The 72,089-nt window shown below is 40.9% G+C and overlaps 1 protein-coding gene across 1 annotated transcript; it reads right to left on the reverse strand.

Moving 5' to 3' along the window:
- Positions 1-11,863: 11,863 nt before the first annotated feature.
- On the reverse strand, positions 11,864-56,335 carry LOC139748020 (uncharacterized). Its single transcript, XM_071660562.1, has 22 exons — positions 56,209-56,335; positions 55,604-55,702; positions 48,345-48,497; positions 48,100-48,234; positions 47,491-47,646; positions 45,799-46,024; positions 44,571-44,819; positions 43,608-43,805; positions 32,564-32,956; positions 31,636-31,830; positions 30,962-31,162; positions 30,279-30,415; positions 28,254-28,382; positions 27,956-28,087; positions 26,044-26,175; positions 24,812-24,943; positions 24,409-24,540; positions 23,464-23,592; positions 22,110-22,238; positions 14,405-14,536; positions 12,861-12,992; positions 11,864-12,036 (listed from the first exon to the last, which is right to left on the reverse strand). Exons 1-22 carry the CDS (start codon positions 56,306-56,308, stop codon positions 12,023-12,025), a joined length of 3,435 nt encoding a protein of 1,144 aa, XP_071516663.1. The 5' UTR covers positions 56,309-56,335; the 3' UTR covers positions 11,864-12,022.
- Positions 56,336-72,089: the final 15,754 nt, after the last annotated feature.

A 72,089-nucleotide genomic window follows, 5' to 3' on the forward strand; every position in this document is an offset into this window, starting at 1 on the left:
TGGGTATGTTTGAAGGAATAGTGGATCCAACAATGTTATATGATTGTGAGGCGTGGGCTGTAGACAGAGTTGTGCGGAGGAGGGTGGATGTGCTGGAAATGAAATGTTTGAGGACAATATGTGGTGTGAGGTGGTTTGATCGAGTAAGTAATGAGAGGGTAAGAGAGATGTGTGGTAATAAAAAGAGTGTGGTTGAGAGAGCAGAAGAGAGTGTTTTGAAATGGTTTGGTCACACGGAGAGAATGAGTGAGGAACGATTGACAAAGAGGGTATATGTGTCAGAGATGGAGGGAACGAGGAGAAGTGGGAGACCAAATTGGAGGTGGAAAGATGGAGTGAAAAAGATTTTGAGTGATCGGGGCCTGAAAATGCAGGAGAGTGAAATACGTGCAAGGAATAGAGTGAATTGGAACGATGTGGTATACCGGGGTCGACGTGCTGTCAATGGATTGAACCAGGGCATGTGAATCGTCTGGGGTAAACCATGGAAAGTTCTGTGGGGCTTGGATGTGGAAAGGGAGCCGTGGTTTCGGTGCATTATACATGACAGCTAGAGATTGAGTGTGACGAATGTGTCCTTTGCTGTCTTTTCTAGCGCTACCTCGCGCACATGCGGGGAGAGGGGGTTTTCATCTCATGTGTGGCGGGGTGGCGACGGGAATGAATAAGGGCAGACAGTATAGATTATGTACATGTGTACATATTTATATGTCTGCGTGTATATATATGTATACGTTGAGATGTATAGGAATGTATATGTGCGTGTGTGGACGTGTATGTATATACATGTGTATATGGGTGGGTTGGGCCGTTCTTTCGTCTGTTTCCTTGCGCTACCTGGCTAACGTGGGAGATAGCGACAAAATATGATAAATAAATATAAACAAACATATTCATACGTGCTGAATTCATCCATTTCCGTCGCCACCCCGCTACACATAAAATGACATCCCCCTACCCCCGCATGTGTGCGAGGTAGCGCTAGGAAAAGACAACAAAGGCCACATTCGTTCACACTCAGTCTCTAGCTGTCATGTATAATGCACCGAATCCACAGCTCCTTTTCTACATCCAGGCCCCACAAAACTTTCCATGTTTTGCCCCACACGCGTCGCACACGCACACACACAGACACACACACACACACACACAAACACACACACACATACACACACACACAGATACACACACACACACACACACACATATATATATATATATATATATATATATATATATATATATATATATATATATGTGTGTGTGTGTTCGCTGTTTGCTGTTGATACAGCGCTGGTGGCTGATTCATGTGAGAAACTGCAAAAGCTGGTGACTGAGTTTGGTAAAGTGTGTGAAAGAAGAAAGTTAAGAGTAAATGTGAATAAGAGCAAGGTTATTAGGTACAGTAGGGTTGAGGGTCAAGTCAATTGGGAGGTAAGTTTGAATGGAGAAAAACTGGAGGAAGTAAAGTGTTTTAGGTATCTGGGAGTGGATCTGGCAGCGGATGGAACCATGGAAGCGGAATTGAATCATACGGTGGGGGAGGGGGCGAAAATCCTGGGAGCCTTGAAGAATGTCTGGAAGTCGAGAACATTATCTCCGAAAGCAAAATTGGGTATGTTTGAAGGAATAGTGGTTCCAACAATGTTGTATGGTTGCGAGGCGTGGCTATGGATAGAGTTCTGCGCAGGAGAGTGGATGTGCTGGAAATGAGATGTTTCAGGACAATGTGTGGTGTGAGGTGGTTTGATCGAGTAAGTAATGTAACGGTAAGAGAGATGTTGTGAAATAAAAAGAGCGTGGTTGAGAGAGCAGAAGAGGGTGTTTTGAAATGGTTTGGGCACATGGAGAGAATGAGTGAGGAACGATTGACCAAGAGGATATATGTGTCGGAGGTGGAGGGAACGAGGAGAAGTGGGACACCAAATTGGAGGTGGAGAGATGGAGTGAAAAAGATTTTGAGTGATCGGGGCCTGAACATGCAGGAGGGTGAAAGGCGGGCAAGAAATAGAGTGAATTGGATCAATGTGGTATACCGGGGTTGACGTGCTGACAGTGGATTGAATCAGGGCATGTGAAGCGTCTGGGGTAAACCATGGAAAGTTGTGTGGGGCCTGGATGTGGAAAGGGAGCTGTGGTTTCGGGCATTATTGCATGACAGCTAGAGACTGAGTGTGAACGAATGGGGCCTTTGTTGTCTTTTCCTAGCGCTACCTCGCACACATGAGGGGGGAGGGGGATGGTATTCCATGTGTGGCGAGGTGGCGATGGGAATGAATAAAGGCAAACAGTGTGAATTGTGTGCATGGGTATATATGTATGTGTCTGTGTGTGTGTATATATATGTGTACATTGAGATGTATAGGTATGTATATTTGCGTGCGTGGACGTGTATGTATATACATGTGTATGGGGGTGGGTTGGGCCATTTCTTTCGTCTGTTTCCTTGCGCTACCTCGCAAACGCGGGAGACAGCGACAAAGCAAAATAAAAAGAATAATAATGATATATATATATATATATATATATATATATATATATATATATATATATATATTCTTTTTTCTTTTTCAAACTATTCGCCATTTCCCGCATCAGCAAGGTAGCATTAAGAACAGAGGACTGGGCCTCTGAGGGAACATCCTCACCTGGCCCCCTTCTCTGTTCCTTCTTTTGGAAAAAAAAAAACACAAGAGGGGAGGATTTCCAGTCCCCCCGCTCCCTCCCCTTTTAGTCGCCTTCTACGACACGCAGGGAATACGTGGGAAGTATTCTTTCTCCCCAATCCCCAGGGATTAAAAGACCGTATGATTAAAGACGAGGAAACAAATGGGAACATCAGTGAAGGGGGCTAATGGGGAGGTGATAAGTAGTGGTGATGTGAAAAGGAGATGGAGTCTTTTGAAAGTTTGAGTGTGTTTGATGATAGAGTGACAGATATAGGGTGTTTTGGTCGAGGTGGTGTGCAAAGTGAGAGGGTTAGGATGGATGATTCGGTAAACAGAGAAGAGGTAGTAAAAGCTTTGCGGAAGATGAAAGCCGGCAAGGCAGCGGGTTTAGAAGGTATTGCAGTGCAATGTATAAAATGAAGGGGTGACTTTTGTTGACTGGTTGGTAAAGTATGTATGACTCATGGTGAGGTGCCTGAGGACTGGCGGAATGCTTGCTTAGTGCCATTGTACAAAAGCAAAGGGGATAAAAGTGAGTGCTCAAATTACAGGGATATAAGTTTGGCAAATTATATGGGAGGGTATTGATTGAGAGGGTGAAGGCATGTACAGAGCATCAGATTGGGGAAGAGCAGTGTGGTTTCAGAAGTGGTAGAGGATGTGTGGATCAGGTGTTTGCTTTGAAGAATGTATGTGAGAAATACTTAGAAAAGCAAATGGATTTGTATGTAGCATTTATGGATCTGGAGAAGGCATATGATAGAGTTGATAGAGATGCTCTGTGGAAGGTATTAAGAATATATGGTGTGGGAGGAAAGTTGTTAGAAGCAGTGAAAAGTTTTTATCGAGGATGTAAGGCATGTGTACGTGTAGGAAGAGAGGAAAGTGATTCGTTCTCAGTGAATGTAGGTTTGCGGCAGGGGTGTGTGATGTCTCCATGGTTGTTTAATTTGTTTATGGATGGGGTTGTTAGGGAGGTGAATGCAAGAGTTTTGGAAAGAGGGGCAAGTATGAAGTCTGTTGGGGATGAAAGAGCTTAGGAAGTGAGTCAGTTGTTGTTCGCTGATGATACAGCGCTGGTGGCTGATTCATGTGAGAAACTGCAGAAGCTGGTGACTGAGTTTGGTAAAGTGTGTGAAAGGAGAAAGTTAAGAGTAAATGTGAATAAGAGCAAGGTTATTAGGTATAGTAGGGTTGAGGGTCAATTCAATTGGGAGGTGAGTTTGAATGGAGAAAAACTGGAGGAAGTGAAGTGTTTTAGATATCTGGGAGTAGATCTGGCAGCGGATGGAACCATGGAAGCGGAAGTGGATCATAGGGTGGGGGAGGGGGCGAAAATTCTGGGAGCCTTGAAGAATGTGTGGAAGTCGAGAACATTATCACGGAAAGCAAAAATGGGTATGTTTGAAGGAATAGTGGCTCCAACAATGTTGTATGGTTGCGAGGCGTGGACTATGGATAGAGTTGTGCGCAGGAGGATGGATGTGCTGGAAATGAGATGTTTGAGGACAATGTGTGGTGTGAGGTGGTTTGATCGAGTAAGTAACGTAAGGGTAAGAGAGATGTGTGGAAATAAAAAGAGCGTGGTTGAGAGAGCAGAAGAGGGTGTTTTGAAATGGTTTGGTCACATGGAGAGAATGAGTGAGGAAAGATTGACCAAGAGGATATATGTGTCGGAGGTGGAGGGAACGAGGAGAAGAGGGAGACCAAATTGAAGGTGGAAAGATGGAGTGAAAAAGATTTTGAGTGATCGGGGCCTGAACATGTAGGAGGGTGAAAGGAGGGCAAAGAATAGAGTGAATTGGAGCGATGTGGTATACCGGGGTTGACGTGCTGTCAGTGGATTGAATCAAGGCATGTGTATGGGGGTGGGTTGGGCCATTTCTTTCGTCTGTTTCCTTGCGCTACCTCGCAAACGCGGGAGACAGCGACAAAGCAAAAAAAAAAAAAGTTTGTTAAGTATTCCATGGAAATTATATGGAAGGGTATTGATTGAGAGGGTGAAGGCATCTACAGAGCATCAGATTGGGGAAGAGCAGTGTAGTTTCAGAAGTGGTAGAGGGTGTGTGGATCAGGTGTTTGCTTTGAAGAATGTATGTGAGAATTCTTAGAAAAGCAAATGGATTTGTATGAAGCATTTATGGATCTGGAGAAGGTATATGATAGAGTTGATAGAGATGCTCTGTGGAAGGTATTAAGAATATAGGGTGTGGGAGGCAAGTTGTTCGAAGCAGTGAAAAGTTTTTATTTAGGATGTAAGGCATGTTTACATGTAGGAAGAAAGGAAAGTGATTGGTTCTCAGTGAATGTCGGTTAGCGGCAGGGGTGTGTGATGTCTCCGTGGTTGTTTAATTTGTTTATGGATGGGGTTGTTAGGGAGGTGAATGCAAGTTTTGGAGAGAGGGGCAAGTATGCAGTCTGTTGTGGATGAGAGAGCTTGGGAAGTGAGTCAGTTGTTGTTCACTGATGATACAGCTCTTGTGGCTGAATCGTGTGAGAAACGGCAGAAGCTAGTGACTGAGTTTCGTAAAGTCTGTTAAAGAAGAAAGCTGAGAGTAAATGTCAGTTAGAGCAAGGGTATTAGGTACAGTACGGTTGAGGGACAAGTCTATTGGGAGGTAAGTTTGAATGGAGAAAAACTGGAAGGAGTGAGGTGTTTTAGATATCTGGGAGTGGATTTGGCAGCGGATGGAACCGTGGAAGCGGAAGTGAGCCATACGGTGGGGATGGGGCGAAAGTTCTGGGAGCGTTGAAAAATGTGTGGAAGGCGAGAACGTTATCTCAGAAAGCAAAAATGGGTATGTTTGAATAAATAGTGGTTCCGATAATGTTATATTGTTGCGAGGCGTGGGCTATAGAGTTGTGCGGAGGAGGGTGGATGTGTTGGAAATGAGATTTTTGAGGACAATATGTGGTGTGAGGTGGTTTGATCGAGTAAGCAATGAAAATGTAACAGAGATGTGTGGTAATGAAAAGAGTGTGGTTGAAAGGGCAGAAGAGGGTGTCCTGAAATGGTTTGGTCACATGGAGAGAATGAGTGAGGAAAGATTGACAAAGAGAATATATGTGTCAAAGGTGGAGGGAACGAGAAGTGGGAGACCAAATTCGAGGTGGAAAGCTGGAGTGAAAAAGATTTTGAGTGATCGGTGCCTCAACATGCAGGAGGGTAATAGGCGTGCAAAGAATAGAGTGAATTGGAACGATGAGGTATACCGGGGTCGACGTGCTGTCAATGGATTGAACCAGGGCACGTGAAGCGTCTGGGGTAAACCATGAATTGTTTTGCGGGGCCTGGACGTGGAAACGGAGCTGTGGTTTCGGTGCATTATACATGACAGCTAGAGACCGAGTGTGAACGAATGTGGCCTGTTGTCCTTTCCTAGTGCTACCTCGCGCACTTGCGGGAGGAGCGGGTTGTCGTTTCATGTGTGGCGGGGTAGCGACGGGAATGAATAAGGGCAGACAGTATGAATTATGTACATGTGTACATATGTATATGTCTGTGTGTATATATATATATATATATATATATATATATATATATATATACTTGTGTTTCATTTTCCCCATGGACTCTTAAGAATATACTTGATCACGTGCAAAATTGTGATCCTTTTTAAGATATATATATATATATATATATATATATATATATATATATATATATAGGGGAGAAAGAATACTTCCCAAGTATTCCCCGCGTGTCGTAGAAGTCGACTAAAGGGGGTGGGAGCGGGGGATTGGAGCCCCCCCCTCTTTGTATTTGAATTCCTGAAAAAGGAAACAGAGGAAGGAGTCACGCGAGGAGTGCTCATCCTCCTCGAAGGCTCAGATTGGGGTGTCTAAATGTGTGTGGATGTAACCAAGATGAGAAATGAGAGATGGGTAGTATGTTTGAGGAAAGGAACCAGGATGTTTTGGCTCTGAGTGAAACGAAGCTCAAGGGTAAAGAGGGAGAGTGGTTTGGGAATGTTTTGGGAGTAAAGTCAGGGGTTAGTAAGAGGACAAGAGCAAGGGAAGGAGTAGCACTACTCCTGAAACAGTTGTGGGAGTATGTGATAGAGCGTAAGAAAGTAAACTCTAGACTGATGTGGATGAAACAAAGTGGATGGAGAGAGATGGGTGATTATTGGTGTATATGCGCCTGGTCATGAGAAGAAAGATCACAATTGGCAATATTCTCCATAACACAGTAATGCATTGGATAATTATGCCTCAAATATATATCTATAACCCTTGTGAATCCTATTTCCAGTGTTGTATACATGTATGATCATAACACGACCAAGTTGTGAGCGCACAACTGCCATTACTCCTGTCCTCACTACCTCCCACTTAATGATCATCATACACAAAGTTGTGGGTAACAACGTATTGGTGAGTTCAAACCTCACTGTAATATCCTCATCTAATCTATCAAATACGTAATTACTTAGACTAGCAAATCTAGAAACAAGGAATTCTGGCTCATTATTCAATACATTGCTGAGTTGTAATGTCAATATATCCGAATCAAAAATCAATTAACATGCGAGTTAATATGTGGGGCCAGGTGAAAAAGTCGATTGGGATTATAATATGTTGGAAACCAGTTTTGTAACACATGGGGTAATAGTATCACGTCCGTCTTGCAGAATGAACCTACTTCGTGGGCGTCGGATCCGACAGAGTGCATAGGTCGGGTTACCATCAAACGTGGTGTCACCATTGGCTCGACGGACGCTGGTATAATAATGGAAGTCATCATCGCACGGGCCACGGGGACCACCGTTAACACTGACGGTGGATACGGTGATCAGATGGGCGAGGGAGCTGTAGCTACCTGTCCAAGATGTGGTCGACCATGATGGATAACTGCTGAGGATGATCAGCGAATCGTCCAAGCTGTGGTGAAGCCACTCACATCCACTGTTGACATAGCTCAGGTGCTTTGTTTACTCACGTGTAATACAGACAACAGCGACGAGACATCATCTTAGTGAGTGCAGGTATGACATGGTGCAGCCCAGTTAAGAAGGACACACTCACGTAGATACATAAGGAAGCACGACTACAATTTGCCAGACGACTGTACCTGTGGTGTTGTGTGTGACAACTCCTGCAAACGCTCGTCTTTGTTGACCTCTGAACTCCAGGTACGTGGAACGGAACATGCAAGAGCCGAGGAGAAGTGGACACGGTAGTGTGAGCTTCTATGTTTAGACCTGGTGTGGGTGGACTAGGACTTTTGATATGAGACCATTTCATTGAGAAATATACTTAATTATCCCCTCCATTCGCCCTACAGCCATTCGTGCTTTTAACCCAATTCGATTTGTTCGTGATAAAAGCCTCATCCACACCTGGCGCTTGGTCCGGGATGGGTTTGCTGAACACCCAGGTTATAGTATTGCTAACCCGAGGGTGTGACGTCAATGTAATTGAGAACGTGTGACAATGATGGAGAGAACATGGGATACACAAGACGACGTCATCAAACAGCTGTGGCCAATCACGCCACTGGAGAACAGGGAAATTCAAAACGTCTGCCAAACTATTGTCAACGTCTTGTTAATTCAGTTCCCGAGACTGAAGACAATAATGGAGGTCAGTGGTAGATGGGGAAAATATTACTCGCTTGGTCCGTTTCTATCATTAACTGGATGTTCAGAGAAATGAGGAAAATGAATGTAATTTATTCTGTTGGTTTGGCGAGTGCGACTGAACAAGTGGTGCAGATAATGGTAAACTGTACACTATGTTATTAGTTATGTCAAAGATGGTGCTTTGTGTGTCAATAAACATTTATAATAAACATGATTATTCGTATCTGTTGAAATGCTCTTACAAGTTTTGATATATTTTCACTTATTTACTAGACGACCCAAATAAACACAAACTATTGGAATTTGTGATCACGCAGGACACGATTGACCGTATCAAATGTCTACTACGCAAGTATGGTTTAATGTCAGTTTTCAGACGTGCTGTTATATGAATGACACATGGAGGTTAAATTCTCGTGGACACCACAGAGGAAGTGTGGATGAGAAAGGTAAACAGGCGGTTTTAAAGCCGGTGGAGTCGGGAGGGAGTGGGTGTTGGATTGCATTATACAATCTAAGCTTATAAGCCAAACACTAGAGCATCTAAGGCTATTCAGTGCTCTTAATACAGTTTAGAATATTCTTAGAAATTCCATTTAACCAAAATGACCAATTTCGTCTTGTGACAGAAAGGTTAGAACGAACAATATGGGAGAGAATGTAGCCTACATGTGTTTGAGAGAGAGCTAAAGCTTGACCTTAGCTTGGTTAAACCTACGTACCAGGGAAAGGACGAACTCCGCTGCCATAGATCAAGCCATCATCGCTCTACACGAACGCCACCACCGCTTTAAGGTCCATGTAACAGATCGGGGGAGAATATAGAGGGTCAAGCGTTTAGTTCCCGCTCTGCTGTGGCAGTTGAGAACACTAGCCATTTGTTGATATAGTCATGAAATGTTATGATAAACATACGAAATCTTCACTTTGCATTTATATAATATCGACCAATGACCGAACATTAAACGTCATATCGCACTATGTCCTTAACGGGAAAACTTTTACCCACATCTTGACGCGAGTGACGGCCATTCGATGTTTATCCACAGTTTCCTGACCCCATCTTCACGCGACTGACGCTCCCTCTCGACCCACAGTGACCCCTGCATGACCACCGGGTAAGCGACAATGCGATCAACCATGGGTAACGAGATGTCATGTATGATCATACAGCGTGTCCTCAGTCAGCGATACTCTATACATTGCTCATCGTTTCGAGCCTTGGTCTACTTAGAATGTTCGATTACCAATTCAAATTTGGTTTTCGTTCGATATTTTGGGGAAGATATGACGAAGATATGCTGAACATTGATGATAGTTACTATATTTAGCTCAGTGGTTTCCAACATTGTGGATACGAAACATTTTCAATTTGCACCACTGTCCACACTGATCACTTGCTTCATAATTTAAGACATCTAGGGAGCCAAGCTTCGTATCTTATCCTACCGATAATGAAATATCGTTTCTTATATAGTCATGTTATGGTTGTAACTTATCATAACTACCGATAACAAAAGTAGCCTTTCCAACATAGTCATACAGTGGTTAGGTTCGTGTGCGTCGTTCCACTTACACCGACCCGCCGTCCAGTAAGGAGTGGCGATGTAGAATATGCGCAACCTTACCATTAACCCACACAAGATCAAGTCTAACGCTCAGTCGTCCTGTGTTAAGCCAGATCTCATTCGACTGGCTTAGTTCCAGGACACTCCGCAAAGAAAAAGTGGTTTCAGAAGTGGTAGAGGGTGTGTGATTAAGGTGTTTGCTTTGAAGAATGTATGAGAGAAATACTTAAACAAATGGATTTGCATGTAGCATTTATGGATCTGGAGAAGGCATATGATAGTCGATAGATATGCTCTATGGAAGGTAGAGAATATATGGTGTAGGAGGCAAGTTGTTAGAAGCAGTGAAAAGTTTTTATCGAGGATGTAAGACGTGTACGTGTAGGAAGAGAGGAAAGTGACCGGTTCTCACTGAATGATGGCTTGCGGGAGGAGAGAGTGATGTCTCCATGGTTTAATTTGTTTATGGATGGGATTGTTAGGGAAGAGATTGCAAGAGTTTTGGAAAGAGGGGCAAGTATGCAGTCTGTTGTAGACGAGAGCTTGGGAAGAGTCAGTTGTTCGCTGATACAGCGCTAGTGGCCGATTCGAGTGAGAAACTGCAGAAGCAGGTGACAGTTTGGTAAAGTGTGTGAAACTGTAAATGAATTAGAGCAAGGTTATCAGGTACAGTAGGTCTGAGGGACAAGTCAATTGGGAGGAAAGTTTGAATAGATAAAAACTGGAGGAAGTGAAATGTTTTAGATATCGGGGAGTGGATTTGGCAGCGGATGGAACCATGGAAGCGAATCATAGGGTGGGGGAGGGGGCGAAAGTTCTGGGAGCGTTGAAAAATGTGTGGAAGTCATCTTTGAAAGCAAAAATGGGTACGTTTGAAGGAATTGTGGTTCCAACAATGTTATATGGTTGAGAGGCGTGGGCTATAGATAGTTGTGCGGAGGAGGGTGGATGGGCTGGAAATGAGATGTTTGAGGACAAATATATGGTGCGAGGTGGTTTGATCAAGTAATGAAAGGTTAAGAACACTAGAGAGCAGAAGGAGTTTTGAAATGGTTTGGTCACATGGAGAAAATGAGGAAGGAAAGACAGACAAGGGATATATGCATCAGAGGTGGAGGGAACGAGGAGTGGGAGACCAAATTGGAGGTGAAAAGATGGAGTGAAAAAGATAAAGTAATCAGGGCCTGGACATGCAGGATGCGAAAGGCGTGCAAGGAATAGAGAGAATTGAAACAATGGTATGCCGGGGTCGACGTGCTGTCATTGGATTGAGCAAGGGCCTGTGAAACGTTTGGGGTAAACCATGGAAGGGTATGTGGGGCCTGGATGTGGAAAGGGAGCCGTGGTTTCGGTGCATTATTACATGACAGCTAGACCTAGTGTGAAGGAATGTGGCCTTTTTTTTTTTTCCTAGCGCACATGCGGGGGGGGGGGGGGGTTGTCATTTCATGTGTGGCGGATGGCGACGGAAATAAGGACAGACAGTACGAATTGTGTGTATATGTAGAGATGTATAGGTATGTACATGTGTGGACGTGTATGCATATACATATGTGGGTGGGTTGGGCCATTCTTTCGGCAGTTTCCTTGCGCTACGTCGCTAACGTGGGAGACAGCGACAATGATAAATATAATATCCAAACATGGACCAGCAACGTCGGTCAGTTTCTCCATGTCCGTTGCATTCACTGTTTTAGTGAAAATCTTAGATTACAAAAACGTTTTTCCTGAATTATGTAAAATTCACATTGAGACGTTTACAGCTACTTAAATTCAGAGGAGATAAATACTGAAGAAACGAGCACGATATACGATCCTTTAGCACAATGTACAAGACATTTTCTCAAACCATATTCAGGAGTCCAAATTCCATTCATACAAACTGGTCATAATGTCGTGATTATGGTGGGTTAAGTAACCGAATCCTTTGTTAAGTATATGGTACACGTGCGACCCTGAAGTAGTGCCACAATCTTCACTATCCACCGTCTTCTTAGGAAGGTCTGGGATACCGATTACCAAATGGTCAAGATAAATTAACTATGTTCGTCACGTTTATTAAAAATTAAATAACAGTTATTTACAACATCAAAAGCCCTATTTCATATTACTTTACTAATAAAACATCTGAAATAGATAACGAAACAACTGGGCTATAGTTTTAATGTAGAGAGTTGAAGGTCCAGATCCAAATGGTCATTTAGTACCTGCCATCTGAAAAGTAAAAGACCACATTAACCTTCAGTTGTATACTAGAATAAACTATCTATTATTTTTGAGTGGTTTTTAAATCTGTATCAAAATTTGGATTAGTTTCATAAATGGGAAAACAGACTTCAGCTATGTAAACCCAAACATGGACATCTTAATACACATCCACCTCTAAATTTTCAGTACCGACGCTGCCTTATTTACAGAAGCGAACCAGTCACCACCTGGAACACCAAATGTGTGGCAGCTTGGCTAGTCGAAACTAGTAATGCGATGTTATTTTCAGAGATGGGAGGGTAAGGATCATGAACGCTTGGTTCTAGAACTACACAACACTTTGTAGAGAAGTTGGCTGGAGAACCACGGACGGGATCTGGTATATTGAATTTCAAGAACCATACTAGAGTTATGATCAGTGGTAGCCTCTAGTATCTTTGACCAGAGAACGAGACATTACTGCACATTTATTTTTAGATGAAAGCAACTTTATGTTTGACTGATACCACAATGCATATTCATATCAATAGATACAAAACAACGAGCACTTCGACGAAAGCCAATGTAATTTGAATGAAAGCTAAACTAAGTACTCCGTATCCAACTACCCTGCAAGTATAGCCAATTTCCTGGTTCAGTAATCAGCCACATATAGGCAATATTTTCTTATGTAATTAGGATGTAGATATTCAGTTTTAAAACCCATGAATAATGACTATCACGATTGATGAAAAACTTGCAAGACTTGAGTGGACGAAGGCAAGAAATATATCCAAGAGAAATGTACTACATCGTACTGTTAAAGTTGTCACTGGTTACGTTACACTTACCAGGAAGACAGCAGAGGCATTCCTTGGTGTTACACAGATCAGTGACGGGATATTCGTCACTGCGACATGAATGGTCACATCGCCCTCCCTGGTAACTGCATTCTGGGCTGTCAAACCTGCAGTCAACAGGCTCTGTGGAAGAAAAGGTAGAATTTACCGTTATGGCTGCAAATATGAAAACCCCAGGTTGAGGGCTACACACTATCCTCTGACACACTTGGTAACAGGAGCTCCAGTAGTTAAATTGTGTAGTTTGATATTTGGTAAATCTAGTCAAGACATTCGTAAATTGTAAAAGATCTTAAAAAGTCAGACAGTACATTCGATACCATCAAAGTTCAGAGCGTTACAACTTGTTGTGTTGTATTCATAATGTTCAGTGGACTTGACACTGATAAGTTAAGCACTGCGATCTCCATTTCACAGGCATATTTGTATACAAGTTGTGGCCAATTTTTAATGTAACCTCACGAAAGACTAGACATTGCTTTCAACACACCGAGTCAGGGAGAACACACATCCTTACAGTTTCCAGAGTCATAATTTATTCCAACTGGAAAAATTGGGTATATTTTCACAAAACCTTATGCACGATCGTACATGTCAATATACTCTTGTTACTGGTGCGGTATTTGAACATTTTTTTGTATAAAAGCTGCAGATAACGACACGTGGGTGAGGAGGAAGGGAAACTTCTGCGACAAACTCACTATTATGCAATTGTCAGCCAGGGATACACAGGGGTCATTACGTGCCCCTCCTGCAGTTAGCTGCCTCTGGCTACTTAACCGATGGTCGAACTTTTGGTATGGTCGAGCGAGCCTTTTAGCAGAAAGGCACACGTTCAACGCGAGACCCCCCCCGTACGTCAGCAGACGTTCATAGTTGTATGAAAGAAAATTTTATGAAGATCCGAAATCCCTAATCCTTTTATTCTGCTCTTGAACTAAACCATCTAAAACTAGACTAGTTCACAGCATCTTACTATTTTGGTTATCGAATAGTTAGAAACTTATTGCCTGACAGTGGAATAACTGAATTAACCAAACCCGCTCAGGGTTCGAGTTCCCAAGCGTAGGAGTCTGCCCACAGTTAATGACTGTTCATCCTTATCCCCCGAAGTTTGGCAGAGGTTTAGGATTGGATTATATACACGTGACATAAGATCAAGATCGTCTACTGTTTACTCTGCAGCCATATGATGGCCCTAGATTGACACTAGTTAACCATAGCTTAGTAACCCAGATACGGCAGAAACTGCTCGAAACTAAGTTAAGATCAATGCTGGTTAGAGAAATTACCGTCAGGAAGTACAATCCATATTTAAAATTCGTGTACACTTTTCAACGTAGGTTTCAACTATCCAAACGCTTGTTACGAAAAGTTTTGAACGTGGCCACAAAACGGCTAACGCAACTTTCAAATTCATTTACGAACTTTTAAAGCCATGTTCATCGAAACCTAACCAGTTTAACGAGTACAGAAATATCACGATTTCTAATAATTGGTAGATATTCAAATATTCGCTCCAGATGAAAACTTACTTTGTACACAACACAAGCAGTCGTCAGTGTTGCATAGATGTCCGACAGATTTCTCATCACTACGACAGCTATCATCACAGCGACCATCTATCCTGGCGCACGCTCGGGTGTTTATATGGCACCGACTGCTCTCTGGAAGTAGAGTTAATAGAGGAAATTATCAAACTGAAACGCATGTCTTTTGGTTCTACGGTTTTTTTTACGCCTTAGAAATTATACCGCGAACTTCCGTAATTCTTTAGTACATCAGTCTGACCAGGCTTGAAATATTCGAAAGCTTGTTTACTCAAAGCAAATCAATCCACATTGTACAAATAAGTGAGCAAACTGCAAGAAGCCTATTGGCTTATGCTAGGCAGGTCCCGGTGTCCAACCGCCTGAATTCATAAACACATCAAATATTTGTTTAAAGCTACCTAAAGACTAAGTAGCTTCCACTAGCTGTGCTTGGCAGTGTTCTCCAATTCTCCTACCCTACTCCAAAATTTATATTTACCCTCTGACAATTTTTTCTAATCTAAATGCATTTCTTATCCGGTATCGCCAAGAACTTTATTCTTTTTACATCAAACTTCAATGATATTCCTTCTAGCTCAAGTACAATTCAGTCAACTTGACTCAACATGGTTTTCAATTCCAGTGATGGTTCTTGTAATTTCCTTTGTACTCTAAATCTATATCAACTGCATAGTATGGAGATCAAAACTGTACTGCACAATCTATGAGTCACCAATGCAAGATAGTTTCAATACTAGCAGTTTCATTGCTAACAGTCCTATTAATAAACCCTAACAGCCTTATTACACACTGTTGCCGCGGCTCAAGATCCTTGCTCAGCAGTACCACAAACTTTCACATTGTTTTACCAATGGTAATATTGTAGAGTTTGTAGTCAAGTGTTCCCGTCTTTACCCAAACCAAGTTCTTTTATCTATGATGAATTCTTTTCCATGTACCCGCCCATTGTGATAACCTATTAAGTCCCTCTGCAAAGTCAATTTTCATCAGAGTATTATGGTCACTATTTTTGTATGAGCAAATCTACTCATAGTCGCTGGTTATTCTCATATCCAAATCGTTTACGTATACAACGAACAAGAGCGGTCCCAAGACTGATCCCTGAGGAACACCACTGGCCACATTGCCCCAGTCTGGTGTAGCTCTGTTGATACATACCCTCTGTTGTCTGTCAGCGAGCCACGACCTAATCCAATTACGTGCACAACCCTTTCCCAATGATGCCGTGTGCCGGTATTTTTCTAAGCAGACGCCCACGAGGCACTATCAAAAGCCTTTAGTGTACGTATAGAATATAACACTTCCCTTGATCAATAGTTTCAAATCCTTTATTAAAGGAGAGAAGGTTACCGAGACTACTTCCCTTTTGTAAACCCATGTTGAGAATCTCTAACGAGATCATGATTCTCCAAGTGTTCCCGTATTTAGTTTGTTATGATGCTATAAATTTCCCTACAATAGATTTAAATCTGATAGATTTGAAAGTTCCTAGATCTTTACAAGGTGAAGGCTCCAGAGTCGAGACAAAAGCACGTAATTATGCAGGCGCAAAGCGTGAAGACTTTCCATCTGAATGAATTTGCAAGTTGAAACTTACCTGGAACACAACAGTTGTGTTACAACTTACCTGGAACACAACAGTTGTGTTACAACTTACCTGGAACACAACAGTTGTGTTACAACTTACCTGGAACACAACAGTTGTGTTACAACTTACCTGGAACACAACAGTTGTGTTACAACTTACCTGGAACACAACAGTTGTGTTACAACTTACCTGGAACACAACAGTTGTGTTACAACTTACCTGGAACACAACAGTTGTGTTACAACTTACCTGGAACACAACAGTTGTGTTACAACTTACCTGGAACACAACAGTTGTGTTACAACTTACCTGGAACACAACAGTTGTGTTACAACTTACCTGGAACACAACAGTTGTGTTACAACTTACCTGGAACACAACAGTTGTGTTACAACTTACCTGGAACACAACAGTTGTGTTACAACTTACCTGGAACACAACAGTTGTGTTACAACTTACCTGGAACACAACAGTTGTGTTACAACTTACCTGGAACACAACAGTTGTGTTACAACTTACCTGGAACACAACAGTTGTGTTACAACTTACCTGGAACACAACAGTTGTGTTACAACTTACCTGGAACACAACAGTTGTGTTACAACTTACCTGGAACACAACAGTTGTGTTACAACTTACCTGGAACACAACAGTTGTGTTACAACTTACCTGGAACACAACAGTTGTGTTACAACTTACCTGGAACACAACAGTTGTGTTACAACTTACCTGGAACACAACAGTTGTGTTACAACTTACCTGGAACACAACAGTTGTGTTACAACTTACCTGGAACACAACAGTTGTGTTACAACTTACCTGGAACACAACAGTTGTGTTACAACTTACCTGGAACACAACAGTTGTGTTACAACTTACCTGGAACACAACAGTTGTGTTACAACTTACCTGGAACACAACAGTTGTGTTACAACTTACCTGGAACACAACAGTTGTGTTACAACTTACCTGGAACACAACAGTTGTGTTACAACTTACCTGGAACACAACAGTTGTGTTACAACTTACCTGGAACACAACAGTTGTGTTACAACTTACCTGGAACACAACAGTTGTGTTACAACTTACCTGGAACACAACAGTTGTGTTACAACTTACCTGGAACACAACAGTTGTGTTACAACTTACCTGGAACACAACAGTTGTGTTACAACTTACCTGGAACACAACAGTTGTGTTACAACTTACCTGGAACACAACAGTTGTGTTACAACTTACCTGGAACACAACAGTTGTGTTACAACTTACCTGGAACACAACAGTTGTGTTACAACTTACCTGGAACACAACAGTTGTGTTACAACTTACCTGGAACACAACAGTTGTGTTACAACTTACCTGGAACACAACAGTTGTGTTACAACTTACCTGGAACACAACAGTTGTGTTACAACTTACCTGGAACACAACAGTTGTGTTACAACTTACCTGGAACACAACAGTTGTGTTACAACTTACCTGGAACACAACAGTTGTGTTACAACTTACCTGGAACACAACAGTTGTGTTACAACTTACCTGGAACACAACAGTTGTGTTACAACTTACCTGGAACACAACAGTTGTGTTACAACTTACCTGGAACACAACAGTTGTGTTACAACTTACCTGGAACACAACAGTTGTGTTACAACTTACCTGGAACACAACAGTTGTGTTACAACTTACCTGGAACACAACAGTTGTGTTACAACTTACCTGGAACACAACAGTTGTGTTACAACTTACCTGGAACACAACAGTTGTGTTACAACTTACCTGGAACACAACAGTTGTGTTACAACTTACCTGGAACACAACAGTTGTGTTACAACTTACCTGGAACACAACAGTTGTGTTACAACTTACCTGGAACACAACAGTTGTGTTACAACTTACCTGGAACACAACAGTTGTGTTACAACTTACCTGGAACACAACAGTTGTGTTACAACTTACCTGGAACACAACAGTTGTGTTACAACTTACCTGGAACACAACAGTTGTGTTACAACTTACCTGGAACACAACAGTTGTGTTACAACTTACCTGGAACACAACAGTTGTGTTACAACTTACCTGGAACACAACAGTTGTGTTACAACTTACCTGGAACACAACAGTTGTGTTACAACTTACCTGGAACACAACAGTTGTGTTACAACTTACCTGGAACACAACAGTTGTGTTACAACTTACCTGGAACACAACAGTTGTGTTACAACTTACCTGGAACACAACAGTTGTGTTACAACTTACCTGGAACACAACAGTTGTGTTACAACTTACCTGGAACACAACAGTTGTGTTACAACTTACCTGGAACACAACAGTTGTGTTACAACTTACCTGGAACACAACAGTTGTGTTACAACTTACCTGGAACACAACAGTTGTGTTACAACTTACCTGGAACACAACAGTTGTGTTACAACTTACCTGGAACACAACAGTTGTGTTACAACTTACCTGGAACACAACAGTTGTGTTACAACTTACCTGGAACACAACAGTTGTGTTACAACTTACCTGGAACACAACAGTTGTGTTACAACTTACCTGGAACACAACAGTTGTGTTACAACTTACCTGGAACACAACAGTTGTGTTACAACTTACCTGGAACACAACAGTTGTGTTACAACTTACCTGGAACACAACAGTTGTGTTACAACTTACCTGGAACACAACAGTTGTGTTACAACTTACCTGGAACACAACAGTTGTGTTACAACTTACCTGGAACACAACAGTTGTGTTACAACTTACCTGGAACACAACAGTTGTGTTACAACTTACCTGGAACACAACAGTTGTGTTACAACTTACCTGGAACACAACAGTTGTGTTACAACTTACCTGGAACACAACAGTTGTGTTACAACTTACCTGGAACACAACAGTTGTGTTACAACTTACCTGGAACACAACAGTTGTGTTACAACTTACCTGGAACACAACAGTTGTGTTACAACTTACCTGGAACACAACAGTTGTGTTACAACTTACCTGGAACACAACAGTTGTGTTACAACTTACCTGGAACACAACAGTTGTGTTACAACTTACCTGGAACACAACAGTTGTGTTACAACTTACCTGGAACACAACAGTTGTGTTACAACTTACCTGGAACACAACAGTTGTGTTACAACTTACCTGGAACACAACAGTTGTGTTACAACTTACCTGGAACACAACAGTTGTGTTACAACTTACCTGGAACACAACAGTTGTGTTACAACTTACCTGGAACACAACAGTTGTGTTACAACTTACCTGGAACACAACAGTTGTGTTACAACTTACCTGGAACACAACAGTTGTGTTACAACTTACCTGGAACACAACAGTTGTGTTACAACTTACCTGGAACACAACAGTTGTGTTACAACTTACCTGGAACACAACAGTTGTGTTACAACTTACCTGGAACACAACAGTTGTGTTACAACTTACCTGGAACACAACAGTTGTGTTACAACTTACCTGGAACACAACAGTTGTGTTACAACTTACCTGGAACACAACAGTTGTGTTACAACTTACCTGGAACACAACAGTTGTGTTACAACTTACCTGGAACACAACAGTTGTGTTACAACTTACCTGGAACACAACAGTTGTGTTACAACTTACCTGGAACACAACAGTTGTGTTACAACTTACCTGGAACACAACAGTTGTGTTACAACTTACCTGGAACACAACAGTTGTGTTACAACTTACCTGGAACACAACAGTTGTGTTACAACTTACCTGGAACACAACAGTTGTGTTACAACTTACCTGGAACACAACAGTTGTGTTACAACTTACCTGGAACACAACAGTTGTGTTACAACTTACCTGGAACACAACAGTTGTGTTACAACTTACCTGGAACACAACAGTTGTGTTACAACTTACCTGGAACACAACAGTTGTGTTACAACTTACCTGGAACACAACAGTTGTGTTACAACTTACCTGGAACACAACAGTTGTGTTACAACTTACCTGGAACACAACAGTTGTGTTACAACTTACCTGGAACACAACAGTTGTGTTACAACTTACCTGGAACACAACAGTTGTGTTACAACTTACCTGGAACACAACAGTTGTGTTACAACTTACCTGGAACACAACAGTTGTGTTACAACTTACCTGGAACACAACAGTTGTGTTACAACTTACCTGGAACACAACAGTTGTGTTACAACTTACCTGGAACACAACAGTTGTGTTACAACTTACCTGGAACACAACAGTTGTGTTACAACTTACCTGGAACACAACAGTTGTGTTACAACTTACCTGGAACACAACAGTTGTGTTACAACTTACCTGGAACACAACAGTTGTGTTACAACTTACCTGGAACACAACAGTTGTGTTACAACTTACCTGGAACACAACAGTTGTGTTACAACTTACCTGGAACACAACAGTTGTGTTACAACTTACCTGGAACACAACAGTTGTGTTACAACTTACCTGGAACACAACAGTTGTGTTACAACTTACCTGGAACACAACAGTTGTGTTACAACTTACCTGGAACACAACAGTTGTGTTACAACTTACCTGGAACACAACAGTTGTGTTACAACTTACCTGGAACACAACAGTTGTGTTACAACTTACCTGGAACACAACAGTTGTGTTACAACTTACCTGGAACACAACAGTTGTGTTACAACTTACCTGGAACACAACAGTTGTGTTACAACTTACCTGGAACACAACAGTTGTGTTACAACTTACCTGGAACACAACAGTTGTGTTACAACTTACCTGGAACACAACAGTTGTGTTACAACTTACCTGGAACACAACAGTTGTGTTACAACTTACCTGGAACACAACAGTTGTGTTACAACTTACCTGGAACACAACAGTTGTGTTACAACTTACCTGGAACACAACAGTTGTGTTACAACTTACCTGGAACACAACAGTTGTGTTACAACTTACCTGGAACACAACAGTTGTGTTACAACTTACCTGGAACACAACAGTTGTGTTACAACTTACCTGGAACACAACAGTTGTGTTACAACTTACCTGGAACACAACAGTTGTGTTACAACTTACCTGGAACACAACAGTTGTGTTACAACTTACCTGGAACACAACAGTTGTGTTACAACTTACCTGGAACACAACAGTTGTGTTACAACTTACCTGGAACACAACAGTTGTGTTACAACTTACCTGGAACACAACAGTTGTGTTACAACTTACCTGGAACACAACAGTTGTGTTACAACTTACCTGGAACACAACAGTTGTGTTACAACTTACCTGGAACACAACAGTTGTGTTACAACTTACCTGGAACACAACAGTTGTGTTACAACTTACCTGGAACACAACAGTTGTGTTACAACTTACCTGGAACACAACAGTTGTGTTACAACTTACCTGGAACACAACAGTTGTGTTACAACTTACCTGGAACACAACAGTTGTGTTACAACTTACCTGGAACACAACAGTTGTGTTACAACTTACCTGGAACACAACAGTTGTGTTACAACTTACCTGGAACACAACAGTTGTGTTACAACTTACCTGGAACACAACAGTTGTGTTACAACTTACCTGGAACACAACAGTTGTGTTACAACTTACCTGGAACACAACAGTTGTGTTACAACTTACCTGGAACACAACAGTTGTGTTACAACTTACCTGGAACACAACAGTTGTGTTACAACTTACCTGGAACACAACAGTTGTGTTACAACTTACCTGGAACACAACAGTTGTGTTACAACTTACCTGGAACACAACAGTTGTGTTACAACTTACCTGGAACACAACAGTTGTGTTACAACTTACCTGGAACACAACAGTTGTGTTACAACTTACCTGGAACACAACAGTTGTGTTACAACTTACCTGGAACACAACAGTTGTGTTACAACTTACCTGGAACACAACAGTTGTGTTACAACTTACCTGGAACACAACAGTTGTGTTACAACTTACCTGGAACACAACAGTTGTGTTACAACTTACCTGGAACACAACAGTTGTGTTACAACTTACCTGGAATACAACAGTTGTGTTACAACTCACCTGGAATACAACAGTTGTGTTACAACTTACCTGGAACACAACAGAGACAGTCTTGTTCATCACACACATCCTGTAGTGCTCCCTGATCCGCTGGGCACACATGTGAACATTGACCTCCAAGCAATAAGCAGTTCCTGTTCGTGTGGCAGAGTCCAGCACCTGGTAGACATTACACAAGATCAAATTTGACGATTTATTAACTTTAAATATTAACCGATTCAACTTAACTTTGCTACAGCCACGATTTCCTCATTGCTATACCGTTTGATAAAAGTAATTAGTCTCCTGGTACAGAAATAGTTTAAAGGTTTATTGACGAAAACTGCCAGCTTCTATATACTGAATGTTTGGGACATTTCAAACATTATCATTGAGATTTTTTCCAAACAAACTTAGAATATGATTAGTAGGTTAGACTATAGATGGCAGACAAAGCAATACTAGTATTTTTTTAATCAAGCTTAACATTAGGTTCTATAGTAAACCTCAAGAAATTCAAACAGTTTAATATTGATATTAAAGTATGCTAATGTGGAAACAAATCAAATCTCGGGCATTTGATCAGATCAATACATTTTGAAGGTTAGATTACATAAGTTTATTGGAGTTTTAGAGCTTTCAAGTTTCAATACAGAACTAGTATATTTGTATAGCCACATTCACAACCAAGATGCTTCAGTACATATCAAACGGGTACCAAAACTTATCAGATTGTAAATGTTTTACAAGCCGTGTTCGTTAAGGTAGTTGCAAGTTTAAATTATCAAGATACTGCAAGTTTTGGACAATGGGGTACTTGCGTAAACATGACCATTTCAAAAAAATGCCGAAGCAGTGTAGATGGAACAAGAGGAAACTACAGATTGAGAAAGTTATCTTTGGTAAGGATTCAAGTTCGAATCATTTGTTAGATTACATTGCCTACAACAATGATTGCCGAGTGCTGGAGGGAAGATTGGTAATCTAGGTGACCGGACTGAAGTCTATTTACATCAAGTACAGCATAATGTCCAACATAAGAGATTTAGGAAACTAATTTTAAACATAGGCGATCGTCAGTGTTACAAGATGCCTCTAATTTTCACTACAAGTATGACAGCGACCATCTACGTTATGGTAGGCACGGGTCTCGACCTGCACGACTCCACAATTGTAGTAAAAAAATGCATCATGTAAGAGTCAATACCTAGGAATTGATTTAAGACTAATTTGCATTTCTTTCCAACGATGAGAAACCTCAAAACTATAAAATCATTTCCTTATCGGGGAAAATGTTAGAAGACCTCAGTGATACGCCTTAGTCATGTTCACTTCCCTTAATTACCCGTCGGATCCAGTAATTGTCCATTACCAGAGGCGACGCCTCGCCAGATAACAACCTCACCTGGAACACAGCAGACACAGCCCTCTGTGCCACACACACCTTCGAGCGGGTTCTCGTCTCTGCTACATTCATGTTTACAGAAACCATTCAACACGTCGCACAATCTGCTAGGATGGCATGGGAGAGGCCCTGGCAAGATGGAAAACAAGAACTCCATAAAATATACATCACTGGAGAACATACGACACCAAGTCGTTCTCTTTCATCAGAAGGAATTCTTATATTCCACATACAAGGTTAACAATGACTACGGCACTTACAAGATACTTTTTTAAATCCAAAATATATTTTAAAATTTTTGTAGACGATCTCCAGCGATTATTCAACTGAAAACCCTATTTGAATGTAGGCAGTTTAAGATGTGGGGGGAAGTTGCCTTTATAGTGCGTTATGAACCTGGATTATTGAGAAATGGTAATTATTCGTATTAAAGTTGTAATCTGGATGTACACTAAAAACTTCCACATCCAATGTTATACAGTTTGGTACACATCCTTGGAGAGAGTCATCACCAGGAAAACATAAGCGATCATTTATCGTAATATATCTTGTCCAGATCAGAACTTGACGCTTATAATATACAACATACCCAAGTATCACATTGATCATTTCCAGTTTCTCATCAATAGTTCATGTTAACATTCTAACATGCTAATTGTGATCTGTACGTTTCCTATATGGCATGTACCAATTGGCACGATATAAAGGAATACTTGATTCTTCAACACCCATGTACATTACGAAACCCAGACAGAAGCAATATATCAAACATTACAAAGAACGAAAGTTATGATATAGCAAATTATAATTAAAGACTTGAAGGAAAGGTCAGTAGTATATCAAGCTGGACTCTCTTCTCTACTTCATTTAAAGATCAGATTTTAGAAATCAAATGAACTAAAAACGAGCTTTTGATATACCAACAACCAGAACCTTGACACTTACTCTCAATACAACAGACGCAGTTGTCTGTGCTACACAGATGATGGACAGGATCTTCATGATTGAGACACGACACGTCGCACCGACCCTCTATGTTGCGACACTCGTTGGATTGGAACTTGCATGGGTTAAATTCTGAAATATATCGTTCATTTTGAAAGATCGGTTATTGAATTTAAATATTTTCATTGTAACAAGATAAACGTCTGCGGGTAACTATGTTGTAACGTCTTACAATCCAATGTGGGAAGTAACCTGCATAATGTCTCACGACCCCCATATAGCACTTTTTTAATTGTAGCCTGTTCAGCGATGTTGATTGATCGAAAATACAAATCTACTTTAAAGCTAAAAGTTCCAATGTTCTGCAGACGTTGTTCTACAGTTGAACAGTCGAGAAACTTACGTGGAACACAACAGATGCAGTTGCTTGTGGCACACACACCGTGGACAGGTTCCTCACCCCTAGTGCAGCTGTCTCCACCACACTGGCCACCCAACTGATTACACTCCCTCGTGTTGGTGCAGGAGTCTCGCTCTGTATACGAGAAATCATTGCTCATATGTTTGGGTCTTACATGAAAATCTAAATTTATCACAAGATTCAAAGTTAACTAAAGATACGACTGTACAGAACAGCAATAAAGTCTTAGGTGGATAAAATTACATCTTATGAATTTGATTTCACACAGTGGCATCTTCATCTACTGGTCATATTAACTAGACCATCTGTCAGAGCAACAAATTATTTACATTTTCCAAGTATTTGTATTTCAAGTTACATTTGTTAACCGGGTTTCCTTGTCTTAATTTATAGATTTCAAGAGTCAGCATAGAAAATCAAAGACCAGTTCATGTTAAAAAGATTCCTGGCTATTATAGTTTACGGTTTTACAAACAAAATGCAGAAGTAAAAATATTTGTTCAGTAAGCGAAGAATTGTCCAGAGTAAACATACTAATCACAACAGTTAATTGCCTAATAATGGTTATATCGTACACCAGAAATGAAAGTTTTCTGGACGTTATTTAATTTCCATTTTCTTATCATTTGTACATTGCTTTAATTCTAAATCTGATGAAGTGTACTGATGACTTTATCATCTATAGTTAACCTTATTAGGACGATTTGGATGAAATTAAAGTGGATCGCGAGATATTGTAGATCATTGGTGCTATGGACACTATGACCACGAGATGGTAGAAGCAAGTGTTAAGATATTCAGCAGTTTTTATGCTGCAAGAGACTTTGAGCGAGAGGAAGTGTTAAATGAAGAAAATCTAATGGACAAATCTTGCTACGAGTTAAGAATCCAAATGTCCAACCAAAAATTCTGGGAAATTGAATACGAAGTTGAAAATTCACTTTTAGATATATTGAACAGACAGCAACATTGAAATTAATATCCGCAGGTCTTTGTATGATGTAGATGTTATCAATGTTCAAGAACCAGTCTTTGTATGGTGTAGATGTTATCAATGTTCAAGAACCAAACTTTTAAGGTTAAACTTCCTATCATACTAGTTCACACAAGACGAAGTGAACTGCCTGTGTACGCGTTAACAACGCGTCATTTCCTATGTACAGCCTGCCTGATCATGGGATAAAAACCAGTTTAAATACAAGATGTAAACCCACTTGGAACACAACAGAAGCAGTTGCCAGACTCGCACACATGCAGGAGGGCGTGTTCGTCATCATTACATTTCACATCACATCGACCACCTCTGATAATGCACTCTGGCGAGTTCACTACACACCCACTAGACTCTGCAGGAACAAGTGATTGTGTAACAGTTTCTTCAAATTCTTGTCGCTTATTACTCTAACAACATGTATAGAAATGGAATTAAGAGAACATGTAGGCAGGACAGATGCTGTAGGAGATTTAAGATTTTAAACCAGCTCTGATGAATTTCCATAGCGTTTTCAAATTATTGGATTAAGTCAGAGGATCAAATTATTGGATTACGTCATACAGAGGATCAAATTATTGGATTACGTCATACAGAGGATCAAATTATTGGATTACGTCATACGGGAGGCACACAGATGTAAACATGCCGTGATGGGCGGCTGGCGAGGTGTATGATGACACGTCTGGAGGAAAGCAAGATTTGTATCGGAACTGAGGAAGAATGGCTAGTGTTTAGATGAATTTCAGAAACTACGGAATCCAGGATTTTATCCTGAACCTGGATAATGAACTATGTCGAGTGTAATTAAAAAATCCCAAGTCATTAAAGCAGTGTTTCCGTGGTATGCCAAATATGGTGTAAAGGGTAGAGTTTCTATTAAGTGAAAATTGTCCATGAGTAGGTGTATGGGCAGTCCCTGTTGTGAAGGTACTAAAACTGCTAGCAAGCAAGGTGTAGAACAAGACTTAAGATTACAGATTAGCGACAAGATGTGAATGTTTTTGAAGGAAGCGAAAAAATATAATTCGAGCAATAGTTTTTGAAGCAAGCGTAAAGAGAATTTGAGCAGTAACGAGTAAAGCAGATGACTTGTGGTAGTCGTCAAAGATGGTATTTTGTAGTAACGTCAAGATACCGAGGTCGTCAGATCCGGTGTGTTATGACGTAGTGGCATACCGGGTCATGGCGACAGATATTGTGGAAAGTTAAGGTCGCGTCACAAACTTAAGCAGAGGGGATGGATTGAACACGCGAAGGAATATCTCTAGATCATTTATGATTTTCAATCTATTCATGGCGCAAGAAGATGTACTGGAGGCTTGGCTGGGTAGTGGCAGATGCCAAGAACGAACGAGAATGGTCGAATTAAGAGAGTTTACACCTGGCAAGTTGTGTGGGAGGAGTGGCGATTGAGAAGGAGACAGCATCTGATCCAACAGTTTCAGATGTGGAGGAGTAGAAGAGACGTTTGCCTCAGACTGCCAGAAATACCGACACGATCATGTTGATAAATACAATGTGGAGGGTGCTAGAGATATGGTGTGGGAGTTAACTATATTCTTCGTCGAGTAAAACGGGGGAGAATGACGAGAGTCGCCTCAGGCTAAGGTTAGTTATGCGACGTCATCATTGTTTACATCAAAACAGACGAGGTAGCGGGGAAGCTGGTGTCTTAAGATTGAACAGTCTACAACATGACATGAGAGAGGATGCCTGGGGTGTGTATAATGGTAGATCTGTCAAGATTTAGAGTTTTCCTTACGCCAATCAAAGAAAGTGGGGTAATGCTGGAAATTATACAAGAGAAGCGTTTAAAGTGAAAGGATCATGAGCGAGAGACTGGAGTTATAGAAGCTTGAAGTACACATCAAAGCCACATCTTACGTGGTAAACACGAGGGGGAGGAGCTGCTGTGTGAACTGGGAATTTTAAGTGATCAAGGAAACCATAGAACTTGCGAGATTCACCAGTGGATTGTAGAGTGTGGGGCTTGGTTTAGGACCATCGTACACGACATTTAAGAGTGTATGAACAAAGTTACCTCAATGACAATGGTAACCAAAATACCAAAATTCAGACCATGATAGTGGGTTTAACAGATCCAAGTTGTCAAATTCAAAAGTCAAACTTACTTGGAATACAACAAAAACAGTTGCCAGAGCTACATAGGTGCCTGAAGGAGTGTTCATCACTACGACATTGCACATCACAGTAGCCACCTCTAATAATGCACTCTCGAGAGTTCAGTGTACACTCTTCAGAATCTGAAACATCAAGTTTTATTTGATAGTAACAAGGCTATAGGTAATTACATGTACGATCGTTATATTTCATGCCTAATTAAGGTGATTAGAGTTTGATACAGTGATACCACCATTAGTATCAATACAGTGGGTTATGGTCAGGTCGAGAGACCAGCATCATACTGACCAGGAACACAACAGAAGCAGTTGTTGGTCAGACACACACCAGGGACTGGGTGTTCACCTCTGCCACACCGGTCCAAACACTTGCCACTCAGCTGTCGACATGCTCCAGTGTTCTGGCATGGACGGTTAACTGTTGGTAGACATTTAAGATACATTATACAATCTTGTGTATATACATACAATATTCGCTTCAATAATTCTAAATACAGTACCTTGAATTTCATCTATTTTTTTTTTTTTTTTTTTTTTGCCTTGTCGCCGTCTCCCGCGTTTGCGAGGTAGCGCAAGGAAACAGACGAAAGAAACGGCCCAACCCACCCCCATACACATGTATATACATACGTCCACACACCCAAATATACATACCTACACAGCTTTCCATGGTTTACCCCAGACGCTTCACATGTCTTGATTCAATCCACTGACAGCACGTCAACCCGGTATACCACATCGATCCAATTCACTATTCCTTGCCCTCCTTTCACCCTCCTGCATGTTCAGGCCCCGATCACAAAATCTTTTTCACTCCATCTTTCCACCTCCAATTTGGTCTCCCTCTTCTCCTCGTTCCCTCCACCTTCGACACATATATCCTCTTGGTCAATCTTTCCTCACTCATTCTCTCCATGTGACCAAACCATTTCAAAACACCCTCTTTTGCTCTTAACCACGCTTTTTATTTCCACACATCTCTCTTACCCTTACGTTGCTTACTCGATCAAACCACCTCACACCACACATTGTCCTCAAACATCTCATTTCCAGCACATTCATCCTCCTGCGCACAACTCTATCCATAGTCCACGCCTCGCAGCCATACAACATTGATGGAACCACTATTCCTTCAAACATACCCATTTTTGCTTTTCGAGATAATGTTCTCTACTTCCACACATTCTTCAAGGCTCTCAGAATTTTCGCCCCCTCCCCCACCCTATGATCCACTTCCGCGGTTCCATCCGCTGCCAGATCCACTCCCAGATATCTAAAACACTTTACTTCCTCCAGTTTTTCTCCATTCAAGCTCACCTCCTAATTGACTTGACCCTCAACCCTACTGTACCTAACAACCTTGCTCTTGTTCACATTTACTCTTAACTTTCTTTCACACACTTTACCAAACTCAGTCACCAGCTTCTGCAGTTTCTCACATGAATCAGCCACCAGCGCTGTATCATCAGCGAACAACAACTGACTCACTTCCCAAGCTCTCTCATCCCCAACAGACTTCATACTTGCCACTCTTTCCAAAACTCTTGCATTCACCTCCCTAACAACCCCATCCATAAACAAATTAAACAACCATGGAGATATCACACACCCCTGCCGCAAACCTACATTCACTGAGAACCAATCACTTTCCTCACTGTCCATAATTTTAGACGACTTAGAATTTGTGGGATAAAGTTTCAATGAAAATCTATAGCGAGGACATGTTGCTGTAGACATTATGTAGATCAAAAACCTCAGATGTCAAACATTTCCCAAATTCATCCTCCTGAAGTTTCAAAATTAAAATGATTTACATAGAAAATGAATCCAAGTTAAAGTGTTTATGGAACGTCATGCTGACATTGATAGATCAAACAAAATCCTTACGATTATTCAAGCCAGCTGAACATTGGTGTATGTTAAAACCTTGATGGAAGTTTTAATATCAGTCGACCGTAATTACTAGAATATATATTGGTACATCTGCTCATCCCTGATCAGTGGTTCGTTTCTGCTACTATTTTCTTTTCATTCAGAAAAACGTTCTGAAACTTTTACTCCCAATATAGAAAACCTTCCAAAGGTCAGACTACAAATGTTGCACATCACTACAATATCTTAGTACTCTAAGCATTCTGTTCCACAACAAGTTACCCAATAAACAAAGTCTTGTAGAAATCACTTTTATAAATTGTCAATTATCAGTTTTGTCATTGTATTTAACAGCAATCCATTACCACTTAACTCGCATTAATCAATCCAAGTTTACACACAAGACCATCATGATTGGTCAGACAAGAGGACATAATTGTACCTGTGATACACTGTTTACCACATCCAGCCACCAGGCAACACTGGTCTCCCGCGGGGCATTCTTCATCTCTCTGACATTGGTCGTGGTGGAGGCCAACACAGTCACGACTCAAACTGGACGGATCTGGACACTCCTCTCTGGAATTACAGGCATTATGATCGACATTTTGTATTTGTAAAAAGGAACGTATTGACCTTGAAGATTTTGAAAGGTTATTTTTAAAATAAGATAACCAAATTGTTACCGATTATACTGAATCTACGTTACGTTTTGATTTAGTTTCGTTAGCACATTGAAGGAATTAACAAACTTTAGTTGAAACAAGGAAAAAACGTTAGAGTAAAAGAATCTAGACTTTGAAAGTATTGATAAAATCCACGCAAGATGCATTAGTTAATGCAAATTTAGTGAAGTGTATGGACAGTTCATAGACAAGTCTGGTGGGCAATATTAAGCGAACTTTTAACTAACAATAGTAAAAGACTTCCCATTTGATCTTTACGTTTTCCGTGAAGTAAATTGCAAAATAAGATTACAATGCAAAAAGTTTAGAGTACTAGGATGTGTGCAAATCCGTAACTTCTTACATGAAAGTTCCTATTTAGTTTCGACCTGCCATAACCAAATGGCCGGACGATTAGACAAGTACATTCTTCTTCATGTGAACCTGGAGGAGTACTTACCGGCAAGTCCAAGTGTGACAACATTCTCCAGGCCTGACCCTCAGATGGCAGTTAAGGCCTGGGGGAGGTGGTGGAGGTAAACAAGCTATATGTACAGTCTCTATCCCGTCTCTGGTACACAGGTGGTCCTTGCAAGGATCAGTTGGGTCCTTCCATTCCTCTCCAATCCTACGTTCTACTCCCTGGTCGTCAATACACAACCTGGCAACAATTATACGAAACATTCATACGAGAATCAGGTTGCTGAAGATTATAGGAGTTGTATGTATAATGTTATGATACATTAAACTATAGTTATGACATCTAAGTTTTAACAAACAAGGCCACAGAACTTGTTATCTTAAAAAGTAATCCTTTCAAAAATAAAAGTTTTAATGTAAACAGACGTTTTTCCTAGTCATTTAAAGTAATTTTGCCAAATTACCCAATTTTAAGTTTATTACTTTAAATAAAAGTTTCTCAAGGACTTGGGTTGCTTAGTTGATTCTGGTAGTTTTTATACATGTAGCTTTGTCAGTTTGGCCAAATCTTCGTAGATTGCTACAGCAAGAAATCATCCGGTTGGCTAATGAAATTAGAAGTGTTCATCAACATTAGCCTTAATGTAAACTACCCCTTCACTAAACGTAGTCTGAAGTTAAAATAAAGATCTGGAAGTGGGACAGTTTCCTTACTGGCATCTCCATACGTAGCAGCAATCTTCCTGGACCAGTCTACATCCACGGTGAGGTTGAGATGTGAGCAGAGGACACTCTACACGAGAGCTCTTGATGCCATCTTTGGTGCACTGTGAGTGTATGCAGGGATCGTCCTGGTCCTCCCACCACTCTCCAACCTCATGATGTACTCCATTGTCGTCCACACAACCTCTGGAAATTTTATTTGGATGAAGAGGAAGCTGGAATATCACCGTTGACGACCCACAAACTTACATTATTAGCGTTAAGATTCGAAATTTTGGATCAAAGAATAATACTCGACCGTAAAGACTGGATTTGTTTCCCCCGAGAGCTTATACAAGGTTTGCTGTCTGCTATGTTGCATGTCAGCTATTCGTAACAGTACACAGACCACATAGCAATATCCAGGACAGCTAGGAAGGTTTTTAGAACCAAATTGGTTTCCTTCCAATCTCGTCGATGTGATTAGACTCTCTAGGTTGTGTCACACGTGTTGGTGACCCTTCACTATGCTGTTCATCTGTCATAGTAAATACCTGGTTCAGACCAACGTACAGATTGACGTACACAGAATCTGGATTTGTTATTTCAATTAGTTATATAGTTTATAACATTTACTGGAATACACAATCCTGTACTGGGCTTGAATGATTCTCTATCATACAGCAGTTTGACGTTAGGTTAGCACACAAGTCTACCAGATCTGTTCCCCTCAAACATTTATCAAATACAAGTTAATCTTTCCACCGCAATGCAAGTAGGAAGTCAGAAGACTGGCGCATGTGTTTGCAGTTCTGTATAGTCTATACTATCTGCCAGTCGCTTACTAGTCTAAACAGCAAACTAAACTTAGCCTGACCAGCATCATGGCACACGCAGCTTTTAGTACACATTCCCCTCATCCAGATGGTTCAGTACTCACGTGCAGCTCCAGGTTTGGCAGCAGTTCTCGGTCACCAGCTGGCAGGACCTGTGAGGACGAGGGTCAAGAGGTGGACAGAAGACTTCCGTTTTCTCAATACCAACTTGTAGACACCTGTAGTGTGTGCATGGGTGTGTTGGATCAGTCCACTCCTCTCCCACGTTGTGGTGTGATCCTACGTCGTCGATACAACCCGGACATTGCCACCTCTGGCAGCAGTTGTCCACGATGAGTTCACATGGTGGATGAGGGCGAGGAAGGAGTCCAGGACAAACTCTACGAGACCTTTCTATGATGTCATCACGTGTACAATGGTTGTGTATACAAGGGTTCAGCGGGTCGTACCATTCTTCACCAACCTTACGGTATACACCCTGCTCGTCAACACAACCCCTGGTAACGAAAATAGAAATATATTAAGAGTTGGAACTATCCACTTCAGATTTTTCGATATTTCCTGCGCATGTTAAAAACCCATTCATTAATAGTATTGTCTACGACCATATTCTACCCGCTCACATAGGACCTTCCTGATCGTATATTGCAAGAATGTTTTCACCAATGACTGCTTTGTTAACCTTTCCAATTCATATCAAATAGAAAGTCAAGGCAAAGCCATTATAAAGCAGTTACTCATCAAATCCAAGAAATTTAACAAGTCACTGCGAGTTACGTGCGAAGTTTTGTTCACAAACTGAGAAGTTACTTTAAGTAAAAACACTACGAAATGTTCCATTATCTTTTTACAGTAAAACTATCTTTCATGTTCTTAGAATTGAACATTCAAGCTATAAACTTAGTCACAAGACATCGCCTTTTCCGAATGTGGAAGACATATAATGAAGGAATCTGGCAGGTACGAGGAGGAGGTTACCAGAATAATATATCCAAGTTACTCACGAGCAGTGCCACGTCTGGCAACAGTTGTGTATTACAACTCTACATCCAATATGAGGCTGAGGCTCCAGGTGTGGACAGCGTGTGTGGGGCTGCCTCTCGATGCCGTCTGGTGTACACAAGTAACGTATACAAGGATCTGTTGGGTCAGTCCAGGTCTGCCCGACCTCATGATGCTCTCCTTGATCGTCAACACAACCGCTGTGGACATGGCATGGGTTATGCTCACTAATGGTGGTCCAGACATGGCATGGGTCATGGTCACTAATGGTGGTCTAGAGAACAGATCAGTTTTCGTCCAAGGCAAAATTCTAGTAACAGCTATATGGGATCAGGACCGAGGAATTGCTCTGCTTCTGTCATGATGTCTAAGACTACTGTCATGAACAATCTAGCTTCAGAAAGAAGGCTACTCTATACGATTCTCATGTAAACCACACCATGTTAGATTCACACGAGGATGTTCAGCAAGTGAGCAATACTCACTAGAATCTCTGTTAGGAAGAACCAGTCAGTACTCACGAACAAGTCCAGGTGTGGCAGCAGTCGTGTGTGATGACCGTGCACCCAGGGTGAGGACGAGGGGGCAGGTGTGGACAGTCTACAGGCGATCGTCTGAATGCCAGATCTTGTACACAGGTGACGGAGGCACGGGTCCCTCTGATCCACCCATGTGTCTCCATGTTGCCGCTCCCTACCTTGCTCGTCTACACAGCCACTGTGGACGAAGCCAAACCTTCAGCTTGTGGAACGTTTTATCCTCAAGTCTTACGCAACAGTTCATAAATCTGGTGTACACAGTCTTCATATTAAACCACTGCAGTACATAACCTAAACTTCCCTAGTACCAAAGGTTTTCAAGTAAATTTTTTTAAATCACAGTACTTTCAAGTTACAAAGTCAAGAGCCTTTGTATGTGGTAAACACTCACGTGCATTGCCAGACTTGGCAGCAATCTTGCGTCACAGTTCGGCATCCCAGGTGAGGGCGAGGGGCAAGGGGAGGACAATACACTTCAGTCTTCTCGATGCCAACTTGTAAACACTTGTATTGAGTACATGGCTCACTTGGATGTACCCACTGTTCTCCCAGGTGACGGTGCACACCATCATCGTCAACACAGCCACTGCCAGCACAAACCACCACACACATTGATGCCACAAAATACAATCGGGATGTGACAAAACTCATGGTTCAGTTGAATTATGAGCAAAATGAAACCGGTGTACTGCGTGTGGAATGGGTTAGAAGGATCTTTAATGAATGGTACAAACTAAACTGTTCCATTAATCAATTTTAGGATAAAGTGTGTACCTATGGATGCCATTAAGCTTTTCCACTAATGTATCCATCACCTATCTTAGTGGAGGTGGGGAAGGGGTGGCATTTCGTGCGTGGTGGGGTGGTAACGGGAAGAGAAGGCAGCAAGTATGAATCATGTACATGTCTATGCATTTACAAGTATACGTCGAAATGTATAGGCATGTATATGTGCGTGTGTGGACGTGTATGTATGTACACGTGTATGGGTTGGGCCATTTTTTTCTGTCTCATTGCGCTACCTAGCTATCGAGGAGACTTGACAAAGTATAATATATATGAAATATAAAAACTTCGGAAGATACATTGCATTTTTGATCCGTTTAAGTTCCCGGGCAAGAATCTTAATAAAAACCTTAGAGATTTTAAGTTGTATGGCCAGTTTGAAACTGAACAGTTAGATTTTCGTAATTTTGCCAATTTTTGTATTATAGATAATCAAAGGTCTGTCGCCAATTCTATTTAGAATTTCCTAAAGCTGCAAGATCCCGGAAATGTTTGTTGAAACAGTATCAAAGTTCATAGAATTTATAAAATAGCGATGATTAGCAAAACTTACAACTTTGAATCAAATGTCAAAACTACATTTTCATAAAGGATGAAAAACTTGAAAATTCTGAAATTTGCAAATTTAGTTAACTGGCCAAGATGAAATTTACATTGGTCGTAAAATGGGTAAGAGATAATATTACTCCACGTGTAAAAGAAACAATCCATGTTCATTGAAATGTATTACACTTAATGCAGTGAACCAGTCAGGTTACAGTGGCTGCATCAATACTCACGGACATTCCCACATCTGGCAACAGTTGTCGAAGATAAGTTCGCATTCTGGACGAGGTTTTGGGCCAAGTGTTGGACACTCTTTGCTGGACTTTCTAATGCCATTTTGTGTACACTGCAGATGTGTGCAGTGATCTCCAGGTTCGTACCAGTCTTCACCTACCTTGCGGTGGACACCCTGGTCGTCAACACAGCCTCTGTCAACACGAAATGGTATAAATTGCCTAACAATTCCGACAAATAAGACTTACTTGTGGAACACGAAAGATCTTTCAAGTTTCAGAAGTTTGTATATACGAGAATTTTTTAATCCGGTGTTCCACTATCAGTATTGATCTTGGAACAAACTTATTACTTATGGTCTACATTTAGATTTGTAGTTTATGTACCTACTTTCTCCTGAAACTAATCTAAAATAAAGATATTCAATTCCATAAAGTATTTAGATATGAGCGATCACATAGCACGTCACACGAGACGTTGTGTTGGGGTGACAATATTCTGTAGATGTTAAGGTTTTATGTCAACTCACGATAGATTTCCGCATTGCAATAAGGAAGTAGACTGGATCAGCTACCAATATTTTGTAGTCTAGTGGTCAAGAATCGTTGTACCTGGATGACCCACTTCAACATTAATGTTTAATGAACATTTCTTTCCAAGAAAACTTTTGGAAAAGTTTGGCCAAGCAATTTCCTGCTAACCTCAGCGAACATGGCTTAAAAGTTGCAATAGCCATATCTGGGCGAAAAGTTTATACGGGTTATATTGCTTAAGAGTTTCAAGATTACAAGTATATGTCAAGGTTTATATTTTCCTCAAAGTTCCTCATTTTACGAAACACGAAATAAAGGAACAATTTCTCTTACGTCGGGTTCCCTCATGTTTTCAGATCAATATTTCTACTGCAGATATTAGCATGTAGTTTCCACATTAAAGTCCACATGGATTACGTCAAAAAGTTGCAATTGTAATACTTTAATGTGCTGGTTCGTATATTTACATAATCTAACTAGAATAGCCGATAACTTGCATAAAAGATTCTATTCTAAAGAGATTCAAGAACATACTTACGAACAATACCAGATCTCGCAACAATCTTCCTCTATTTTCTTACAGCCAACATGAGGTCGAGGGCCGACAGGTGGACAATGTCGACCAGGTTGTTCTTCAGTACCATCTTGTGTACACAAGTAACGTATGCAGGGATCCCTGGGGTCTACCCACGTCTCTCCAACAGGATGGTGAAGACCTTGCTGGTCCACACAGCCACTACAAGTTTAGGTACATTACAATGTGTTAAACATTTAGTGTTACTGTAGAAAATAGCAATATTCACTTCAATAGCGCCTCCACCCATCTAACCATTTACAGCATATTCAAGTAGAATTTTAAGTTCCATGGTGATATTTCCGTTCAGTAACCAAGAACTATAGTTTTAAAAATATAAGATAAAGTTACAAATATTTGGCAAGTTGTTAATGAAGTTAGATTCAAACTAAATGCTCTAAATTTATGATCAGTAAATCCAATGGGTCAATATTGGGTATTAAGGTAGGAATACTAAAGTTTAAGTCGGTCATTTCTTGGCAATTTCAGAGTGAAGAACTTGTCAAGTAGCTATGATAATCACCAGTCTTAAATTTTTTATTTTATGGTTAAACAATCATAATGTACTACAGTTTGATTTTTAAAGCAAAGGATTGAAACTTTGCATTTTACACAAATCAAATTTTTGAAGCTTTGCCTTTCATACATTCTTTACGTTGCACAATTACGATGTGCATAGAGAGTGTATGTGGTCTTTGAATTATCTTTAACAACTAAATGTTGACGGCCCTTATCACCTTGACAATCGATAGGTCTAAAACCATCAGATTACCAGGAATCACCGAGGTGGTCAAGTGTTTCTACTCACGTGCAGTGCCAGATCGTACAACAGTCTTGCTCCACAGTTTTACATCCTGGATGTGGTCGAGGCCCAACAGATGGACAGTGTCGACCAGGAAGATTCTCAATACCATCTTGTGTACACAAGTAACGTATGCAGGGATCCCTGGGGTCTACCCACGTCTCTCCAACATCATGGTGGACTCCTTGCTGGTCTACACAACCCCTGCAAGTTGCAATTAATCTTAATTAGCATTCAAAGGGTTTTAGTATATTTCACATGTGTGACAAATCTTTGCAAAACTTTTACCCTTCATTTCATCAGGTTGTGAACGGAACTCTAAAGTAGTTAACAGATGCACAAATTTGTCCCGTTTACATGTAATTAAATACAAGATGCAGAATTGATGCAATCTTACGTGGTGGTTTGCACATGTACGATGCATTAAACATTAATAGAGACACCAATTCATTAGGATAGTGATGATCCAAATTATACATAGTGAAGGAGAACAAGAGCTAGTTGCATCATAACCACGTTTAGCTTATCAATAAGCAGTTCATACAAGTATACAGCACTTCTATTGACAACTTCGTAGAACAAGAATTGGTCATACAGAATTTCCACAATGGCAAGACTGCCAACATTGCATTATACTTACGTGCAATACCAAGGTGTTGCAGCAGTCTTCTTGCACGGTCCTACATCCAACATGAGGTCGAGGACCTAGAGGTGGACAGTGACGACCAGGCTGCTGTTTGATACCATCTTGTGTACACAAGTAAGTGATGCAGGGATCCCTGGGGTCTACCCACGTCTCGCCAACATCATGATGGACTCCTTGCTCGTCAACACAACCACTGCAAGGTTGCATCGTTTGACTTCAGTTATACGCATTAATCAAAGTTCGTAATCGTTTATACCAAATTATAGAACTTTGCATCAAGTTTTGCGTTTAAAGTTAATTTATCAAAGGTAAAGCTAAAAAGTTCTGAAAACCAAATATTTATGCAAGTGTAATATGGTTTAACCCAGATATTCCAATTTTGAATTTTTTCATCGTAGATGGAGATTTCCTCTTATGATTACGGTTGCCAACTAACGCAGAATTAGTCTAATATACAGATGTACTTATCAAATTTAATTTGTTTATAGCAGTAATTTCATTTAAGTCCGAGGAACTATCAAACTAATTTTAAAAATTTTCCTTCCCTTCACAGCAAACTGAAAAGTTTGTCGTCCATTTATTATATACAGTTCTGTAGTGCATTTCGGTCACAGGCATCCGATAGAATATTTCAACAATCATGTTTTTTTTTTGTAACTTTTCCATTACATCAAGTTTGTACAGTCGGCCACAAGAGTTCGCGATCATGTACCCCGCATGTTGATGCACGTCAGAGATGGAAAAGATTTGTGGGCGGTGATCGTGGAACATAGTAACGTAAACCGTTAAACAGATCAATAATAAAGCAATTCAATTGTTATATACGTAGGTGTGGTATTTGTACAACTTAGCTGCGCAAAGTTTAATGAACGTAAGGTTTCTTGTTAAGACTTACAAAATCTGTTAATAGTCGCATGACAATGTTGACAGTGTCTACTCCTGTCTACTCTGGGAGGCCATGTACAACTGTATACCATAGTTAACTACAGACAGCAACTGTTAAACACGAACATAACATTCACGACAAAGAAACACCTATATGGGCTCTCACAGCAAGTCGAACATTACGATATTGACTTCTTAGCAAAATGAAAGATTTTTCTCCAGTACTTCTGATTACAAGACCCATTACTACATTTACGTATATACAATAATGACTTGCGCAAAAAATGCTTGTGGCATGAGAAGCGTGGGAGTGGCTTGATTAGAAAAGGTAGAGAGTGGTGGGATGAAGAAGTAAGATTAGTGAAAGAAGCATTTGAACGATTTTTGCAGGGAAAAAAATGCAAATGAGTGGGAGAGGTATAAAGAAAGAGGCAGGAGGTCAAGAGAAAGGTGCAAGAGGTGAAAAAGAGGGCAAATGAGAGTTGGGGCGAGAGTATCATTAAATTTCAGGGACAATAAAAATATGTTTTGGAAGGAGGTAAATAAAGTACGCAAGACAAGGGAGAAAATGGGAACTTCAGTGAAGGGGCAAATGGGGATGTGATAAGTAATGGTGATGTGAGAAGGAGAGAGTATTTTGAAGGTTCGTTGAATGTGACTATAGAGCGGCAGATGTGCGGCGTTTTGGTCGAGGTGGTGTGCAAAGTGAGAGGGTTAGGGAAAATGATTTGGTAAATAGAGAAGAGGTAGTAAAAGCTTTACGGAAGATGAAAGCCGGCAAAGCAGCAGGTTTGGATGGTATTGCAGTGGAATTTATTAAAAAAGGGGGTGACTATTGTTGACTGGTTGGTAAGGTTATTTAATGTTTGTATGATTCATGGTGAGGTGTTTGAGGATTGGCGGAATTCTTGCATAATGCCATTGTACAAAGGCAAAGGGGATAAGAGTGAGTGCTCAAATTACAGAGGTATAAGTTTGTCGAGTATTCTTGGTAAATTATATGGGAGGGTATTTATTGAGAGGGTGAAGGCATGTACAGAGCGTCAGATTGGGGAAGAGCAGTGTGGTTTCAGAAGTGGTAGAGGATGTGTGGATCAGGTGTTTGCTTTGAAGAATGTATGAGAGAAATATTTAGAAAAACAAATGGATTTGTATGATGGAGGAGTTTTGGAAAGAGGGGCAAGTATGCAGTCTGTTCTGGATGAGAGAGCTTGGGAAGAGAGTCAGTTGTTCGCTGATGATACAGCGTTGGTGGCCGATTCTTGTAAGAAACTGCAGAAGCTGGTGACAGTTTGGTAAAGTGTGTGAAATAAGAAAGTTGAGTAAATGAATAAGAGCAAGGTTATTAGGTACAGTAGGGTTGAGGGTCAAGTCAATTGGGAGGTAAGTTTGAATGGAGAAAAGCTGGAGGAAGTGAAGTGCTTTAGATATCCGAGAGTGGATCTGGTAGCGGAAGTGAATCATAGGGTGGGGGAGGGGGGTCGAAAATTCTGGGAGCCTTGAAGAATGTTTGAAAGTCGAGAACATTATCTCGGAAAGCAAAAACGGGTATGTTTGAAGGAATAGTGGTTCCAACAATCTTGTATGGTTGAGAGGCGTGGGCTATGGATAGAGTTGTGCGTAGGAGGGTGTATGTGCTGAAAATGAGATGTTTGAGGACAATATGTGGTGTGACGTTTCATCGAGTAAGTAATGCAAGGGTGAGAGAGATGTGGAAAAAAAAATGGTAGAGAGAGCAGAAGAGGGTGTTTTTGAATGGTTTGGTCACATGGAGAGAATGAGTGAGGAAAGATTGACCAAGAGGATACATGTGTCAGAGGTGGAGGGAGCGAGGAGAAGTGGGAGACCAAATTGGAGGTGGAAAGATGGAGTGAAAAAGATTTTGGGTGATCGGGGCCTGAACATGCAGGAGGGTGAAAGGCGTGCAAGGAATAGAGCGAATTGGAACGATGTGGTATACAGGGGTCGATGTGCTGTCAATGGATTGAACCAGGGCATGTGAAGCGTCTGGGGTAAACCATGTAAAGTGTGTGGGGCCTGGATGTGGAAAGGGAGCCGTGGTTTCGGTGTATCATTACACGACAGCTAGAGACTGAGTGTGAACGAATGGTGCCTTTGGTGTTTTTCCTAGCGTTACCTCGCACACATGAGGGGAGAGGGGGTTGTTATTCCATGTGTGGCGGGGTGGCGATGGGAACAAATAAAGGCAGACAGTATGAATTATGTACATGTGTGTATATGTATATGTACATAGAGATGTACAGGTATGTATATTGTGCATGGGTGGACATGTATATGCATGTGGGCGGGTTGGGCCATTGTTTCGTCTGTTTGCTTGCGCTACCTCGTTAACGCGGGAGACAGCGACAAAGCAAAATAAACAATACCTGACCGCTTTATTGGTGGCCATCTGTTCAACAGTTCACGTCGCCTGGACACTTGGTCTTTGTCATACAGTGATCAGCTTATGACAAACATACGGGACTTCTTGTGGCAGAGTACCATACGTTACATTAAATAGTGTAAACATACAAGTTTTGCTTCTATGACGGACTAAAATTTTACCGGCTTTAGAGAATGGAGATTATACAGTTGTACAGCGCAAGGTAACGTTAGTTTAGAACCAAGACTATGTAAATAAAAATTTTAAGCACATGTTTCTACGATCAGAAATTATAGAATCTTTTTATATCCGTTACGTCATTTCAGATCTATTTACAATCAATACTCACGTGCAGTGCCAGATCTCGCAACAGTCTTCCTCTATTTTCTTACAGCCAAGATGAGGTCGAGGGCCGACAGGTGGACAATGTCGACCAGGTTGTTCTTCAATACCATCTTGTGTACACAAGTAACGTATGCAGGGATCCCTGGGGTCTACCCACGTCTCTCCAACAGCATGATGTACACCTTGCTGGTCTACACAACCTCTGCAAGACATGATTGAACCAGCCATTTTAATTGCCATACGTATCAGTAGTTGGGAGTTTTAGAAAGCAATTTACTTCAAACCTTCTAGAAATTTGGCACGAGATATTGTTTTCGATTCTTTTGAAAAAAAACTGGTCAAATACTTTCACTATGTATAATTGATCTGGATATTTTCATTCAATTTACCATTTAAGACATACTCACGTGCAGTGCCAGATCTCGCAACAATCTCGTTCTATTTTCTTACAGCCAACATGAGGTCGAGGGCCGATAGGTGGACAATACAGAGCAGGTTGTTCTTCAATACCATCTTGTGTACACAAGTAACGTATGCAGGGATCCCTGGGGTCTACCCACGTCTCTCCAACACCATGATGTACACCTTGCTGGTCCACACAACCTCTGCAAGACATGATTGAACCAGCCATTTTGATTGCCATACGCATCAGTAGTTGGGCGTTTGAGAAAGTAATTTACTTCAAACCTTCTAGAAATTTGCCTCGAGATTCTATTTTCAAGATGCTTTGAAAACTGGTCAAATACTTAGTGCTTAACATGCACTAAGCGTTAAACGTTTATAACATTGAATGTTATATGTATTCTAGGCAGGGTTATGATAGACCAACCACTAGTCATGTATAAAGTGACAATGGAGCAGTGTGGTGGATCGGGATCTTTTCCTAAAGTTCCACAAACAGTTTAGTGATCCGTCACTATGTATAATTGATTTGGACATTTTCATCCAGTTTACCATTTAAGACATACTCACGTGCAGTGCCAGATCTCGCAACAATCTTCCTTTATTTTCTTACAGCCAACATGAGGTCGAGGGCCGACAGGTGGGCAATATCGACCAGGTTGTTCTTCAATACCATCTTGTGTACACAAGTAACGTATGCAGGGATCCCTGGGGTCTACCCACGTCTCTCCAACAGGATGGTGTACACCTTGCTGGTCTACACAACCTCTGCAATTCACAAGTTCCAGTATGTGGAATCAATAAATGGATCATCGCATGAAGTAAATTAGTTGGACAGTGAAATCTTGTCCAGTATCTGAAGAATAAGACCATTTTGATATCGGAATCGTAAAATAAAAGACATTTAATATTCGGACACCAAGGCATGACGTTCGTCGAAGAAATTGTCTCTAGTCAAAATCGTCTGAATATTTGGACATTCACTGCAGATTGTAGATATGGGTCTCCAAGTCGCTGGGAGATTTTATTAGATTGAAATTATTTCACCAAATTTACTTAATTCTGAATACAGTGCAATTGTGTGCAGGCTACGTGCTAGAGTACGATAGGATCAATGTAGGTCATCAGTCTTAACCATTTCGTATCAGCCAAACCTACTCAATAGCTTAAATGGTTAACGTCAAGATTCATCACCCACATTTTGTTAATTAGAATCTTTGGAAAATTAATCTATATAGTGTAACGGTTTAAAGTCGATACAAGTAAAATTAGCAATTCATATTCAGAAGACTTTCCAAAGTTTACGTATTTGAGAAAAGTTCTGCAAACTTTGAAAAACTTTACTACGTAATATTAAGCCAATTACTAGAATCTTAGAAACAAATTGACAATCTTGTTATAAGACATGTTATGTTTATAGTTTTATCAAGTGTAATGTTAAATTTATTTTGTGATGCCAGTCAATACTCACGTGCAGTGCCAGATTTGACAACAGTCTTCCTCTATTTTCTTACAGCCAACATGAGGTCGAGGGCCGACAGGTGGACAATGTCGACCAGGTTGTTCTTCAATACCATCTTGTGTACACAAGTAACGTATGCAGGGATCCCTGGGGTCTACCCACGTCTCTCCAACACCATGATGTACACCTTGCTGGTCTACACAACCACTGAAATTTTTATGATTAGAGTTACTTGTCAGACTCGAGATTTTGATGGAGAGATTATTTGAAACATTCACCGAATCTCCAATGAGAATTATAGGAATTCTGAAAATTTATAACTATGCAAACTTGCAAGATGAATGGAAGCGACCAATTTTATTGGATCTTTAAGAAGCAATTACTATAATGGCAAGATCACGGGACCATGTTAGGGCGAGTGTTTGTATGCAAGGAGTGTCCGAGTGTGCCATTTACCTTCTGTAGATTCTATAATTCCTTTTAATAAAGCGTTGATTTATCATTACACTCAAATGGTTTATTCTTTTATCAATTGCTATTCCCAGGAACCCTTTGACCATTTGTCGGTGTAGCAAATTTTAGAAATTCAAAATATGGGAGACAATTATCTAGTTTTGTTAGACAATCTAAAGTACAATAGTGGTATTCCCGTCATTGATTTTGATCGTAAACTATAAGATATTTTAGCTATATGGAAGCCTGTGGACATCTTTGACAACTTTAACAATGCAAACTTGAAACCAGATTGTCGACATGCATGACAGTTTTAATTGATGTGGTCTATAGTTAGACTATATAGTCTCTGGTACAAAGTATTTTAAGCATCAAACTTTAATATAATTAGCAAAACATTGAAATACCAATTACGTAAATCTAATTGAAAGTTTTAAGAAGTCTCACCAATTTCAGTCTTAATTTTCACAATTACCAAACCTTAAATTACCCGATTGTAGGCTCAGTAGGAATACTCACGTGCAGTGCCATATTTGACAACAATCTTGCTCTATTTTCTTACAGCCAACATGAGGTCGAGGGCCGACAGGTGGACAATATCGACCAGGTTGTTCTTCAATACCATCTTGTGTACACAAGTAACGTATGCAGGGATCTCTGGGGTCTACCCACGTCTCTCCAACATTACGACGTACACCTTGGTAGTCGATGCAGGTTTTGTGGGAGTACAAGTGGGACTTCCTGCCTTCAGCAACAGCCTCGCCAACACTGCAACATATCGAAAAATTGTTGGATCTAAATATTTGTACACAATTGTACTATAGTTTAATAATTTTAAAGTAACAAGTCTTAAAGCACGACGGAGTGAATACATTGAAAGATTTAGATTTGCAGTCAAAAAGTAAAATTTGTAGCTTCAAAATATTCAGTCTTAAAATCATAAATGAAAATTTACACGATCAGAAAATTATAGATTGCGTAAATAACGTTTTAATTAAATGCCTGGAAACTGTCCCACAAATATTTTATTCATTTCTGTTATGGGACAAGATCATAGTATCAAAGCAAATATTTTAATCTACAGGAGTTCCAAATCATTCATAAGTAATGTCCAAACTTTTTTTCTTACCTGCAGAGAATACTTTTAAGTGCTCAGCCATCTAAATACTATAAGTTATAACATACTATAAAAGATAAACGCATGTTACCTTAGGTTGAAAATGTAAAGACGCCAGATTTGGTAAACGAAATTGTGTACAGCAATCGAATTGGTTATGTTCAAACATGTTCAGTTTAAGTTACATATAAATGATTATTTTTAACGTAGTCTCCGTGAAATACAGTAGGAAGAGAAATTTCGACTACGCAGTTTTCAAGTAACAGGGTCCAGCATGTTTATAGTGGTTATTTCTTTACCAATTTCAATAATTTTAAAGCAGTTTAGATCAAGATGCAGATCTATCTTACCGCTAAAGTATATCGTCAACATTCATAGGTTTAATTATAGTCCCTCAATTGGATTCATTTTTAACGAATGTAAAACCTCGTTTGCCAAAGAAACCTTAGAGTCGTAAGAGTTTTTTCATACTCTTATCATACGAGTGGATGCCAAAGCAAATTCCCAGAGTTAGTCTACACTACACACGTTTAGGGAAGAATTGGCCTTACTGACTAGGGCCGTTCTAGTATCAGGCGACTGCTGGTTGGGTCAAATATACTCTACCACTGTGGAAGGTGAAATACGTACGTGGTGAGGTTGTGGCAGATCCAGGTGGAGCAACAGTCGCCGGGCACCTCAGTACAGTCTGGGTGTGGGGCTGGTGGACACATGGGTTCCACCTCCTCACATCTGATGTGGCCGTCCTCACACCTGCACCAACTACACAAACTTTCCAGCCACTCAGAGTTCTGCTCGTGGATGATGCCCCTCGAGTTCACACACTCGTACTGCACTTCATGATCACACTCAACATCTGACAAGTGGAGATTAAAGTATTTTTATGGACGATTATTGCCTTATAGGAGACAAGATTAACAATGACCCAAAATAGTTAATAGAATGCAACGATATTTTTTTTTTTTAATTTTGCAAAAGAGGGAGCAGAGAAGGGGGCCAGGTGAGGGTATTCCCTCAAGGGCCCAGTCCTCTGTTCTTAACGCTGCCTCGCTGTCGAAGGAGAGGGCGATTAGTATGAAAAAAAAATGAGGAAGGCTTTTACAGTAATGTATAACTTGAGGGAAACTTTTCTGGTCGGTTTATGTAATGGAATTGTGAAATCTGATTACGGAGGAAGGCCTAGAGAAATTACGAAATCCAATTAAAAATGTTGCTAAAGGTTTCTTCAAATGTACATAACTGACAACTGAACCTATGAATTTGCATTCTCTTAGATTGAAATCTGGTTTTAAATCATTTCATACCAGCTTTTACACTAAAGAATACAGTCATTTGATATTGAGAAGATTCGGCAAATTATATCTTGAAACAGTCAAATCGAGTTCCGGCCCAGATGGTATTTTTGAGAGTAAAGAATGTAGGGAGCAAGTAAGCGTTCCGTTTTTAAACTTTCTGGAATCAGGCGTAGTTCCTAAGTGATGGAGGACATATGTCTTTCCCATCTTAAAGGGGACGGATTCATTGCCTCCAATTACAGTTTTAACCAGACATATATCGAGGAAAATGTGTAGTTTATCATAGCGGATAAATACGGGAGCACTTAGAATCAATATCTCATTGAGGATTCTAACATGGGTTTACGAAAGGGAGGTAATGTCTAATATTCTCCTTTGATCAAGTATTTGAAACGAACCGGGGAAGAGTCATTATATAGCCATGGCTTTTGATATTAGCCTCGAGCGCTCTTGCGTTGAAAATTGGCGGCACTGTATTAAGGGTTGTGTCTTTAGTTTACATAGTGTTTTACCGGCAGAAAACAGACTATGTACCAGTGGAGTTACATCAGACTGGGGCAATGTAGCCAGTGGTGTCCCTCAGGGATTAGTCTTGGGACCGCTCTTGTTCGTTATATATATCAACGATTTGGATATGGGAGTAATCAGCGGCTTCGGTAAATTCAGACGAAAAAAAAAAATTACGCCGAGATTGACAGTTGTGGGAATCTCCAGAGGGACATTATCAGAATGGACGGGTTATGGAAATTTAAGAAATACACAGCACTTATTAAAGTTAGCATCTATACGTTAAAACAATCTTATTAAATTTTAACAAATGTCATGATTGTTGCATTTACCTTTTAGAAAATCTAAATTTTTTACTCAAGAAGTTTAGTACTTAGTTCAGAAATTTATCAAGAAATTTGCAATCTACAAGTTTATTACCTACGATTAAATGTCACCACTTTTTACATTGTTTGAAAGTTGTATTTAAGACATTACTCTGAATAGAGAAACCACAACACTGAAATTAAGATTATCTAACCGTAATGCGTTGGTGGATGGTAGAGTTTGAGGACAACGCCAGTGATGTATGGGGAGGAGCGAGACACCTTCGCTCCACACACCAGCTTAATACAAGAGTCTGGTAAGGTATCGACCACGCTACCCCAGGGATACAATACTCCATCATACCAGCAACCTGTTACGTGAATAAATCCATTTCAGAAACCAAGGTCAGCGCAGACTTGCCCATTGGTTAAATGCCCATGGACATTTTTGACGCATTTAAAACAAATTGAAATGTTTTATAAACTTATTTTGAGACCCTAAATTATCAAATAGCAAAATGTTAGCTTAAGAAATTTTTGAAAGACTGGAACACCTAAAACTTTGGTACACTGCCACAGAAGGAACACCTGACCCACCTTCAGGTATACTGCCAAAGAAGAGAACAGCAGACCCACCCACCCACCCACCTTCAGGTACACTGCCATAGAAGGAACACCTAATCCACCTACCCACCTTCAGGTACACTGCCATAGAAGGAACACCTAACCCACCTTCAGGTACACTGCCATAGAAGGAACACCTAATCCACCTACCCACCTTCAGGTACACTGCCACAGAAGGAACACCTGACCCACCTACCCACCTTCAGGTACACTGCCACAGAAGGGACAACACTGATGTTCAAAGCAACATTTATTGAATTCGTCAGAGAGGAAGGGAGATACACAGCACTCGTAAGCTCCCTCACAATCTTCACGCGTTTCATACACTCCGTGTCCTGTAAAGTGAACAGGATAACGTCAGTTTGTAGTCAAGACTCGTCAGCAATGTCTTACGTTGTACATAATGTATTCCACGACACCATACAAGATGGGGTTATGACCTGACCTTCATACACGTAGAGGTTGTCACATGGGGAGCAGCAGCCGGACGCGTTACAACAGGCGATGAATTCTGACGATAGAGGCAAGTGGCGGCAGCAGTGGACAGGAGGTGAGCAGTCGTCTTGTTCAGCATAATGTTCAGTAATGGACGCTTCACCTGACATTACAAAGTGGAATTCTTTAGACATGTTATACCTCATGGAAAACTCCACATGTTAAAATTTAGGACGTAATGTAGTCAGAATAGGAGACTGGTAAATTAATATACAAAAATCTTATTGGACTTTGTTAAATGGAACGTTATTACTAGATTGTTGGGTAAAAGTATAGTGCTTTACATTAAGAAATACAATGCATTTCTGCTGGTAAAGTTAACGAATAGAAAGGAATTGAAACAGGAACATCAACCTGATCCTGGAGGGGTTGTTTGCGATAGTTTTAAAGATTAGATAGTGTGGTAAACATTTGATAAATGAAAACTTGCAAATTTCCATCATTTTGACTAAAAGGAGCAAATAATGAACTCAAATGTACTTTTGTTCAACTTTTATATTGCTTTCTATCACTAGTTCGGAAATCCTTCACTGTTGATCTTATGAAAGGATCTTGCCAAGGTAAATATTTTGAAGTTTGTTTTCATTAATAGCTATCAAGTTGGTCGCTCATGCATTACCTCAGTTTAATAACTTATAATTATAAGTTTGGTTTAAGTGTTTTACAGTAAGAAATTTTTTTTTCTATACGAAGAGCAAAGGTTTTGAAAGTCTATGAGAACTCTGGTAGAAAGCCAAATGACAGTCTTGCATAGTTTTTAAAGGTGAAACAATATCAAGTATTAAAAAAGTAATCAAAGTGCGTAGTTTTTAATTTAGTCATTTACGAACGACTTCCAGTTAGGTTACGAATAATGTTGCGGAACAGATTTTAATATGGTTCAAATATCCCAGTGAATGTAGGTTTGCGGCAGGGGTGTGTGATGTCTCCATGGTTGTTTAATTTGTTTATGGATGGGGTTGTTAGGGAGGCGAATGCAAGAGTTTTGGAAAGAGGGGCAAGTATGAAGTCTGTTGGGGATAAGAGAGCTTGGGAAGCGAGTCTGTTGTTGTTCGCTGATGATACAGCGCTGGTGGCCGATTCATGCGAGAAACTGCAGAAGTTGGTGACTATTTGGTAAAGTGTGTGAAAGAAGAAAGTTAAGAGTAAATGAATAAGAGCAAGGTTATTAGGTACATTAGGGTTGAGGATCAAGTCAATTGGGAGGCAAGTTTGAATGGAGAAAAACTGGAAGTAAAGTGTTTTAGATATCGGAGTGGATCTGGCATCGGATGGAACCATGGAAGCGGATCATAGGGTGGGGGAGGGGGCGAAAATCCTGGGAGCCTTGAAGAATGTGTGGAAGTCGAGAACATTATCTCCGAAAGCAAAAATGGGTATGTTTGAAGGAATAGTGGTTCCAACAATGTTGTATGGTTGCGAGGCGTGGGCTATGGATAGAGTTGTGCGCAGGAGGATGGATGTGCTGGAAATGAGACGTTTGAGGACAATGTGTGGTGTGAGGTGGTTTGATCGAGTAAGTAACGTAAGGGTAAGAGAGATGTGTGGAAATAAGAACGTGGTTGAGAGAGCAGAAGAGCGTTTTGAAATTGTTTGGGCACATGGAGAGAATGAGTGAGGAAAGATTGACCAAGAGGATGTACGTGTCGGAGGTGAAGGGAACGAAGAGAAGTGGGAGACCAAATTGGAGGTGGAATGATGGAGTGAAAAAGATTGTGTGTGATCGGGGCCTGAACATGCAGGAGGGTGAAAGGAGGGCAAGGAATAGTGAATTGGATCGATGTGGTATACCGGGGTTGACGTGCTGTCAGTGGATTGAATCAGGGCATGTGAAGCGTCTGGGGTAAACCATGGAAAGCTGTGTAGGTATGCATATTTGCGTGTGTGGACGTATGTATATACATGTGTATGGGGATGGGTTGGGCCATTTCTTTCGTCTGTTTCCTTGCGCTACCTCTCAAACGCGGGAGACAGTGACAAAGCAAAGAAAAAATATCCCACGAGTTCTGGTTACCTTAGAAAAATGTAGTTACCCGCATATTTTAGAATTAAACTTCTGACAAGTTTAAAGACAAATTGGCTCGATAGAATTCCTAATTATGGTTTCCATATATAAACTAATGCTTACCAACCTTACGTTCGATAATTTTTAGACCATTGCAGTATACAATTTTGATACAGCAATATAATCAAAATGTTCAATAACTGTAGCCAGGCAGGCAAGAATACACCAGGCATAGGTAAAGTCAAGTTTTTATATCAATGTATAGTATTTTCTGAATAATCCTAGGGTGGCATATGCAGTTACAGTAACATACACGGAGTAAAAACAATCCCAAGTTACGAAATTGGGATAAAACTGCTAGCGAATGTAGATTGAAATAAGACGAGACGAACGTAAATTTCAGTTTAATTACACGTAAAGTGGCATAGCCACTTAGTGGCGTTTGTGCCCAAATATCGAGGTAGAAATTAAAATAGTGCATAGGCCTGTAACATCACACGAGAATATCAAAAACAACTTAGAGAGCAGGAAGATCGGTATACACGATATTGTGTGCGATTACAATAAAATTAGCACATTCCATCGTGATAGAAGAAAAATTAAGATATGGGAGCAATATTCGTACAAAGTCTAAGGTTATGGTATATAAACAACGCTCAATTTCTGGGAAGGAGACATGAAAAAGTTGAGGATGAATTAAATAAACAAGTCAAAACTAGTGGCAGAGTTAATACCAAAGTTTGCCGAAATGGCTTTCATAATGATAAAAGCCAAAATTTGTCATGAAACTGAAGTGAAGTGGAATAATTATTAACCAATAGGATTAGAAGACGAATACAAGATACGGCACAAGAGGCATTAATGTTTCTATTGATAGCGATTTTAACACTGGAGGGGAATTGGTAGAGGAAATTAGAATTATAGTACATGCAATTGGAATGGTGAGGTAGGTTATGACAGTATGATACAAGTCAGTAAACCATACGAAATACGTACTTCACAAAACATTTATTTCGAGCGAGAAATATTCCATTTAAGAAGTTATGAAAATAGTCGACATGAACCAAAAAAGATTTACAGCAATGTTTTTACGATTTACATCAACGCAAGTTTCAGCAATATTAGAATAGAGTAACATTTGTCTGGTTTACAAAATCAGATTTAAAACAAGAATCTTATGCCTTAAATCTAATGAATAAAGATTCCTCTACGATATATACGAAGTGTAGAGAGTAACACTGGATCTAACCCAATGGTGATATGTCAATATAGTGTACATAAACGTACTTCCAAACAATATAACCCAATGGTGATATATCCAATATATTGTACATAAACGTACTTCCATACAATATAACCTGGATCGAAACAGACCCCTGCGTGGCAGGCAGGAGTGCTACTGCTAGGCTACGAGTCATTGAAAGGGAAATGACTGTTCGAATACAGTGTAATGGAACACCCTTCGTGTCACATCAGTGAGGAACGAGGTCTCCACTGGTCAAATCCCACCAGACTGGCACAACCAGCAGATAGCTTTCTACAGAACCAAATTGTACAACACAGAGATGTACATATATACTAATATAGTGCATATGAACGCACACTTTCGTACAAGAACCTCCTGGAATTTTACGATATATATCCCTGGGGATAAGGGAGAAAATACTTCATACATTGCAAGAGTGTCGTAGAAGGTTACTAAAGGGGACAGAGCGGGGGGCTAGAAAAGTTTTGTTTTAACTTTTTTAAAAGGGAAAATTAAGGAGTCGTGCGAAGAGTGCTCATTCTCCTCGAAGGCTTAGATTGTAGCGTCTAAATGTGTGGATGTAACACGAGAGAAAGCAGGAGAGGGGTAGCATGTTTAAGGAAAAGAACCTGGACGTTTTTGGTCCAAGTGAAAATCAAGGGTAAAAGGGAAGAGTGGTTTGGTATAAAGTTAGGGGTTGGTAAGAGGTCAATGGCAAAGGAAGGAGTAGCAATATTCCTGAAGCAGGAGTATGAGAGTGCAAGTAAACTTGGTTGATATGGGTAATACAAAGTGGGAGAGATGATGGGTAAAACAAAGTGGGAGAGATGGGCGATTATTGCTGCCTATGCACCTGGTCACAAGAATGATCACGAGGTTAAGCGTTTTGGGAGCAGCAAAGAGAGTGTTAGTAAATTTTATACACGAGACCGGGTTATAGTGATGGGCGATTTGAATGCAAAGGCGAGCAATGTGGCAGTTGAGGGTACAATTGTTGTACATGGGGTGTTCAGCGTTTTAAACCGAAGAGCTTTTAGATTTGTGCTGAAAATGGTGATTGGGAATACCTTTTCAGAGAGGGTTGGTGGAGTAAATGATGTATTTAGGGAAGCAGTGATGGCTCAAAATATGCTTGTAGTACGAGAAGCGTGGGAGGTGGGCAGATTAGAAAGGGTAGCGAGTGATGGGATGAAGTTGGATTGTGAAAAATAGGAGTTTGGAAGATTGTTGCAGGCAAGTATGAATCTGTATAAAAGAAATAGGATGGTGAAAAATGGCAAATGAGAGAGCGAGTATCATTAAATTTAGATTAAGATGTTTTGGAAGGAGGTAAATAAAAGTGCGCAAGACAAAAGAAATGGGAACATTGGTAAAGGGGGCTAATAAGGAGGTAGTAACAGTGGTGAAAGTTCTGAAGGTTTGTTGAATGCGTGATAGATACAGGGCGTCTTGGTTGAGGTGTGCGAAGCGAGAGGGTTAGGGAGAAAGGTTTGGTAAATAAAAGGTAGTGAAAGTTTAGCGGAATATGAAATCCGGTAGGTTTGGATTGAGGTGGAATTTATGCAAGGGCGACTTAACTGGCTGGTAAGGATATCCACTCATGGTGAAGTGCTTGAGGATTGGCGGAATGCTTGCCTAGTGCCATTGTACAAATGGCAAAGGGGATAAAGGAGTGTTCGAATTGCTGATGTACAAGTTTGTAGAGTATTCCTGGGAAATTATATGGGAGGGTATTGATTGAGAGGGTGAAGGTATGTACAGAGCATCAGATTGGGAAGAGCAGTGTGGTTGAGGATGTGTGGATCAGGCGTATGCCATGAAAAATGCAAGAGAAATTGAAAAACATACTTTTGTAGCATCTATGGATATGGAGAAGGCTTATGATAGAGTTAGAGAAGCTCTGTGGAAGGTAGAGAGTGCGACGTCTCGACGGTTGTTAAGGAAGTGAATGTCTGTTTGCGGCAGGGGTGTGATGTTTCCATGGTTTAATTTATTCATGGGTGTGGTTGTTAGGGAAGTGAATGTAAGAATTTTGGAGACGGGCAAGTATGCAGTCTGTTATGGACGAGAGGGCTTGGGAAGAGTTGTTCGCCGGCTGTGCTGGTGGGAGATTAGGGAGAGAAGGATTGTTTTATAGAATTTGGTAAAATAGTTAATGAACAAAAGGTTATTAGGTTCAGTAGATTTTAGGGACAAGTAAATTGTGAGAAGTTTGGAGAAAAACTGGAAGCGAGGCATTATATATTTGGGAGTGGATTTAGGAGCAGATTGAACCAAGGAAGTGGATGAGTCACAGGGTGAAGGTTCTGGGAGTGTTGGAGAATGTGTGAAAGGAGAGAAAGTTTAGATAAAAAAATGGGCATTTATCTTAAAAGGAGGGTGGATGTGTTGGACATACAATATTAGGACAATGTGGTGCGAGGCAATTTGATGAAACAAGTAATGAAAGGGGTAAGAGGTTTGTGGTAAAAATCAAGAGGGTGTATCGAAATGGTTTGGTCACATTGAGAGAACATTGACAAAGGATATATTTGCCAAAGGTGGAGGGAACGAGAATAGAGACCAAATTTGAGGTAGAGTGAAAAAGATTGAAAGATCGGGGCATGAATATACAGGAGGGTGAAAGGCGTGCAAGGAATCGTGAAGTGGAACAATGTGGTATACCGGGGTTTACGTGCTGTTAATAGATTGAACCAGGGCATGTGAAATGTCTTTGGTATAAGACATGGGGCCTGAATGTGGAAAGGGAGCTGTGGTTTCGGTTCATTACACATGACAGCTACAGATAGTGAAGGAACGTGGCCTTTTTTTTTTTTCTAGCGCTACCTCTCGCGCGTGCGGGGGGAGTGCCATTTCATGTGTAGCGGGGAGGTAACGAGAATGGATGAAGGCAGCAAGAGTATGTGCATACGTTGCAATGTATAAGCATGTGGGCGTTTATGTATATAAATGGGTGGGTTGGGTCATTTGTCAAGTTTTGTTGCGCTACTTTGCTAATGGGGGAGACGGGGACGAAGTTTAAAGACCACGCTATACGGTACAATGGCCGACTCAAATGGTAGACTGAAAATAGCAAGCATTAAATTTTTTCAGATTTAATATGGAAAATCAAAATTAGTAGGTAAAGATGAATATCATTTATAGATGCAAGATGTATAGTTAAGGTAACTGGTAGTTAAATCTAAGAAATAACTCAGATACACGATGTATAGTCAAGATAACCAGGTTTTTTTCAACCAAATTACAGAAAATCATTTTACAGCAACTCAAACCTTCGGTAGTAGTCACTGATAACTCTAGATTGTTATGTATTAAATGCGCAGTTGAAGTTATTCGTTTAGAACATCTACCCATTTTAGTGTAGAAGTGCAAGTGTCCGAATCAATTCTCAAGATGTTGTATAAAATTAAATATTTCTGAAAAATTAAATTGTTAATTGGAGTTTATAAAGGTAAACTATTGTTTGGAATCACTAACTCCAAGATTGTATGATAAAGACTTCTTAGAATGATTTCTAGCAGGAATTCACAAGTTTACACTTGTTAATTCATTCATAAGTAGGAGAAGTGGTTAGGAAGCATCATATGTATTTAAAAATGACAAGTGTAACGTTTAGTTTATTGAACAAAAGTAGTATGTTAACTTTATGGAAATTCTGGATACACAGGGAAGAGCGAAAAGTAAACACTGAGGAAAATCAAACACTATGATTATGAGTTATAAAGGTACAGGAAATGAACTAGCACGCACATTTGTTAATCCATAACACTTATTTTAGAAAGAAGTCCTGTACCGTCTATAAAAGAATCAAATTTTGTTAAAGATATTCTATGTAAATTATCGACAATTACCCGTTTTACTTAAGAATTTTCACAAGATGAATGGATGTAGTCCAAGCCCATTTGATGTACAGGAAGATATCAGGAGAAAGTTTAAATTAAATCGAAACATTAATTACCAAGAATAGCCCGTGCTGATGTTGGACTAGGAGCAAACACTGCAGCCAACACCAAGATGGTGGCAATTTTGATCGCCATCTTTGGCGGGAGAAGATTCACTGAAGAAAAAGATTATCAAGTTGTTAAAGTAAAGTAATATTGAAAATCTATGGGAACATTGCGTTCTCATCCACTGAAGAAAAAGATTATCAAGTTGTTAAAGTATTATCAAAGTAATATTGAAAATCTATGGGAACATTGCGTTCTCATCCATTATAAAGAACTACTGCATTTTAAGACATCGATAACAATGCAAAGACTGCTTTGTACTTAAGCTTGATCTTAGAAAAGTTTTTCCTTTGGAAAATGTTTAAAATTAATGTTTTAGTGGTCAGAATTAACAAATCTGACATACTGCAGAAAAGTTAGGTTCGAAATCCAATCACACTGTCCCCAGCAAGACAAACTGCATACAATAATCTATAAACATTACTCAACATTCGCTTGAATGGTAAGGCTTTAATCTACACGTTCATCGTAAAGTAAAAATCTTTTACACTAAACTTAAAACAACTTCCCTATCAATAAATGAAAAAAAAAAATACTTTTATCAAAAGCAACTCACTTTCTATGACGAACTGTTTGTTGATGTTGTCCTGCCACCAGCTGGACCAACAACTGACCAGACCACAACCAGCGACCCACAACCTCACCTTCGGTACCATCTCGACCAAACGGTTCACATGATCGAACCTCCTCTGTCTATGTGACCTGTGTTATGAACCTTTATACTCTGGGACGACGAAGTCGATTTATAAACCAGAAATACATATTTTCTCTTTCAGTTGTACATAATCCCATAGTGTACATCCAATCAGCGTCACACTTTACGACTAGCAGATGTTTGATCATCTATACAAGATGTTTTCCTTAAACCGTAAACAAAGTCTCGATACATGTTTCGAACTCTGCTATGCCGGTGATGTCGTCTGTCTTATTCAACTGTTAAACAACTTATTTCAAAAGTTTCCGTCAGCTCTTTTCAGACTTCCGAAATCTGACAAACTGCCTCTAATAGGCTTTAGAATGAAACTGAAAACTTCTAAATATACTCACTCATTAAATTAATGAAGCATCAAAACTTATTCGAACCAATGCTTTGTGAAGCTATTTTATGAGCGATCAAAAGTTTGTTTCTTTTGTGCTGATTGGTTGGCGATGGTGCTATGGTGCCGGACGACCAATTACTCTAACAACTGTGAAATGATTACATCAAATTCATCTACCCAGACACCCGAAATGAAATGTTAAATACAATCGCTTCTTATTCATAAATACGCTACCCACAACATAGCTGAGGAAAATATATCTTTACATGCAGAGTAAAATCAAAATGTTAATTTTCGTCAAGAATGTAATTCAGAAATTTATAGATTTGATTCCATGTGACGAGAATGTAATAGAGGAAAATGTATATGGGAGGTACAGATGATTAAACATTTAGGGAACCAAGTTGTTTGATCTGTTGGGAACTATCCAAATATCGACAGTTTTCCTTTATATTTCTAAGCATCTTAATTTACACAGGAATGTACTGCTATAATCTTTCCTAAGTTTGCACCTTTTCTTCACATCTGGTGTAGGCAATCCTAACTCCCAGGTATATATATATATATATATATATATATATATATATATATATATATATATATATCTTTTTTTTTTTATACTTTGTCGCTGTCTCCCGCGTTTGCGAGGTAGCGCAAGGAAACAGACGAAAGAAATGGCCCAACCCCCCCCCCCCATACACATGTATATACATACGTCCACACACGCAAATATACATACCTACACAGCTTTTCATGGTTTACCCCAGACGCTTCACATGCCTTGATTCAATCCACTGACAGCACGTCAGCCCCGGTATACCACATCGCTCCAATTCACTCTATTCCTTGCCCTCCTTTCACCCTCCTGCATGTTCAGGCCCCGATCACACAAAATCTTTTTCACTCCATCTTTCCACCTCCAATTTGGTCTCCCTCTTCTCCTTGTTCCCTCCACCTCCGACACATATATCCTCTTGGTCAATCTTTCCTCACTCATCCTCTCCATGTGCCCAAACCACTTCAAAACACCCTCTTCTGCTCTCTCAACCACGCTCTTTTTATTTCCACACATCTCTCTTACCCTTACGTTACTCACTCGATCAAACCACCTCACACCACACATTGTCCTCAAACATCTCATTTCCAGCACATCCATCCTCCTGCGCACAACTCTATCCATAGCCCACGCCTCGCAACCATACAACATTGTTGGAACCACTATTCCTTCAAACATACCCATTTTTGCTTTTCGAGATAATGTTCTCGACTTCCACACATTCTTCAAGGCCCCCAGAATTTTCGCCCCCTCCCCCACCCTATGATCCACTTCCGCTTCCATGGTTCCATCCGCTGCCAGATCCACTCCCAGATATCTAAAACACTTCACTTCTTCCAGTTTTTCTCCATTCAAACTCACCTCCCAATTGACTTGACCCTCAACCCTACTGTACCTAATAACCTTGCTCTTATTCACATTTACTCTTAACTTTCTTCTTTCACACACTTTACCAAACTCAGTCACCAGCTTCTGCAGTTTCTCACATATATACATATATATATATATATATATATATATATATATATATATATATATATATATATATATATATATATATATATATATATATATATAAAGGTTTTGTAAACTTTTGTAGGCTTGCTATCTGACTCTTAACGTTTGTAGGCTGACTCCTAACATTTGTAGGCTACCTGACTTCTAACATTTGTAGGCTACCTGACTCTTGAAGGAAGGTGATACGAAATTGGAGAGACGACAGAAGGAGGACAATTACACAGCTGTTCGAGGGAAGAAGGAGGTATCATAATAGCCAGTCCTTGAGTCATAAGGTCGTTACTCATAATCACACTAACGTTCTCTTGTTCCTTAACGTTTCGTGATGGTCTACAATGTAATTTGTATTACCGATGTAGAGTTTTGCCTCTACAGTTCATTACTTTGTATTTACATACGTCAATCCGTTTTCCATGTCACACTGACCATCCCGTCTGTCTAAATTCCTCTGAATCTCCAAGCAGAGTTCTTTCTACTTGGCTACATTTCGTAGTTTCGTGTCGTCAACAACTTCCGAAATTATACTGATGAGTCCTCTCTGTTGGTCATCGATGTAGGTGACAAAAAATATGGGTTCCGTGACAGCCTTGTGGTATCCCGCTCGTCACCTGAAGCCAATTGGATGCTTCGCTAATTAGTACTACTCTTTGTTTCCCTTTTTTGAATTTTGGTTGCTATACTACTTTAATATTACTTAGCAGTCTCTCATGTGATACATGGGGATTAGTCATCGTGAGTCTAGCATTATCCTCGGCGTGTCTACACGCAGAAGACAGGACATCCGTTTAAGAAGGTAACACAAAAATTTAGTAGTATTCGTTGGACAAGTTCTATTCTGAAAATAAGGTTGCTGATCCGTTATCAATCCTTCATCCTTCACGAACTTTAAGATTTTTCTACAATCATTAATTCTAACACACTTGCTAACCTTTGCCTTTGTGCACGTCGTTCCGGATCAAGATGTTGGTGCAACAAGTTCCTCCGCGGTGGTGTGTACGGAAGACGGTAGTAAACAAGTGATAGCAGTCAGGGTATTGTTCATAATGGAACCATTATAATATACGGTCGAATGTGGGTATTTATATGCACTCAGTGTAGGTGACCTTAATGAATCGAGTTATACATATATATATATATATTTTTTTTATTTTGCTTTGTCGCTGTCTCCCGCGTCTGCGAGGTAGCGCATGCAAACAGACGAAAGAAATGGCCCAACCCACCCCCATACACAATGTATATACATACACGTCCACACACGCAAATATAGATACCTATACATCTAAATGTACACATATATATACACACACAGACATATACATATATACACATGTACATAATTCATACTGTCTGCCTTTATTTATTCCCATCGCCACCTCGCCACACATGGAATAACACCCCCCTCCCCCCTCATGTGTGCGAGGTAGCGCTAGGAAAAGACAACAAAGGCCCCATTCGTTCATACTCAGCCTCTAGCTGTCATGTAATATTGCCCGAATCCACAGCTCCCTTTCCACATCCAGGCCCCACAGAACTTTCCATGGTTTACCCCAGACGCTTCACATACCCTGATTCAATCCATTGAGATCACGTCGACCCCGGTATACCACATCGATCCAATTCACTCTATTCCTTGCACGCCTTTCACCCTCCTGCATGTTCAGGCCTCGATCACTCAAAATCTTTTTTCACTCCATCTTTCCACCTAAAATTTGGTCTCCCACTTCTCCTCGTTCCCTCCATCTCCGACACATATATCCTCTTGGTCAATCTTTCCTCACTCATTCTCTCCATGTGCCCAAACTATTTCAAAACACCCTCTTCTGCTTTCTCAACCACGCTCTTTTTATTTCCACACATCTCTCTTACCCTTACATTACTTACTCGATCAAACCATCTCACACCACATATTGTCCTCATACATCTCATTTCCAGCACATCCACCCTCCTGCGCACAACTCTATCCATAGCCCACGCCTCGCAACCATACAACATTGTTGGAACCACTATTCCTTCAAACATACCCATCTTTGCTTTCCGAGATAATGTTCTCGACTTCCACACATTCTTCAAGGCTCCCAGAATTTTCGCCCCCTCCCCCACCCTATGATTCACTTCCGCTTCCATGGTTCCATCCGCTGCCAGATCCACTCCCAGATATCTAAAACACTTTACTTCATCCAGTTTTTCTTCATTCAAACTTACCTCCCAATTGACTTGACCCTTAACCCTACTGTACCTAATAACATTGCTCTTATTCACATTCACTCTTAACTTTCTTCTTTCACACACTTTACCAAACTCAGTCACCAGCTTCTGCAGTTTCTCACATGAATCAACCACCAGCGCTGTATCATCAGCGAACAACAACTGGGCCTGTACATGCAGGAGGGTGAAAGGCGTGCAAGGAATAGAGTGAATTTGAGCGATGTGGTATACCGGAGTCGACGTGCTGTCAATGGATTGAACCAGGGCATGTGAAGCGTCTGGGGTAAACCATGGAAAGTTCTGTGGGGCCTGGATGGGGAAAGGGAGCTGTGGTTTCGGTGCATTATTACATGACAGCTAGAGACCGAGTGTGAACGAATGTGGCCTTTGTTGTCTTTCCCTAGCGCTACCTCGCCCACATGCGGGGGAGGGGGTTGTTATTTCACGTGTGGCGGGGGTGGCGACGGGAATGAATAGAGGCAGAGAGGGAGAGAGAGAGAGAGAGAGAGAGAGAGAGAGAGAGAGAGAGAGAGAGAGAGAGAGAGAGAGAGAGACCTAATGGGATGGCCTTAATTATGGCACTCAGTTGCCCTCGCCGTCTCACCTCATATAAAAAAAAAGAACCATGTACTCCCGCTATGCCCGTGGCCTCACCCAGGTACTGTTATCTTCCAGCCAGTGAGCAGATAACGAGTGGACATGTTGTAGATAGTGAAGCCGGCCACACATCCTCACGGGGGTACACCTACCTGACGGATCTCTGAGAGACTTGTAACCTCCCTCATCCTACGTTTGAGGTGCGTATATATGTTACTCCGCTGCAGCTCATAACTCCCTCTTCTGACGAGGAAGTTTATGTTGGCTTTCGTTTGCTGGTGGCTACATGTTCTTCCCTCTGGTCCCTCCTCGACGTCGCTGTATGTGAGGAGAGTGACCAGAGCTAGTGTTTGCTGGAGGAAATCGAAGGCGAGATAGTTAATCTTACTTATCCCATTTTCCCCACCTCCTCCTAGCCATCATTCAAATGACTTCAGCATCTTAAGAACGACTTTACTCTCTCCCTGTGTGCTTCCTTCCCAGCAAGCCTCGCTGTAAACTTTATCCTTAGAGCAAGACGAGGCAACATAAAAGTCTCATAACTTTTCCCCAACTCCAGGTCCAGCGTGGGAGATGAGAACAGAGTGTCTCGTCTGTCTCCCTTCCTATCTCGCTGAGCTTTGAAACATTTTTTTGTTTCACCTTCTCCCTCGTCTTCCTCAAGGCACGTAATCGTCCTGTTTCAAGAGACCAGTTTCCTGTTTCCTCCTTCCTCTGTATCTCTTGCCTTTCCGCGTTTCATTCAAGGTTTGGCTGAGGTATGGACCTGTGTCTGTCACCAGGGATTTTGGTCTAAAATCTTGTGGTCTGCAGTTCCTCTTACACTCGAAATAAAAACAATGCTGGGATTACCCGTCTCTGCATTGGTCGATAGTATGGTTACCTGGCTTATACGAAGGTATATATATATATATATATATATCCCTGGGGATAGGGAAGAAAGAATACTTCCCACGTATTCCCTGCGTGTCGTAGAAGGCGACTAAAAGGGGAGGGAGCGGGGGGCTGGAAATCCTCCCCTCTCAATTTTTTTTAATTTTCCAAAAGAAGGAACAGAGAAGGGGGCCAGGTGAGGATATTCCCTCAATGGCCCAGTCCTCAGTTCTTGGCGCTACCTCGCTGACGCGGGAAGTGGCGAATAGTTTGAAGGAAAAAAAAAGGAAGGAAAAAAAAAAAAAAAAAATATATATATATATATATATATATATATATATATATATATATATATATATATATATATATATATATATATATACATATTTATTGATTTATTTATTTCTTTGCTTTGTCGCTGTTTCCCGCGTTAGCGAGGTAGCACATGGAAACAGACAAAAGAATGGCCCAACCCACCCACATACACATGCATATACATACATGTCCACACACGCCAATATACATACCTATGCATCTCGACGTATACATATATATATACACACACAGACATATACATATATACACATGTACATAATTCATACTGTCTGCCTTTGTTCATTCCCATCGCCACCCCGCCACACATGAAATAACAACCCCCTCCCCCTCATGTGTGCGAGGTAGCGCTAGGAAAAGACAAAAAAGGCCACATTCGTTCACACTCAGTCTCTAGCTGTCATGTAATAATTCACCGAAACCACAGCTCCCTTTCCACATCCAGGCTCTAAAGAACTTTCCATGGTTTACCCCAGACGCCTCACATGCCCTGGTTCAATCCATTGACAGCACATCGACCCCGGTATACAACATCATTCCAATTCACTCTATTCCTTGCACGCCTTTCACCCTCCTGCATGTTCAGGCCCCGATCATTCAAAATCTTTTTCACTCCACCTTTCCAACTCCAATATGGTCTCCCACTTCTCCTCGTTCCTTCCAACTTTGACCCATATATCCTCTTGGTCAATCTTTCCTCACTCATTCTCTCCATGTGACCAAACCATTTCAAAACACCCTCTTCTACTCTCTCAACAACATTCTTTTTATTACCATACATCTCTCTTATCCTATCATTACTTACTCGATCAAACCACCTCACACAACATATTGTCCTCAAACATCTCATTTCCAGCACATCCACCCTCCTCCTCACAACTCTATCTATAGCCCACGCCTCGCAACCATATAACATTGTTGGAACCACTATTCCTTCTAACATACCCATTTTTGCTTTCGGAGATAATGTTCTCGACTTCCACACATTCTTCAACGCTCCCAGAACTTTTGCTCCCCCCCCCCCACCTTATGATTCACTTCCGCCTCCATGGTTCCATCCGCTGTCAAATCCACTTCCAGATATCTAAAAGACTTCACTTCCTCCGGTTTTTCTCCATTCACACTTACCTCCCAATTGACTTGTCCCTCAACCCTACTGTACCTAATAACCTTGATCTTATTAACATTTACTCTCAGCTTTCTTCTTTCACACACTTTAACAAACTCAGTCACCAGCTTCTGCAGTTTCTTACACGAATCAGCCACCAGCGCTGTATCATCAGCGAACAACAACTGACTCACTTCCCAAGCTCTCTCATTCACAACAGACTGCATACTTGCCCCTCTTTCCAAAATTTTTGCATTTACCTCCCTAACAACCCCATCCATAAACAAATTAAACAACCATGGAGACATCACACACCCCTGCTGCAAACCCACATTCACTGAGAACCAATCACTTTCCTCTCTTCCTACACGTACACATGCCTTACATCCTCGATAAAACCTTTTCACTGCTTCGAACAAATTGCCTCCCACATCATATATTCTTAATACCTTCCACAGAGCATCTCTATCAACTCTATCATATGCCCTCTCCAGATCCATAAATGGTACATAAAAATCCATTTGCTTTTCTAAGTATTTCTCGAATACATTCTTCAAAGCAAACATCTGATCCACACATCCTCTACCACTTCTGAAACCACACTGCTCTTCCCCAATCTGATGCTCTGTACCTGCCTTCACCCACTCAATCAATACCCACCCATATAATTTCCCAGGAATACTCAACAAACTTATACCTCTGTAATTTGAGCACTCACTTTTATCCCCTTTGCCTTTGTACAATGGCACTATGCAAGCACTCCACCAGTCCTCAGGCACCTCACCATGAGTCATACCTACATTAAATAATCTTACCAACCAGTCAACAATACAGTCACCCCCTTTTTTAATAGATTCCACTGCAATACCATCCTAACCCGCTGTCTTGCAGGCTTTCATCGTTCTATGTATTCCTATGAGTCCATGGGGAAAATGAAACACAATAAGTTCCCAATTGCACTTTTGTGTAATAATCACATCATCAGGGGAGACTCAAGAGAGAAATATAAGTCAGTTGATATACATCGAATGTATTTCAACTGACTTATATTCCTCTCTTGTCTCTCCCCTTGTGTCTCCCCTGATGATGTGATTATTACACGAAAGTGCACGTGGGAGCTTGTTGTGTTTCATTTTCCCCGTGGACTCATAGGAATATCTTGATCACGCGTAAAATTGTGATCCTTTCCAATATATATATGTATATATATATATATATATATATATATATATATATATATATATATATATATATATATATATATATTTTTTTTTTTTTTTTTGCCGCTGTCTCCCGCGTTTGCGAGGTAGCGCAGGGAAACAGACGAACGAAATGGCCCAACCCACCCCCATACACATGTATATACATACGTCCACACACGCAAATATACATACCTACACAGCTTTCCATGGTTTACCCCAGACGCTTCACATGCCTTGATTCAATCCACTGACAGCACGTCAACCCCGGTATACCACATCGCTCCAATTCACTCTATTCCTTGCCCTCCTTTCACCCTCCTGCATGTTCAGGCCCCGATCACACAAAATCTTTTTCACTCCATCTTTCCACCTCCAATTTGGTCTCCCTCTTCTCCTCGTTCCCTCCACCACCGATACATATATCCTCTTGGTCAATCTTTCCTCACTCATTCTCTCCATGTGCCCAAACCATTTCAAAACACCCTCTTCTGCTCTCTCAACCACGCTCTTTTTATTTCCACACATCTCTCTTACCCTTACGTTACTTACTCGATCAAACCACCTCACACCACACATTGTCCTCAAACATCTCATTTCCAGCACATCCATCCTCCGCGCACAACTCTATCCATAGCCCACGCCTCGCAACCATACAACATTGTTGGAACCACTATTCCTTCAAACATACCCATTTTTGCTTTCCGAGATAATGTTCTCGATTTCCACACATTCTTCAAGGCTCCCAGAATTTTCGCCCCCTCCCCCACCCTATGATCCACTTCCGCTTCCATGGTTCCATCCGTTGCCAGATCCACTCCCAGATATCTAAAACACTTCACTTCCTCTAGTTTTTCTCCATTCAAACTCACCTCCCAATTGACTTGACCCTCAACCCTACTGTACCTAATAACCTTGCTCTTATTCACACACATATATATATATATATATATATATATATATATATATATATATATATATATATATACGTCCGTTAGGAGAACCATCTTATCGACTAGCCCCATGGGAAGGATGAACAGCTGGGTTAACTGTAAACTAGCTGCCGTAATCAGGGTTCGAAGTTCTGCGAACTCGACCCTGGACGTCCCGCGAGGTCGTAAGACACAGAGATATGTTGTCCGCTACACCTTAGCGGTCATACTTGAGAACCAAACAGAATCAGAGTTTCTCATTGTACAGCAAGCGCCGTGTTGGACAACTTTTGACACAGTAACTGTTTTCTAAAACCTTAAATGTTATCTTTATAGAGGAAGGCACACGACCAACATCTGTCCCTCCCACTCTCTCCGTCACTAGAAAATACGGTCAACTTCCTCTCCTTCTGCATCCTCGACATGAGCTTCTTCTGTTACACAGAGACCTCAAGAACCTCTCCACGAATTCCTTCCTCCACCACCAACACATGAGCGAGGGTAAAAATACACTGACAGGCGCCAACGACCTGCTCAAATACAAGATGACATTTACACCCCTATGCCTGACTACAGTAAGGACGAATGGTGACCCAAACATGTGAGATTGTGGCTCATGTTCGAGTTGTTTCTTGTTGCTCTGCCCAACCCACTTCCTCCTCATCTCTGACGTCAACTCTTGTTTGAAGTTGTTCCACCTTAACGACAAGACATTAGCCAATAAGGATTCAGCTGGACAGAGAGCTGAACCACAAAACTACCACTTGCCCTATTACAGCCACAGGTTAATCTACCAAACGACCATTTATTCACTCCTCTTATAACACCTCAACTATCATTTGAGAGAAAGGGGTTCGCCTCCTCAGAACTGAACATGTTCTGCAGTCGTGAAATGCTAACTTCTCCATAACATCTGTTCTCTGTGGTATACAATCCAGTAAGTACTGGTCGTACCACAACTTTCATTTCTCCTTTAATGACTCATAAGCAACTTTCTTTGAAACAGGAGACAAGTACATTAAGTCACAACCTTCATATGACGTAACCTCTCAGTTAACATGTGTAGAATTCTTAACGTTCTCTTGGCACTTCACCAAAATGTACCTCATTCTGACCTACTGAAATCAGCTTTAATATTTTCGTAGCCTTTGATTATTCATATCATACTGTCTCAATACTATGATATTGAAGCTCATAATATTCTAGAGTTTTAACCCTTAGCAAAGTACAAACAGGCTAAAGATTATATATCGTTCATAAGGGAAAGGACTTCCTATACAGGTGAGATGAAGTCTTCTATATTCCATGCATCACTGCCTGGCAATCATTCACGTCCAGGAAGAACTTGTGTTCTTTCAGCAGCAGCTTCCACCAGACATAAGCTGTACGCTCCTCCTCACCTCCCTCCTCCTCCCGAAGTGTGGTGGTCCCTCGTACGCTGGCTCAGGTTCCATATTTTCAACACTGGTGCACAGAAGATCCAGGATATACAGACAAATGAAAGATTTTTCCCCTCCAGGTGAATATTTACGATGTCTGGTACCGAAGTTATGGCGGAGTAATGGGAAATATGTTTGCGACAGTACTCGCTTAAAGCAAGGTGCGACAGCAGCTCCATCTTAGTACAAGGACGACAAGGTCCTAATTAGCTTCTCTGGTTTTTCCTGCAGAGGTTACAGTATGTCGTCCACCAGCCTAGTGACCCAGGAAGCCGTAAGTCGCCGTATCTGTTTTACACCATGATGGCTCCAGCGTCATCCCCGCCTCCTGAAACCGTTCCAGCCCATCTCTCACCAGCAAGATACGTCCATCGTCGAGAAAATGGTGTGTTCCAGTAAACTCGGTCTGCATTTTGGCGCATCGATCACGAAATCTTTTACTTCGTTCTGGCATTTATTAAAGTTTCCTGAGCCAGTCTGCACATCTCCACCAACTTTTCCTTAGAGTGTGAACGCGTACTGAAAGACTCATCCCGTCTTCTTATGACGTAGTTCATACATTATAATCAAAAAAATATCCTAATGTTTCATGTTGGAAGCTCCGGTCACGGACGGAAGTCCACATCAAGGCCGGACCTTAACTGAAGTATAGAGAGAGGTTAATGAAGGGGGAAAAGGAAGATACAATGAAGTGTGTTTACGAAGTTTGAAGGAAGTAATTAACGTGCCTTTGAAAAAGCGCCAGGTCGTCACTGTTGGGAAAGGCATGAGTAAGTAAAGAGTTCCAAAGCTTGGAGGTGGAAGGAATAAAACAATTATCTAAACGGTCCATCCTTGAGTTGTCAATCGATGCTTTTCGTCCAAAACTCGAAGGAAGACACTCCCATATTTACCTGTGAATCCTTTACGACACGCGAAGGGAACGGCGGCCACATACTTGACCCAGGACTTGTGCTATTTCACACACATATCCTGTAGTATCTGCTATAGTTTACCGTTGTACCTCTCCAGTAAGCCATTTTCCATAGGAAGGTAAGGCAAAGTCAACAGATACTTCACTGAGAGCAGTCTTGTAGCCTTCGCCATCATCATAGTTGTAATGTAAGATCCGTGATCTTTAATTCTATCTTCAAATGTTCCAGTTTGCGGAAAATACAAGAAAACTTCAGCTGCCTTTACTGTTCCATCAGCGATTATTAAAGATTCCCGCAAAAAATGCAAAAAAAATGACACCTGGAGCCATCGGGGATGTAAACAAACCTCTTCGTCAAAGGGTTGCTTACTTGCTCATGACTCATCGATTCCTCATCCCATCGAGAATGCACTGCCGTGTGACCACGATTCTTTCAGAGGTGAGACCAAGACTCAGTGGTTCCACCTGGCAGTCTCTGGACAAACACTTGGAAGCAACTCGAGTGGACATCAGAGTCGTATTGCTTTTCGTCGAAAGGAGGGAGAGACGGCCCCTTCGCCCTCTATATATAAAGGTCACATTCCCAGTATCTTTCTCTTCCTTCCTCCGTCCCTTCAACCTGTGGAGTGTAAAGTTGAAGAGTTAATGTTTGTTTCCCCATCCTCGTTTTCTCCAGCTGATGTTGTTGCTTCGATTTCTTCAGCTCAAACTGATTGTTTCTCTCGTTCACTTTCTCATTTTCTCTGCCTCTCTTCCCGAACTCGTTTCGACTGCATTTGCACAAATTCTTTCCGTTGCGCACCGTCGAATCCCACCTGTTTCCCAAGATGTGTTAACCTCTGTACAGATGACACGATTAAACACAAGAGACAAAGATGATTTCATTTGCCATGCTCGCCAGACAGTCGACAAAAACAGATATCTGACCTTATCATCACCCCAGACTATCTCCAGTGCTCAATCGACGGATGTATGAAAAATCCCAGCTTAAATATGATACGTTTGTTGATAAACTAATTAATGATATTCCGACTGAGTGTAAATCTGAAAATCAATTTTAGTTTCTGTACTATATTATCTTTATATTCAAATATCAAGATCTATAATGGTATACTGGATAAAACTATTGACATAATTTACCGCAATGATTGATCATACACAGGAGTTAAACAGTTGAAGTATATAACAATATAGCGTACAACGAGATGATAAACGTTTGACGTAGATTATAACTATCAAAGACCATACATAATAACTGTACTCCGACGGCTGGAGATGTCACTAGTATACAGTAAGGCAGCTCATACATGGACAAGAGACACCAGGATCCATCCATCCCGCCCACAACACCAGTGTCCAGCCATCCCGCCCACAACACCAGTGTCCAGCCATCCCGCCCACAACACCAGTGTCCAGCCATCCCACCCACAACACCAGTGTCCATCCATCCCGCCCACAACACCAGTGTCCATCCATCCCGCCCACAACACCAGTGTACATCCATCCCACCCACAACACCAGTGTACATCCATCCCGCCCACAACACCAGTGTACATCCATCCCGCCCACAACACCAGTGTCCATCCATCCCACCCACAACACCAGTGTACATCCATCCCGCCTACAACACCAGTGTCCACCCATCCCGCCCACAACACCAGTGTCCATCCATCCCGCCCACAACACCAGGATCCATCCATCCCGCCCACAACACCAGTGGTTCTTCTTGAAGCTCATGACACAACACCAGTGTCCATCCATCCCGCCCACAACACCAGGATCCATCCATCCCGCCCACAACACCAGGATCCATCCATCCCGCCCACAACACCAGTGGTTTCTCGCGAAGCTCATGACACAACACCAGGAGGCGAGAATCTTTACTCACTTAGGTTCGTGTTGTCTTACTGTGCTCTGGTATGTTCCACCTTCCCGACGTCAACATTATTTTTGTCTTACGTTGGAAGCTTGATTCATGGACAGAAGTCCACATCAAAGGTCGAGTCTTGATCAAAATATAGAGAGAACTATGAGAGGGAAAAAGATGAGACAAGGGAAAGTATTTACGAATTTTGGAGGAAGTGAAAAACCTGTCTTTAAAAATGTACCAGGTCATAGTTATTGGGAAACACATAAGAGAGATAACAAAAAAAAAAATAAACTTATTTTACAAACACAGTCCATGTTGACACCCAGAGTTTAACTGCCAAACTACCGCTTCCTTGTTACTGCCCCGAGTTAGATAACACAGTTACCTCGTGTTGGTAGGCGAACACCTTCCAGCACAACAGATATTATACAGATCTTATACATACGATTTCCTCACGACTTACAAATATTATCACATTTGTGCTCTATATTACATGACCCGTTCAGTATGGCTCACTTCACAAGTGTTGCTCTTCCTATATAAATTCGTAAACATATTTTCCAGGAACAGGAGACCATTCCAAAAAGTCTCGGCATTTCGTGACAGTATTCCAGAATACAATTCCAGTAAACAAAATCGTTATTTCTTAATTTCCACACGACGCCCAGGGAGGAAGACGAACGCGTCCTGAGGATTAAGAAAAGAGAAAAATACATTTTGTATCTCAGGTTTACAGATGAGTTTGATGCGAGGTCCAACCTTCAACTAATTGACACAGATGAAGATACGTGTGTGTGTACAGTGTGCATAACAATACTATTGTTTCAGCCTACAACTCTTAGATATTCTTCATGATTCAATAACCCCAGAACTCTGTCTTGGCTGGGCTCCTGCAGCTTCAAGGTTGCGCTCCAGTCAGTAGCAGTAACGGACTACTTTAGAGTGAGATGTTCCTCGACACAGCCTCGCCGAAGGTGACTTTTCACTCGCGTTGTAACCCCAGTCGGGCGGAGTCCGGTAACACCAGCTCTTAGAAAGTGAACGTGGACGAGCTGGCGCCTCTCCCATCCTTCTAACGTGGAGTGGTACTACAGCTCACAGAAGATCGCCTTTTCGTGATGTTCCAAGAGATTTCCTTCCTCTCTCTCTCTCTCTCTCGCTCGCTCTCTCTCTCTCTCTCTCTCTCTCTCTCTCTCTCTCTCTCTCTCTCTCTCTCTCTCTCTCTCTCTCTCTGGCTGTAGCAATGTCTCTCCTTAAGTACATTAGGGAAGAGTTGTTAAGTTTACATCAACTAACATCATTGCATCGGGAAAACATGTTGCATATAGGATAACGAACGTCAGTTTATCCATCTTAGACAGATGAAGATCATTAGAGAATAAGAGAGAGAAATCAATGCGATCAGAACGTCTTTGACAAATGAAGATCATGAGAGAATAAGAGAGAGTAATGCGACCAGCACGTCTTAGACAAATGAGGATCATTAGAGAATAAGAGAGAGAAATTAATGCGATCAGAACGTCTTAGACAAATGAAGATCATGAGAGAATAAGAGAGCGAAAGTAATGAGATCAGAACGTCTTTGACAAATGAAGATCATGAGAGAATAAGAGAGATAAATTAATGCGATCAGAACGTCTTAGACAAATGAAGATCATTAGAGAATAAGAGAGAGTAATACGACCAGCACGTCTTAGACAAATGAAGATCATGAGAGAATAAGAGAGAGAAAGTAATGTGATCAGAACGTCTTAGACAAATGAAGATCATGAGAGAATAAGAGAGATAAATTAAGGCGATCAGAACGTCTTAGACAATAAGAGAAAGTAATGCGATCAAAACGTTTATGACCGTAAACAAATATCAGACATAAGCACCCGCCTCTTCCTTCATCTCGTCCTGGTTACATCCACACACAGGCAGACACACCCCAGTCTAAGTCTACTGGATTCACCCCTCGCACGTCTCTCACTCCCTGTTCCTATGTTTGGTGAGTGGTGGTATAACGAAGGAGGGGATGTCAGCCCTCTGCTTCCCTATTTGCCGCCTCTTACGACACGCAGGAGATACGTGGGTAGCTCCCTTGTCTCCCTTCTCCTCAGGGGCTGTAGAGTAAACTTATGATTCAGGATAAAGAATCGTGTGAGTTATGTGTCGTCAAGTGAGTGATGGATAGAAAGTTTGTGTTTATGGACCGAGTTCCAGCAACCCGCGTGTGTATGAGGAAGAAAGGAAAGTAATATAGGCCAGGGAGGGAGATGTGACAGCCACTGCGTCGTTGTTACTGCTGCACCACAAGAAAATACTTGGTAGTTATGGATCTATATCTTCCTCAGGTATATAGAACAGAAGCCA

Source organism: Panulirus ornatus, chromosome 72, assembly GCF_036320965.1.
Source record: "Panulirus ornatus isolate Po-2019 chromosome 72, ASM3632096v1, whole genome shotgun sequence".
Taxonomy (NCBI): Eukaryota; Metazoa; Arthropoda; class Malacostraca; order Decapoda; family Palinuridae; genus Panulirus; species Panulirus ornatus.

Bases quoted from the DNA above. Each gene is read 5' to 3' on its own strand.
- LOC139748020 (XM_071660562.1), bottom strand. From the start codon at position 56,308: ATGGTACCGAAGGTGAGGTTGTGGGTCGCTGGTTGTGGTCTGGTCAGT. The intron at 31,831-32,563 runs GTGAGTACTGAA...TAAAATTTCCAG, and splicing joins TGCCAAACCTGGAGCTGCAC to AGGTTGTGTGGACGACAATG. The intron at 26,176-27,955 runs GTAAGTTTGACT...TTGTTCCTGCAG, and splicing joins CTGTTTTTGTTGTATTCCAA to AGTCTAGTGGGTGTGTAGTG.